At 41.4% G+C, this 72,089-nt stretch overlaps 1 protein-coding gene across 9 annotated transcripts; it reads right to left on the bottom strand.

The window, feature by feature from the left end:
- Window positions 1-42,045: 42,045 nt before the first annotated feature.
- On the bottom strand, window positions 42,046-71,536 carry LOC138833189 (endogenous retrovirus group K member 18 Env polyprotein-like). 9 transcript variants are annotated; one of them, XM_070031555.1, is made up of 6 exons: window positions 71,457-71,530; window positions 71,089-71,192; window positions 63,209-63,294; window positions 57,352-57,436; window positions 53,665-53,885; window positions 50,624-52,578 (listed from the first exon to the last, which is right to left on the bottom strand). In XM_070031555.1, the coding sequence occupies exons 4-6, from the start codon at window positions 57,417-57,419 to the stop codon at window positions 52,283-52,285; spliced, it is 585 nt and encodes a 194-aa protein (XP_069887656.1). In that variant the 5' UTR covers window positions 57,420-57,436; window positions 63,209-63,294; window positions 71,089-71,192; window positions 71,457-71,530; the 3' UTR covers window positions 50,624-52,282. The 9 variants fall into 9 exon arrangements, 4 of the variants coding, with proteins under 4 accessions (XP_069887656.1, XP_069887655.1, XP_069887657.1 ...); XM_070031554.1 differs by lacking the exon at window positions 71,089-71,192 and having other exon boundaries at window positions 71,457-71,536; XM_070031556.1 differs by lacking the exons at window positions 71,089-71,192; window positions 71,457-71,530 and adding an exon at window positions 64,196-64,433.
- Window positions 71,537-72,089: the final 553 nt, after the last annotated feature.

The raw sequence follows: 72,089 nt of genomic DNA, 5'->3' as shown, positions 1-72,089 counted from the left end.
ATAGGATTACAGGCGTGAACCTGATTTTATTTTATTTATTTATTTATTTTTTACTTAAGGCTGAATAACATTCCACTGAATGTATATGCTCTCTTTTTATTGGTCCAATGATGTACACTTGATTGATTCCCTATCTTTATTGTGAGTGGTGCTACCGTAAATGGAAGTACATGCAGACAAAAAGAAACAAATAACAACAACAACAACAACAAAAGCAAGTATTCCTTCACTGGAATCTGATGGCTCATGGAATCTTGCCTTGGTAGGAATTTGCATGAGAGTCTTTTCTCTAGTTAATGACCAAATACCTGGTAGTTGAGCTGTGGCTTAAAGTAGTTGAGCATTAACCTTGAGCTAAAGAGCTCAGGGACAGCATCATGGCCTCAAGTTCAAGCCCCATACCACCACCACCAAAATCACTAAAAATATATTTGTTAAACCGTCTGGGAAGGTGGCTCAGGGGTAGAGTGCTTGCTTGCATGCATGAGGCCCTGGGTTCAATTCCTCAGCACCACATAAGCAGGGGGAAAAAAAAAGAAAAAAAAACCAGAAGTGGCACTGTGGCTCAAGTTGTAGAGCATTAACCTTGAGCTGAAGAGCTGAGGGACAGTGCTGAGGCCCAGAGTTCAGGCCCACGACTGGACCCAACACCCCCCCCTCCAAAAAAAATATTTGTGAAAATCAAACCTCACACAACTTACCCATTTTGTTGTTTGGTTTGGAAATAATATAAATGATTTCAGATTGACTACATTTAAATTCCAAAGCAAGTGACCAACCCTGCAACAGAAAGGCAGGGATGGGGGCTGAGGGGTGGTCTTTACCCACCCTGACTCCAAAGACCCTAAAATGAGCCAAGACATGACTAGAAAGATCTACAGCCAAAGAAACATACATGTGAGGGCTGGGAAGGTGGCTCAGTGGTAGAGCGCTTGCCTTGCATGCCTGAGGCCCTGGGTTCGATTCCTCAGCACCACATAAGCAAAAAAAAAAAAAAAAGTAATGTACATGTGTTGTCAGGAGAGAGGCCACAGGACCTAGAGGAAAGTTCTAGCTGGGCTCCTGAGACTCTAGTCTCCATTTTCTATTTGAAGCCTCTGGTACCTTCTATGTACAGATGATTTTGCCAATCTGAAAGTCATTCTAAACTGACTTCCCACTACAGGGTGTTATGTCAGTGTCAGCCCTATTGAACTGAACCCAATTCTCAGCATCACTGTTTAAAGAAAGAACAAGAACACAACTTGTTTTCCATACAATACTTAGAAAGCAATCTTGTTCCCCAGTTATAAGCACCATAAAGACATCTCCAAGGAATAAGAGCACACAAAGTCTGTCAGATGACATTGTACAGACTGAACTCAGCCCTGGCTTGAGCGAGCATGCACTGCCCTCTGCTGGTCAGAGATAGGCAACAACTGACTCTTGGGAGACCTGAGACAGGGACTTTTGGTGAGCCCAAGGCTTTTGGTGTGAGTGATGGTGCTGCTTTATAAAGCTCTTTTCTCCCTGTTCACCCAGCAATTGCAGGGACTAGGTTTGCTCTGTTTGAGAAAGCAAAAATTTCAAAACTTACTTTCTTCCCTTTGAGACATCGGCAATCTCTCCTGTTCCCATCTCTTTTATTTACTTATCCTAAGCACATACGTTTATTCAGCAAATATTTTCTGATTGCTACTAGTAATGTGCAAACTCTTTCTGGTTACTAGGAATGTCTGTAGGAAAGATAAACATAATCTTTGTTTTGGTGTTTATTTTAGGGGCTCAGCGAACATGAGTGTTAGTAATTATGGGCAAAGTTTACCAGTGGCAAGCAAGGGTGCCAGGTTCACATTTTCTCCTCCCTGTAGAGCTGAAACATGAAAGAAGTGATATTTTTCCCACAAGGCCTTTCTGGCATCTTGGGGGCTTTTTTGTTTGTTTTGTCAATCGTGGGCATTGTCCCTGAGCCTTTTTTTTTTTCAGGGTATCCCTCTACTACTTTGAGCTACATCCCTGCTTCCACTTTCCTGGTGCTTCTTTACAGATAAAGAGTCTCAGGACTTCCTGCCCAGGCAAGCTTTGAACCATGATCCTCAGAGATCAGCCCCCTGAGTAGCTAGGATTATAGAGATGAACTGCAACTCCAGGCTTCCCTTGTTATTTAAAATAGAATCCCCTAAATTGCAGAAGACTTTCAACTGAAGTTGATTCAAAGTCCACTAGATGGCAGGATTGCCTACTTTAATACCAAAGGCAAGCAGAGTCACAGATTCTCCTTTACAACTCAATACAGAGCCTCAGCTCTTCTGACAACTCTGGGATGTCCATTTGACTTTTTTTAAAAAAATCAATGATCAATCATTAAGAGTCAAGATACAGTGCTGTCAAATTACATCTAAACTTACAAAGAAAAATTGCTGTGGAGGCAAAAAGTAGTAAGTAGGGAAATACAAGGTTAGTATTTCTATTTCTTTTTTTTATTGTGAAAATACCGTACAGAGGGGTTACAATTACATGAGCAAGGTAAAGGTTAGTATTTATAACCTTGTCTCTAATTCTCTATTTTCCATTCTTCATGGTCTTCTGGTGAACTCTGACGTGAATCACAAGTTTCTTCTCCTCACAATCCTTTATTTAGCTGGAGGACAGATTGCTAAGAGTGACAAGGGGCAGGTATAGAGGATTCCTTTGAGTTGGAAACAAAACTTAGTCTAAAGCTCTGGCTTGAAAAAGAACTGGGAGCCAATGGCTCATTCTGTAATCCTAGCTACTCACGAGGCTGAGATCTGAGAATCACTATTTGAAGCCACCTCAGGCAGCAAAAATCCATGAGACTCTATTTCCAGCCAACCACCAGAGAAGTAGACCTATGGCTCAAAGTGGTAGAGAGCTGGCCTTGAGCAAAAGAGCTCTGGGACAGACTCCAGGTTCTGAGTTCAAGTTCATGACTAATAACAAACAAAAAGAAGGGGAGTGTGTTTTATCACCATGGTTGTATTGGTCAGCTTTGCTTTACTACAGTAACATACTTGAAGCAATTAGCTTATAACTGAAAAGTTCCCTTAGCTACCCACAGTTTGTGGGTTCTAGTCCAAGGTCAAGTAGTCTCTTGCTTTGAGCCTCTGGCAAAGATTGTATATCCTGATAGGAACATGTGTCAGAGAAGATGCTCAGATGACAGGCAGAATAGGGGAGCAGGAAGCTCTTGACCTGACAACCTCCCCATAAAGACTCAACTCTTAAAGGGCCCCTAATATCTCCAGTACTGGTGTTTTAGAGATGAAATCCTTAGCACATTCAATACCCAAACTATAGCAGTGACTTTTTCAGGGTGAGACCTTGAGAATTTTAACATCTTTGAGACACAACATCTCCAAGGCAAAGTTATAAAACTAGGAGACTGTAATATCCAGTGATTATGAGAACTAAATAATATCATAATATCATAAGGAAATCCTGCTAAAATAGAATTGGAGGCAGGCACTGGTGGATCACACCTGTAATTTTATACTTACTCAGGAGGCTGAAATCTAAGGATCCAGGTTCAAAGCCAGGCTGGGCACGAAAGTCCGAGAAACTTTTATCTCCATTGCACCACTAGAAAACCAGAAGTGGTGCTGTAGCTCAAGTGGTAGAGCACTAGCCTTGAGCTGAAGAGCTGAGGGTCAGTGCTCAGGCCCAGAGTTCAAGCCCCATGACCAACAACAACAACAAAAAAAGAATGGATCCGGGAGCCTTATGGCATCTCCATCCTGCCTGTACCTGTCCCTTATGTATAGGGTCTTAGCTTCTCCCTCTGAGGCATGGCTTGGTCCATTTGGTGGGTATAGGGTTAGATAGGGTGTAGGGAGTGCTGTAGGGAGTCTCCTTGGTTTCTCTGTCTCTACTGAGTCATTACTGCATTGTGAGATTTGCATGCATCATCTTGCTGGGTCCTTCTCCTCAGGCATCTTGTTGAATCATCTCTCTCCCATATTGGAGCTGGTCCTTGCTGTTATCCTTTACCTAGCCAGGGAGGCCTAACTCCTTCATGAAGGAATATGGAGGGAAGCTCAGACACAGAGCTACCTAAGAGAAAAATCTCCTCTTAAGTAGCTACCATATTAGGAAACAAAGGGACAGAGAGAGAGGCAGATTTGCCACAACTCCCCAATGTCTCTTCAAACTAACAGCAGTAAACATTGGTGGAACAATGAGTCTTCATCCCATCTTTCTACCTCTAAAATATGCATATTTCTTCATCAGTCTTTCTCTTACTCTCTCTTATTCTTATCTTCACTCCAACCTCCATTCTTCCATGGCCTTTTAGCCCCAATTGCCTCTACCATGCCTCTAATTTTCTTCTTTTCTTCCATCCATCCTCAAGCTTGCTCGTGATTCCCAAAGGTAGGGCTTGGAGATATTCAAGACCTTGAGAAATAGAGAGGTTGATGACTCCTATGTTGAATGAGAAAGAGGGGGAGTAAATAAACCTAAATGCAGCCTTCAGCATTCAGAAACATGGCTCGTGTTTTCATTGGCCCCAGAATTGTTTTGGAAAGCAGGAGAATGTTCTCTCAACACTTTTAATTTATTTATTGTTGCAAAGGAGAAGTGTAGCCTTGGAGATTTGAAACAAGTGAACTTCCAAGGCATAGTCCTAGGTATCAATATCACTTCCATCCCATTTGCACAGTTGTCTAGTAACGTGTGAGTGAGCCCCATCCATCTCTGACCCACTTGCATGGTCTTGCAGCCTCTCTCCTGTGGGAGTAAGACTTGTGTTAGTACAGTGCCAATCCCGTTATTAACTGTCTTCTTTGCAAGTGAAAACAATGTTTTAAAAAATGCTCACAGGTTTTAAAAAAATGCTCACAGGGCATAAGAGAGCAAGGCATGATTGGCTCTGAGAGATAAAGTGGGATGAAGCTGTATTTCAAAACTGTTATTTAAACAGAGTTGGCAGCTTCATCCATAGTAACTCTCTCTTCAGGATGGACAGAAACACAAACTCCCAAAAACCAGTCTGGCCAAGAAAGCTACATGGACGTCCAATGATTCTGACCTTTTATTCTGTTTACAAGAGAGCTGAAGTCCTGGCAGGAAAGGGGACAGGTCCTATAGGGACAAAATCCAAGTGGTGGTGTCAATGCAGTGATAATAGTCCCTTGTCATTCTGGTGTCATCTCTCAGTCTGTCCAAATCCAGGTGTTGTGAACTCCCTGGGGAGTAGTCTATGAAGAGATAAAAGGGGAAATGCAGTTCCTTGATCAGTTTCTCAGGAAGTGCTGAGAATCATGTCAGGCAAAGTGACATTCTTTTTCTATTGCTGGAGTTTTCTTTTTTTTGGGGGGGGGTCCGGTCTTGGGGCCTGAACTCTGGGCCTGGGTGCTGTCCCTCAGCTCTTCAGCTCAAGGCTAGCGCTCTATCACTTGAGCCACAGCGCCACTTCCGGCTTTTTTCTTTTTGCTTATGTGATGCTGAGGAATCGAACCCAGGGCCTCGAGCATGCAAGGCAAGCGCTCTACCACTGAGCCACCTTCCCAGCCCCTCTATTGCTGGAGTTTTCTGAATTGTCAATATGACACCATGCCTAGTACATCTCCAAGTGTGTATCTATAGGGAAGAGCATCATTTTCTGTTTTACTTTGCAATACAACACTTCCTCTTGCATTCTTAAATAGCATCTTTTTGTACAGATCATCCATGAAAGCTCTACTTTGGGACTTAGCTATATAATAGATATGTCTTACATTTATGGAGCTGACCAAGTCCATCTGCAGTTCACCTTTGTCTTATTAGAAAGAATTTGCATGGATCCAGTGAAACCTTGTATGATGTGTTCCTCAGGCAGTGGTAGGAAAGGACTTACAATTATGTGGCATCTCCATCCCTTCCATAAACTCCTTTCTCCAATCTTCCATCTTGTCTTGATTCCAGTAGGAATGGTAGGCATCTCTGAGGGAGGTATATTGGGCCAACATACAAGTCAGTAGCACTATATTTTCACAGAATACATTTCCCTGATGTGGTACAAACTCTATGTGTATCTGTGAGGGAAGCAGTCGTTGAAGGGGAGGCTTGACCTGGGAGGACACCAATGAGGTTTTACTGGGATAATTCAGGAAGGATGTGATACACTGCTGACACAGTAGCTACAGAAGAGAAGATGGACAGTGCTCCCTTTGTGTGTGTTCAAGGAAAAGATAGCAAGACAATGGTGAGGGACCTGAGGTGTGGTAACAAGGGTTAAAAATTTGATTTTTACTGAGTCCTCATCCATTCCGAATTAGCTAGTGTGAGGATGCTAATATTTGATCAAATTTTTTTAATGAAATGTCCCTCTACAGTCTAAAGAGTCATTTTACTTAAGTCAAATGATTGGGAAGCTATAAAGAAGCATGTAAGGCCAGGTGCCAGTAACTCATGCCTGTCATCCTAGCTACTGAGGAGGCTGAGATCTGAGGATAGCCATTTGAAGGTAGCCTGGGCAGAAAAGTCCCCATGAGATTCTTATCTCCAATTAACCACTAAGAAACTGGAAGTGGCACTGTGGCCAAGTGGTAGAGGGCTCACCTTCAGTAAAAGAAGCTCAGAGATAGCACCCAGGCCCAGAGTTCAAGCCCCAAGACTGGCTAATTGTGTATATATACTACATATATATGTGTATATATGTATACACACATATATACATGCACATACCTATATACATGTATATAGATAGATATGTATATGTATATAGAGAGAAACATAGACATATATACAAAAGCATACAGGAAGCTATGGGCTCATTAATAGGAATTATGTGGAGGAAGAGCTTTTTTGGACAATGGTTCCAATGTATACTGAACCAAGACTGTTGCTGGTGGCTCATGTCTGTAATCCTAGCTATTCAAGAGGCAGAGATTTGAGGGTAGAAGTTCAAAGTCAGACTGAGGAGGAAAAGCTATGAGAAATCTCAAATTAACCAGCAGAAGTCCTGAACGTGGAGCTGTGGTTCAACTGATAGAGCGCTAGCCTTAAGGAAAAAAGCTCCGGGACAGTGCCCAGGACCTGAGTTCAAGCCCTAGTACTGGCATGAAAACCAAACCAAACCACACAGAATAATCATAGGGCTTCTATCGCAGGCAGCTCACCTTTATACTCCATGAGCAGCCAGAAGAAATCTCCAAATTATCAAAGCCACCATATTGGATAATCTTTTTTCCTAAACAATTAACTTTATGTAATCCAAGACTTCAGTCAAACAAGAATCTCACTTTAAGGCTCATTTAAAGTGAGATATATTCCCAAAGTAATCAGAAGGTAAACTAGCTAGAAAGGATTTCTCAGTAGTGGGATGTTAAGAAAGAGAAGAAAAAGTGACACTCAGAGTTCTCTTACTAGTCTTCACAGATCATGATGTGTGAAAAGAATCACTTGAATTTATGTGTAACAAGGAAAGACAGTGTGGTTAATTTCCAGAAGGCCAATTAATGAGATTTCTGAACCAGGAGCTCAGCCTGAAATCCTAGCTATTAAGGAGACTGAGATTAGAGGACTGTGATTCAAGCCAGCCTAAGTAGGAAAATCTGTGAAAGTCTTATTTCCAATTAACCACTATAAAGCCAGTAGTGGATCTGTGGCTTAAGTAGTAGAGGGACAGCCTTGAGTAAAAAAACTAAGGGAGAGTATAAGGCCCTGAGTTGAAGCCATACTACTGACAAAATAAAGGAAGGGAAGAAGGGAATGAGGGAGAGGAAGTTAGGGAAGCAAAGGAAAGAAGGAAGGAGAATAAAATTGAATCACTGATGATAATTACTCTTAGTGATTCAGGAGTTCTTGGTTGTAATGACTTTTCTGTCATTAGAGGGCAGTGTTGAGTTTCCTAATGCAGTAATTACCAGAGCAAAATTGTGAGATCCTTTAGAGAGCTCATCAGAACTAGATCCTAATTTTGGCTCCACTAATTGCTCATTGCTGCTTTGCATCATTTTGAACTAAGTCCTTCTATGTAAAATGTGGTTCATATTTATACATAGTTACAGGCAACAACAACAACAAAAGACCTATGAAAGTCTCTTCAAATAGGAACCTAGATGGCCTTATTGAGTGGGGGATAATAAAGCAAGGTTTTGTTATTATCTAGGGAAATAGAGGGCAAGCATGATTAAGATTGAGATTGTGTAATATGAATTCGGCTTCCATCAATGTCTAAGTGTGATCTTTCATGATAAAGGCTGGCTTATGTTCCTCTTCCATATTACATGTTCCATGGTCATCATTCTCTCATCCTGACTGGGCAGGGATGTTTTCTTTGTTCCAAACCAAGTGAGAGTCAGTTCATTAACATGAACTCCTTACAATGACACAGATCTTGAATTTTTCTACCTTTCTATCATCAATATCTAATTCTAAAATAGAATGAGTATGTGGTGTTTTGCTTGTTTTTGTTTTTTAGTTTAGGCTGGACATCAGTGGCTCACACCTGTAATCCTAGCTACTCAAGAGGCTGAGATCTGAGGATCATAATTCAAAGCTAGCCAGGGCAGGAAAGTCCATGAGACTCATCTCCAATTAGCCATCAGAAAAGCCAGAAATGACTTTGCTTTTACTGTGGTTCAAGTGGTAGATCATTAACCTTGAGTAAGACAGCTTAAGGACAGCACCCAGGCCCTGAGTTCTAGCCATAGGATTGGCACACACACAAAACAGTGTTCAATGTTTTCAGAAGTGGTGAGGTGTGACTCAAAGTAGTAGAGAGCTAGCTAGTAGAAGCTCAGGGATAGCACCCAGTTCAACAACAAATACCACACATATACATTGAAGCCAGCTCAAGATTTTTGTCTTCAGCTTTATTAGTATATAACTGTCTCTTCTAGTGCATAGACAGTAAGATCTCTGCTTAGTGTCTTCAGCTTCACAGATGTTTTAGTCTGTGAACCCTGGGGCTTCCCACTGTGTGACATTCACATGCAGAGGGAAGGCCTCCCTTTCCTGCAGCTTCCTGTATGTTATGTTCCAGCAGCTTCTGTCACCTTCTTGCAGCTCAGGCAGGCTCTTCCCCCAACCCCCCCCCAACCCCTTGGTCCCCACTCCCCTACTCCAGCCTTATCCTTTCAGGTCTCCTGCTTGGGACTCTCTGAATTATGTCCAGTCAGAGTCCTGCAGATTAAGTGATGCCTTGGGTAGGATTAAATCCAGAAAAGTTCCTTCTCCCATAGTCCAACTACTTCTCTCTTTAAAAAATATCATTTTGGCCATTTCTAAGGTCTTCATAAGTCCTTTGTGGCTGAATGCTGGTGGCTCACACCTATAATTCCAGCTACTCAGAAGGCTGAGGTCTAAGGATCTTAATTCAAAGCCAACCCAGGCAGGAAAGTTTATGAGACTTTTCTCTCCAGTTGACCACCAAAAAGCTGGAAATGGAGCTGTGGTAGAGGACCAACCTTGAGTGAAAAAAGTGAAAAAATTAAGAGACAGTGCCCAGGTTCAAGCCCAGGTATGGGAACAAAAATTAAAATCTTTTATCCGCTATTTGGCTCCTTGTTTAAATACTGTCTGTGGGAAGGGTAAATTTGTTAGAATCTTTATTATAAAGATTAGAACATCACTCAGTTGGTATTCCTAGGTTATAAAATGAGCTGAACTAAACAGAAATAGTGGCTTAGAGATACCATGTCTCATTAGATTTTATCTAAACCTTCTAGCAACTTTTTGTAAATTTGAAAAGGTACATAGAATAATAATTTCAGTAGTCTATTTTCTTCAACTCAACTGATTGCAAGTGTTACTATTTCTACAAATTACCAGTACAACATTAAGATGCTTTTCATTATTTTTACATTAAACCTGCAGTATGGATAATGGATTTTCAGCAGCCTAATTTAGGTGCTAAATCTTCAACAGTTTAAAAGAAATAATGTACTATTAAAACCATAGCTAAGTTCAATAAAAATCTTTAGATTGGTTCTATTTTAGTTGGACTTCAACGCAGGGCCTAGGTACTGTTTCTTAGCTCTTTCACTCAAGGCTAATGTTCTACCACTTTGGACACACAGCTGTACTTCTGGTTTTCTGGTTAATTGGGGATAAGAGTTGTATGGACTTTCCTGTTCAGACTGGTTGTGAACCACAATCCTCAGATATAATCCTCCTGGGTAGCTAGGACTACTGATAGGCATGAGAAAGTAGCTCCTGGCTTGTTTAAAACTTTTTTTGGGGGGGTCCAGTCGTGTGGCCTGAACTCTGGGCCTAGGTGCTGTCCCTCAGCTCTTCAGCTCAAGGCTAGCGCTCTACCACTTGAGCCATAGCGCCACTTCCGGCTTTTTTTCTTTTTGCTTATGTGGTGCTGAGGAATCGAACCCAGGGCCTCAAACATGCAAGGCAAGCGCTCTACCACTGAGCCACCTTCCCAGCCCTTGTTTAAAAGTTTTAAGGTAAATCAACAGAAAATAAAATAAAATTCAGTCACATGTTAAATGTCCCCAGGTGCTTGTGACTATTGGCTACCATATTGGACAAACTAGGCTTGGATGACAAGAAAGGATTTATTTTTATTTTTATTTTTGCTAAGCAAAGGAGATTTTCTAGAAGACTTGAAGTATAATGTTACAGAAATTAACATCTAATATGCCTGTAATCACTTTTAGGAAATGCAAGAAATAAATTATGTCTTTAAATATTTTAATATCTATGGGGCAGAAAAAGTTCCCTATGTGGGAGGCTGAGTATGGGAGGATTGTGATTTGAGGACAACTTAGGCAGAAGCTGGATGTGGTGGCACACAGCTGATGATAGCTAAAAGTAGGCATATCTGTCTATGGATCATGCCAGGGTGGAAAGTGAGACCCAATGCTTCACAGCAGCCAGTCAGAAATCTGGGCAGGGAGGTTGGGTAGTATCATGCCAGTCTAGGAAATACAAAGCCCTGAGTTCAAACTCTATTATGGAAAAAACAAATATTCCCCCATTTTACAAAAATCTTTTTCTAACACCAAAGCCAAATTAGTTTGCATAATGTACATCATTTGTGTGCAGAATATGTCAACAAATTACTGTTGTTTTAATACAACATATGTTCCTCCTTCTATGAATTTGCCCTTTTGGGATTCACATTTAATAATATCCTGGCTATAAAAGCCCACTGTGAAAGTGTTCCTTTTGTTATTGTTGACTGAATAATTAGAATGGTGATGTTGACTGTTTAAAAAATGAACTTTTGGTATGGTGGTTATAATTGCCTTCACTCCTGAGACAGAAGAGTGCTTGAATTGGCTGAGGTGAAATTCCAGCTTAGTGAAATAACTCTCATAAATGGTGTTTGACTGTGGGAACTAACATGTAGTTACAATTCAAATTTAAATAGATAAAATGTTTTCTTTTTCCAATTTGAAAAAGGACCATAGGGGAACTATCTGTTCCTGAATCAGAGTAGGAAACCCAAGGAGGACTTTCTGCTTTCTACCACCCAGGGAGTGTGGGAGGAATTCTTAGTAACTATAGCAGAGGAGGGGATCATGACTGGGAAGATTTTTTTTTAGAGGAGAATCTGTGCATGTGTAAGATTGTTATCCCATAATGTAAGTATATGAGTGAGATGCGACCTGTGTGCATGAGGCCCTAGTAGGACTTTATTGCCCAAAGGTCAAGCTAAAGGCACAAGGGGTTCCACTACACACATACCTCAATTTCCATTAGAACTGGCCTAGAATTGTAAGCACTCCCTGACCACAAAGGAAGTGGCATGGGAGGTACTGGGGAAGAGGAAGAGCTCAAGGTGTCTAGGCACCCATGACTAGGAGAGGGGTGTTGATCTGTGCATTCTTTCTCTGGGATGTGGAAGTATTAACATTTAGATTAATTTCTCAAGGCAGTTGTGCTATCGGATTTCTCTCTCTGGCCAGTTCACTTTAAATGTCTGTAACGCCTAAGGTCTCCTGTGAACTTCAGGAGTAGAAATGTTTGTGGAGAAGGGATTGAATCCATTCCGTCTTCCCTCAGCACCTCTGCACAGACCTTCTCTGTGTTCAGAATGGCAATGCATTTGTAAAGGTGTAAGCCTTTACATTCCCAGGATCTTAAAAGGGCAGTTTCTCCAGGTCTCTGAATGGGGCAATTGCTTGGCCAGGTCAGAGATAGAACCTCCTCCCTCCTCCTCCTCTACCTCCTCCTCCTCTACCTATTCCTCCATTCCCTCCTCCTCCATTCCCTCCTCCTCCTTCTCTCCTTCTTCCTCCTCCTCCTTCTTCCTCCTCCTACTCCTCTTCCTCCTCCTCCTCTTCCTCCTCCTCCTCCTCCTCTTCCTCCTCCTCCTCCTCCTCTTCCTCCTCCTCCTGCTCTTCCTCCTCCTCCTCCTCTTCTTCTTCTTCTTTTTCTTTTTCTTCTTCTTCTTCTTCTTCTTCTTCTTCTTCTTCTTCTTCTTCTTCTTCTTCTTCTTCTTCTTCTTCTTCTTCTTCTTCTTCTTCTTCTTCTTCTATTCTTCTTCTGTTCTTCTTCTCTCCTTTCCTCCTTCCCTTCCCTGAAAGTATTCCAGCCACCCCATATTTGGGAAGTAAGTCTAAATTTATTGATAATGCTAAGTTTTGTGTCTGTATATGCTTTGTAAAATAAAACAAAAAAAAGTCTTATGCATTGCTTATCAAAAAAGATGTGTTTTATCTCTTTGAAAGACTTAACTCTGAGCTGTCTCAGGACAGCACAATTTCAGACGTCTATACTCCTGTGCATCTGTTGGTCTGCCGAGGTGACAATAAAGACTCCTATAATTTGGCTTATTAATTGTGGCATCTTTTGTTTTGTTACTGATTGGGTTACAACAATCAGAGCTCAGCCTCCTAAGTAGCTATGATTACAGGTGGGAGCCACTGCCTTTCTGTTCACATCAAATATTCATGCAACTGTTTCAAGTCAAGTACACTGAAGGGAGAGATTGGGAGAAGAAATCTGGGGTTTGCAGGGTGGCTATCAGATGAATGATTCTAAATTACAGAACGGAGACAGATTTATATGTAATCAATTTGGATTTGCTTTCCCATCTTTAAGTGTAAGAACCAGCCAGGCAGTTCATGTCTTTGCAACCAACTGAATTCAGTTCTGAGTCTCAATTTTCTAGTTGCCAAGTGTTGGGGTCTCCCTCTCCTTGTCTCAAGAAGTAACGCTGATCAAAACGTATTGTATTTACTTATTAAATGAAAGCTCCTATGCATAACTACTTAAAGATTATTCTTTGAAAAGAAATTTTTTTTAAAAGAGGAGAAAACTTTAGCAATGTGGCTTAAGTAGTTAATGTAACTAAAAAGGAAAATTTTAAAGGCCATAAAAGCTGGCCAAAGCAGGAACTTGTAACAGGATGTAACTAATACAAGGAAATAGGACTTAATTAAAATAGCTTTTTATTTCAAAGGTTATGCAAAGTTGTATGGAGAAAGAAACCAAATTTTGACCAAAGATTGTAACTCTTTTTTTTGTCCTAGGACTTGAACTCAGGGCCTGGGCATTGTCCCTTCCTCAAGATTAGCATTCTAGTACTTTGAACCACAGGTCAACTCCTGGTTTGGGGGTGGGTAATTGTACATAAAAGTCTCACAGATTTTCCTGCCAGGGCTGGTCTCAACCCTTGATCTTCAGATCTCAGCTTCCTGAATAGCCAGGATTACAGATATGAGGTACCAGAATATAGCTTGAAGACTGTACTTCTTATACTCCCTCCCCCCAGTTATGTATTCAAAGCTACTGATCCTGTCTATATTTCTGAAGAAGGGCTGAAGTGCTGTCTTCCCCCCTGTTTACAAGGTAATAAATGTCCTTTCTCTCGTCTTCACTGTGTGTCTTTATTTGGTTTATAGGGACAAGAGGCTGGAGCTGGTGTGTGGAATAGCTGGAAATTGGACCTAGGGTCTCCTATGCAGTAGTACACCAGCAATTCCTTCTACCATCAGGCTGTACCTTGAATGATATACCTGAGGAACAACCACATATGTCAAATGTCAGGTTTCTGAATGGAAGATTATTTTGAATTTTCTTTTGCAGGTTTTGTTTGTGGAGATGGCTGTAGTGGCATGCATGACCAGTTAAATTTCCTAGAGGACAAATGGGTGAGAGTGAATGGGGGAGGGGAGACAAGGAAGAGATGGAGGTCACTGGATTCTATTATATGGGAATAGTTTGCAAGATACAGAGAAGCCACATCTTGAGAGGTCAAATTGGGAATCTTTTTTTTTTTCTTTTGGTCAGTTGTGGGGCTTGAACTCTGGACCTGAGCACTGTCCCTCAGCTCTTCAACTTAAGATGAGTGCTCTACCACTTGAGCCACAGTGACAGTGTCACGGAATTTCCTGCCTGGGCTAGCTTTGAACTGTGATCCTCAGATCTCAGTCTCCTTAGTAGCTAGGATTATAGGTGTGAGCCATCAGCGCTTGGCTGGGAGTCTTTAGTAAAATGTCGGTGACTACCGGTAGATTCCTGTCCCAAACACCTGCAGCCCAGAACAGAGCTTGCACAAAGCTTTTAAAGGCAAAAACCATGTTGTGGGTGGGGACAAAGCTCACCACAAGCTAACCATATAGGATAACAATCAGGGGTGAGCATTCTCTATAGCAAAACTTTCCTGGGGATAAACAGTATCACATATATGCAACTAAAAAAATGGCCTGTCTCACCTCAAGGCTTTTCAAGAAGGTTCCCCTAACAAGTTCTCTTTTGGTTATGGTTGTTGTTGTTGTCAGTCATGGGTGCTGTCCCTTGAGCTTTTTTGCTCAAGGGTAGCACTCTACCTCTTTTGGGTTTTTTTGGTCGGGTCATGCGGCCTGAACACTGGGCCTGGGCGCTGTCCCTCAGCTCTTCAGCTCAAGGCTAGCACTCTACCACTTGAACCATAACACCACTTCTGGCTTTTTTTCTTTTTGCTTATGTGGTGCTGAGGAATTGAACCCAGGGCCTCATGCATGCAAGGCAAGTGCTCTACCACTGAGCCACCTTCCCAGCCCCCACTCTACCTCTTTGATTCAGTTTTTCTGATTGTTAATTCGAGATGATATAAATCTCACAGACTTTCCTGTCCAGTCTGGCTTTGAACCACAGTTCCCAGATCTCAGCCTCTTGAGTAGCTACATTTACAGGTGTGAGTCACCAGTGCCCAGCTTGTATCTAACTCTTGAGTGTTTTTTGTCATCTGTTTGTCACTGTATGCTCAAATCAGCCATCAAAATTGAGAACAATAGCATTAGGTGTGCTCAGAAAAAGAGCCTGTTCTCCTGTGAGTGATTTCATGACTTTCCCCAGGGGTGGCCAGACCTGTACTCAGTCCACAAAGACACCATGGCCTTCTTCTGATGGACTCTAAAGCATGAAGGGGGAGCCCCATCACCAGCGGCACTTTGTGGACATTATTTCCCACGCGTCCAGAGTTACATAGGATACCCTGCTCCCTGGGAAAGAAAGGGAGGGAAACTCCAACACTTGGCAACTAGAAAATTGACTCAGAACTGCATTTAGTTGGATATAGAGCAATGAACTGCTTGGCTATTTCTTGCACTTAAAGATGGGGAACCAAATCCATATTGATTACACACAAACTAGTCTCTACTCTGTAGTTCAGAATCATTCATCGGATAGCCACACTGCATGCCCCAAGATTTATTCTCCCAATTCTCTCTTCAGAGGCCTTGATTGGAAACAGTTCCATGCATATTTGATGTGAACAGAAAGGCAGTGGCTCCTACCTGTAATCCTACCTACTCAGGAAGCTGAGGTCTAAGTATACTGATTTGAAGCCAGCCCAGATAGAAAAATCTATGGGATTCTTATCTTCAACTAATGAGCAAAAAGCTAAAAGTAGAGTTTACTCAAGTGGTAAAATGCTAGCCTTGGGGAAAAAAATACTAAAGGACAGCCAGATCTTGGAGTTCAGTCCCTGTACTAGAATAAAAAGAAAAGGAAGGAGGGACAGGGAGGAAGGAAGGAAGTAAAGAAGAGGGAGGAAGGAAGAAGGAAAAAGAAAAAGGGAGGGAGGAAAGAAGAGGGGGTTAGAGGAAGAGAAGAAGGGAAGGAAACCTAGTCTCATATGTATCACTATGGTTCTATCTCTAGGCAAGTAATTGCTTCATTCAGAGACCTGGAGGAAGTTAATACTCTTTAAAGGTCCTGGGAATGTAAATGCTTACACCTTTACAAATGCACTTCCATTCTGCTGAAGAGAAAGGGTCTTTGCAGGAGCTCTGAGGGTAGATAGAATGGATGCAATCCTTCTCTACAAACATCATTTCTACTTTGAGGTGGAGACCTCAGTAGTTACAGCCATTGAAAGTGAGTTGACAAAGAGAGAAATCCAATAACACAACTGCCATGAGAAATTAATCTACATGATAATACTTTCACATCCCAGACTCCTCTGGGCCCAGGGTTTGAAAGAACTGTAGCCAACTGCAATGTTAGCAGAAGGAATTGCTAGTCAAGGGCACCCTGAGAAGAGATGAAGATCTCGTTCCTGATAGGATGGAATTCAATTAGAAACCACCACCCAAATTTTTCAAAGCAAACGAGCTTATGGCCTTTCCCTGATGCCTATGCCCAACGTCCAACAGAGACAGACATGTGGCATTTTCTGTTTCTTTTTGGAGTCCCAGGTTGGGAAAAGCATGTACTCAGATAGGACTATGGGAGAACTGAGCGTCCACATCAGGATACCACTAAAAAAAATGTATACCAAAAACTAATGGACAACAAATCAAAAGAGCTGCTTTTGCTAGTACTCTGCTGCTGCTGCTGCTGCTGTTCTGTTCTGTTCTGTTGCTCTAGCTACTGAGCCAGTATGGTGGAGTGGGGATTTTGCTGATTGGCTGTCTCCCTTTTCATGGACCCTGTTGATGGGTTGTCTCTTTTACAGACCATGGTTGGAAAGTTGCATGCATGGGGAATATCTTGGGAGCATCTTCCACTTAGTCCATTTCTTGCTCTTGGTGCACCTGGTCATTTTCTCCTGGCTATTGTGATTTCTCTGTCCACCATGTTTCCTTAAATGGGGTCTCCAAACTGACTTCCATCTGACAGCTATAGAAACACATGTTCCTCAATTGGGAATGTTTTCCTAAGTCTACCTGTCCATTAATGGGAACCAGTGAACCTGGTTAGCTCTGTGAGTGAGTTGAAGGAATCTTTACTCAAATACTCATGGCAATGAGAGGAGTTGTTACCATTTTGGAGTGAATTTCATACATGCAATTGCAAAACCCTGTATTCCATAATTTCAAGAAACATGTTTAAGCATGATTGCAAATGAGAAACTGTTGTAGTGAAAATCAAATTCAAGAACATATGTTGCTTTTTTTAAGTCAAATGTTATTTTATTTAAAGATATAAGTAAAGCAGGTGTTAGTACAATGTCAAGGACACTGATGACACAGTAGTTTAAAAAGATCCCTTATGAACCCCACACTATGGTGAAAAGATGGATATTAATCAAATTGTACTAATGAAACTGCACTGAGGGTTCTTCAAAAAATAGCCATCTCATTACTGTCATCCTAGCTAAACAGGAGGCTGAGATCTAAGGATCATGGTTCAAAGCCAGCTACAGCAGGGAAATCTATAATGTTCCTATCTCCAATCAACCAGGAAAGAGCTGGAAGTGGTTCAAGTGACACAGTACTAGCCTTGAGTAAAAAATGCTAAGAGATAGCACCCGGCCCTGAGTTCAAATCTTAGTACCAGCAAAAAAGAAAAGAAAAGAAATGGAGAGAGGGATTGGAGAAAGGAGAAGGAGTGTGGGGAAGGAGGGATGGAGAAAAAAGAGAGAGCAGAGCTTTGTTGTGTTTGAGTGATATGTGACCTAAAATGACACATGATAGGAAAGTAGCCCTGAGAAAGGAAGTGAGGGAAAGGGGAGGGGTGTAATAAAGAGTTTTGCGGGACTGGGAAAGTGGCTCAGTGTTAGAGTGCTTGCCTTGCATGCATGAAGCCCTGGGTTCGATTCCCCAGCACCACTTAAGCAAAAAGAAAAAGCCGGAAGTGGCACTGTGGCTCAAATGGTAGAGTGCTAGCCTTGAGCTGAAGAGCTGAGGGACAGCACCCAGGCCCAGAGTTCAGGCCCCATGACCAGACCCAAAAAAAAAAAAAAAAAAAAGAGTTTTGCTGTATTTGAGCCATGTAAAGACCTAGTAATGACCTGATCAAGGGCCCTTGAAATGGGACAGGAAAAGCAAATGCTTTGTTCTCTGCAGCAGTTTCAGAGCTGATAAGCAGCTAGCTGGACCCAAAGCTATTCTATGAGGTCATAAAAGGACTATAGGCCAGGTGTTTGGTGGCTCATGCTTATAATCCTACCTACTCTGAAGGCTGAGATCTAAGGATCAAAGCCAGCTTGCACAGGAAAGTCCTTTAAGACTCTTATCTCCAATAAACTGCTCAGAATAACCAGGAGTTGTGCTGTGGCTCAAGTGGCAGAGCACTAGCCTTGAGCATAAAGAAGCTTAGGGACAGGCCCCAGGTCCTGAGTTCAAGCCCCGGGACTGGAAAAAAAACTATACACAGTGGCAACTTTTCTCAAAGGGAGGCAATAACATCCTAAACAACCTTGCCTGGGAACAGGGGATAGAATTGGGTGGACCCAAGTGTATGTTTCTAGAAAATTCTGACACATGATAAACTCAAAGTAAGAGCAATTGCTATTTCAAGAGGGAAATATGCCAGGTACCGTAAACATCAAGAAGTTCTCATAGAAGTTTTTTAACCTTAGACTTAAAGCTACAAGGCCAGTTCTAGCCACGTGAATATTGACAGCCTAAAACACTGACTTTTCTTACCTGCTGTTTCCTTCATAGCCAGAGAGGCCCAATTATGTCACCGCCTTCAGCCCAGCAACAAACCATACCTGCTAATGCTTTCACCCCACCAGTGGCCACCACTAGAGCTGCAGCAGATCCTTATCTTGCTGTGTCACTGCCTGGAGAACTCAAGGAATGAAATCCACAGACAGCAAGGAGTAAGTGTTAAAAGTTTTCAATTTATGCATGTGAGAAGAGGAGAGAGAAAACGTTCTTGCTGGGTGCGAGGGGTCATGATAGCGGTTTGCCAACTAACTGGTTTAATCTATGGTGGGTTCTTTTCTTTTAATCTATATAGGTGTCATTTAACTTTTATGCTAATGATTTGCTGGAAGGTGACTTGCTCATTGGTCACGAACCATGATATTTTTAATTGGTCATTCCCTTTTAGCTATTGGGGCATGGAATTACCTAAAGATCATCCTCAATCTCTCTCTCTCTCTCTCTCTCTCTCTCTCTCTCTCTCTCTCTCTCTCTCTCTCTCTCTCTCTCTCTCTCTCCTCTCTTCTCTCTCTCTCTCTCTCTCTCTCTCTCTCTCTCTCTCTCTCTCTCTCTCTCTCTCTCTCTCTCTCTCTCTCTCTCTCTCTCTCTCTCTCTCTCTGTCTCTCTCTCTCCTTTTTATTTATTTTTTTGCTGGTTTTGGGGCCTAACTCTGGGCCTGGGTGCTATCCCTCAGTTCTTCAGCTCAAGAGTAGCACTCTACCACTTGAGCCACAGTACCACTTCTGGCCTTTTCTGCTTATGGGTGTTGAGGAATCAAACCCAGGATCTCATGCATGCAAGGCAAGCACTCTACCACTAAGCCACCTTCCAGGACCTATTTTTCTTTCTTTTTTTAAGAGAAATCTTGCAGGCTTATTCCTGATTTCTTCTGCTGGATTAATCTACCTATTCCAAGATATCTCTTTCTTTCTTTCTTTCTTTCTTTCTTTCTTTTTCTTTTTCGTTTTTGTCAGTCCTGGGGCTTGAACTCACAGCCTCAGGGTTGTCCTTGAGCTCTTTTGCTCAATATGAGTGCTCTACACTTAGAGCGACAGTGCCACTTCCAGTTTTCTGGTGGTTAAATGGAGATAAGCTTCTCACAGAACTGAGCTGGCTTGGAGCATTGATCCTTAGATCTCAATTTCCTGAGTAGCTATGATTACAGGCGTACCAGCTCCCAATACTACAGTTCTTTACATCCACAGCACTTGTGTGAATGTAACATACTACATACAGTATAGTCTATGTGCTTTCTATTCCTGGGCATAAGGCCTGCTAATGGATTCACTACCTGTGGAAATGGCCTACGGTAGACTTTTTTGATTGAATGTTAGGCCCATTTCTCACAAATCCATTTTCTTCCCTTCTTTTTTCAAATATGTAAGCAGCACCAAGTTTTTATTTTCTCACATGTTGCTCATCCATTACGGGCTTTGTAGGTGCCTCCTCTAGTCACCTTCTCCTTTCCCCAGTACATCTGAACATCACCCCTGAAAGCTATAAGGGCTGGAAGGAGCAGCTGGCTGCTCCTTTATATTTGAGCTTAAGTGAATTAGAATGATCCCATCTCTGATCAGTCAATTCCAGGCGAGGCCTAATGTGGAAGAAAGAGCCTTCCTCCTGGATTTATTTATTTATCTATCTTTAAGTAGTTGTACAAAGAGGTTTCAATTCAACACATCAGTTTAGAAGTGCAGGGCATCTTTTTAAAAAAAAAAATTGGTTTTTGGGTTTGAACTCAGAGCCTAGTTGCTGTTCCTGAGCTTCTTTACTCAAGGCTAGCCCTCTGCCACTTTGAGCTACAGCTCCCCTGCTGGTTTTCTTGTAGTTATTTGGAGATAAACTCATGGAATTTCCTGCTCAGGTCAGTTTGGAACCTTTATTCTCAAATCTCAGCCTCCTGAGTAGCTAGGATTATGGGCAAGAGTCACCAGCTATCAGCTGTACAATGCAGCTTGATCCACGCCATTCCTTCCATCATTCTTCCCATCTCTCCCAACCCCACCCAAGTTACCTAGTTCCATTTTAACAGATGTACATTGAATATGATGATTGCATTCTCCCACCCTTCCTCTCTCTATCCCTCCACACCATACCACGTCATCCACCTACCCCCCCACCTCAATTTCTAGCTTCCTGTTATCCATTTTGTTTGACTATTAGTTTTTCAAAGAATTCTCTCCTGCATATACCACGTTATTTCTGTTAATGATATACCATATACTTTAGTTAATACATTTGTAGTATGTATCTATGTATGTGTGTGTGTGTGTGTGTGTATATATGCACATGACCCAGTGTGTGCTTATATATATTTATAAATGAGGTCTCTCTTCCATCTATGAGAAACAACATGTGATCTTTTGTCTTTCTGGACCTGAGTTACTTCCTTTAACATAATTTTTTAGCCTGACACCGGTGGCTTACACCTGTAATCCTAGCTACTTAGGAGGCTGAGAGCTGAGGATCATGGCCCAAAGCCAGCATAGGCAGGAGGGTCCATGAGACTCTTATCCCCAATGAACCACCAGAAAATTGGAAGTGTCACTATGGCTCAAAGGCTAGCCTTGAGCAGAAAAAGCTCAGGGTCAGCATTCAGACCCCAAGTTCAAGCCCCCCATCCAACAGAAACAAAACCAACTATAATTTTCCCCAGGCCCATTCATTTCTAGGCAGCTTCCTTTTCTCCCAGTATAGGCATTTGCAATTGCTGGCTACAGAAAGAGCTATTTAAACTCAAAAAAGTCTGGTACCTCACAGGGCTAAGGGGAGAGGTGAAATGATATAGACAGATCCTTGATGATATTATTAAAATGCAGAATCCTGCTAGCCTTGAAATTCATTTAAATGCTATACTTGCCAGTTCTATGAGCCTATAAATCCCCTTTATTGTTTAAGTCAATTTGAACTGTACTTTTTTCTTATTTCTAGCTCTAATGCACCCCAAATGCTATTGATCATTCCATTAAGGATAGCAATTTGACATGTTCAAAAGTCTTAAAAGTGTGTATTACCCTCCAAGCCAGTACTTCCTCGTCTCAGAATTTATCCTAGGTAAACAGTTGAGTGGCTATGAAGATATTTACATGCTTAAGCCCATACATAATGTTTCTCAGAACAGCTAAATAATGAAAGTGATTTAAATGTAAATATAAAGACACTGCCAAACACTGTCCAGCTCATGGATTATGATAAACGAAATAATTACACACAGTTGACAGTGAAAGCTAGACCTCACTGATTAACTGGTTTTGATAATCTACTCTTATTTTAAAATATAGAACAACAATGATGTAATGAAAAATACCTTTTAAGTATCAAAGTCATTACTTCAGAGTTTCTCATCCCTGTCTATATATTAATTATCTAGGAAAACCATTTAAAATTAGGCTCTCTGGTGATATGCATTTGAGTGGTTCAAGGGTACAGTGAAAAGTAAAAATTATTATTTTTTTAACCTGTAACTGGGCTTGAATTTGCTGCTTATGGCTAGGTGCACTACTGTATGAACCATTTCTCCAGCCTTGCTTTTTGTTGGTTATTTTGGTGATGGATTTTTGCAGACATTTTTGCCCAGTCAGGCCTCAAACTACAATCCTCTAAGTCTTAGTCTCTTGAATAGCTAGGATTTCAGACACAAGCCATTAGTGCCCACCTTACTACTTCTTTAATCCTCAGTTTTGCAGTTTTGACAATTCTTCTAAATATTACTAGTGTCACCTGCCTTGTGTTGATGATCAGATCTCAGATAACTTGTTAGTGGCTTGTGATACAGAAGGGTCTAGACTGTATGCAGAGAAATTTGATTTTAAAAGCCATCATGTTGACAGTAACATTGAATTGTCTTTTAGTGCATGAGGATCAACATGAGAGGAATTCTGGAGCAAAGAAAAAAGACTGAAGCCAGGTACCAGTGTTTCATGCCTGTAATCTTAGCTACTCAGGAGGCTGAGATTTGAAGATTGCAGTTCAAAACAGAAAAGTCAGAAAAGTTCAGAGCAGAAAAGTCCATGAGACTCTGATCTCCAATAAACTACTCAGAAATTGCCAGAAATGGTTCTGTAGCTCAAGAGGTACAGCATTACCTTTCATCAGAAAAGGCTTTATTTATTCAAGGATGTGGGCTGAATGTTGAGCTAGCCAGCAAGAATTAGATTGCCTACAGAAGGAAAGTAAGGTAGTTCAGAACCATGAAAGGTAGGAGGATCAACTAGCTTCTAGGTACAGCTACATTTAGAACTCGTGTTTCTTACTGGTCATCATATGGAAAATTCTAGAAAGTGTCAGACAGAAGGTGGTGTTCTGTCTTTGTGTGAAATCCTGAAGAGCCTCAGAAGGAGATGGAATACTAGTGTGTGTGTGTGTGTGTGTGTGTGTGTGTGTGTGTGTGTGTGTGTGTGTGCGCGCACACGTGCGCATATATGAACAGACCTAGGGTTTGAACTCTGGGTCTGGATGCAGCGTCTGAGCTTTTTTTCTTTTCTTTTCTTTTTCTTTTTCTTTTTTTTTTTTTGCTCAAGGCTAGCACTCTACCACTTGAGCCACAGTTCCATTTCTGCCTTTTTTTTTCTTCGTAGTTATTTGGAGATGAGAATCTCAGAGGCTTTCCTGCTTGGGCTGACTTTGAGCCACAATCCTACCACTACTCAGCCTCCTGAGTAGCTTGGGTGACAGTTGTGAGCCGCTGGCAGCTGGCAAAGGATTGTTTTGAATAGTCTAGAACTTTGGTTGGGAGAGGGGAAATGGTGGTAATTATTGGCTGTAAATACTTGGAGAACTAAGATATGAAAATAGAATAGATACTTTTATGTGCAGCAGAGAAGATAAAACCAGAGCCAGTGGAAAACTGGGAACTGGTGACTCACACCTATAATCCCAGCTACTCAGGAGGCTGATATCTGAAGAGAGTGGTTTGTAGCCAGCCCAGGTAGGAAAGTCTGTGAGACTCATCTCCAATTAACCAACAAAAAGCTAGAAGTAGTGCTGTGGCTCAAGTGGTTGAGCACCAACATTGAGAAAAAATTAAAAACATCAAAAGCTAAGTGACAGTGTCCAGGCCCTGAGTTCTAGCATAATTCCAGTATGCACGTGCACGTGTGGTGTGTGTGTATGTGTGTGTGTGTGTGTGTGTGTGTGTGTGTGTGCATGTGTGGTGCGCACGTGCGTGCACGCACACATTCATATAGACACAATTTTTTAAAAAAGATCAATGCACAATTAAAGAAAAAAAGATCAAGAAACAGCTTTTAGCTTAATTTAGGTTGGTCCCAAATAGAACACATACACTTGTATAGAAGGAGGTTGCCCATTCCTGGGAATGTTCATGTTATTCTGTTTTATAGGCTAGAATACTTTCTAAATGGATTAACTAATTTGATCTCCCTAGGGGGGAAAATACATTTAGTCCCATTTCGTGGATGAGTGTCCAGACCTCAGGAATCCTACCTTCTCTGCCCAAAACAAAACAGTGATGTATGGGTCACAGTCCCACACACACTCCTTTTCCCGGTTTTTCGTTCATCTTGTTGCTACAGAGATGGGGGATAGGTAGATTCCAGTTTCTTTCTGAGTTTTCTCTTTTCTGAGAGTCCAGGGTATAGCATCTCTGCTTTTCACTTCCAGGGTCTACACATGTAGTGCAGTGACTGACAGCCTGCTTCCTGCTGAGTCTTAGCTGGCTAATCTAAGTTTTTGAAGGGCCAATTATACAGTGTGGATACCTGGAACATTTCAACTTTGTATTTCCTTCCAGTCTACTAGAATATTCTCTTTCTCCTCCTCCTCCTTTTCCTTCTTTTGTACCAATCCTGGGGCTTAAACTTAGGGCCATGGTGCTGTTCTCCAGCTTTTTTGGGGCAAGACCAGTGCTCTACCACTTGAGCTGCACTTCTGACTTTTTTTATTTAGTCGTTTATTGGAGATAAGAGTCTCATAGGCTTTCCTATTCAGGCTGGTTTTGAACCTTGATCCTTAGATCTTAGCTCCTGAATAGGTAGGATTATAAGAGTGAGCCACTGGTGCCTGGTTTTAGTATTCTCTTTATACACAGTTGTAGTCTGTCTCTCAAGGTGCAACTCAAATCTCATAACCCCCTAGAGCCTTCTAAGGGAATGAAGTTTGGGACTTCTTTGAGCACCTGTAGTATGTATCCTGTGTCCTATTTGTCTCAAGTCATGGAAATTCTGCTCTCCATTCTTCACATATGCCAGCCATAGCTTCTTGCTTGTGCTGTGGAATCCTCTATGGTGTATTTTCCTCTCCTTTTCTGGGGAACTGCACACCACCCACGGCAAAGCTGGAGTTCACCCGAAAATGATAAGCATCTACTTGATGATTTTTGGTTTATCTCCGTGGGGTTTTGATCTTCTTATTAATAACATCTTACAATATGCCCCAAAATATTATAGAATTTCAACTCCAGCACTCAACCATCTAGTGTTTGACTTGTGGCTCTGCTACTTTCTACAAATGTAATCTTTATTTTTTGTCAGTCATGGGGCTTTAACTCAGGCTCTGGGTCATGTCCCTGAGCTTTTTTGCTCAAGGGTAGCACTCTACCACTTTGAGTCACAGTTCCACTTCCTGTTTTCTTGAGGTATTCTCAAGGGAGGTTGGCATAAGACAAAGAGGTGTACAACCTGGCTAGTTTCTTAGGACTGGGTCACCAGGACATTTCATTTTCCTTAGAAGATACTGGAGCCTCAGCTGTTTGCTTACTGAGAGGCTAGGATTACAGGCATGAGCCAGTGGCACCTAACAAGGACCCTCACCTAAGTGAGGCCCTATGAAATTAATAAATAAGGGTTCAGTAGCCATCTTGCAGGCCTGTGAAGTAATGTAGGTAGAGGAAAGGCTGCAACTTGAACTTGAATTCAAGGCCTTAGTGCTGTCCTTTTGATGCTCAGTGCTAGCACTCTACCCTTTGAGCCACAGGTCCAATTCTGTCCTTTTGCTGATTAATTGAAGATGAGTGGCTTTAGAGTTTACTGACTAGACTGGCTTCCAACTGTGATCCTCAGATCTCAGCCTCCTGATTAGCTAGGATTACAGGCATTTACTTTGGACAGATGCATACAAGCCTCTTCACAGAATTTTCACAGAATTGTAGAGACATATCTCATCAGTTTCTCCACCACTTTTATACTACCGTGTAGGACTTAGCCAGTCCCATAGGTGTCCTCTTAGTTCAGAAAAGGAGAACCATAGAGTTGACTTCCTTCTCTCTTCCTATTGGTACAGATCCCTTCATCATAACTGGGAGGAAGATGAACAAGTAAACCAGTAAGTGGATGTTGACACAAAAAGAAGTTCTGTTCCTGAAAACTGGGTATCTTTGAGGCTTTTGAACCAAAGTGCAAGTTTGTTTGTCTACCATTTATGAGGGTTGAGGCTTGGCACTTCAGTGAATGCCAAATGACACAGTTGTGAATGTGGTGGCAATTGTGGATTCTCGTGGGTGACAGGGAAAGCAGTGTGCAGAAAATCAGATCCTCTGGGGAAACAACATTCTCACTGGCTATCACAGGGTGAATTTTGGAGAATTGTCTTTCAGAAGCTCCTGGAAGTGTGTTGTGATGATCATTCTGCTCCCAGGAGTCTCCTCCATTTCTCAACATGCAAGTCTGCATATATGATGGACAGCCACAGCATGAGTCCTGGCAGAAAGGGGCTGTGGTAGAAGGCTCAGGCTCAGGCTCTCACTTTCCTTGTCACCAAACTGCCCACAGCATCATTTGTTTCATCTTCACTGTGTGGATGGACTTGTACAATGATGACTTTTATGAGCGTAAGAACCATGACACCCTGAAAGAACTTACACAGTATGTCAAATTCAACTTGCCCTCTTCGGACTGGTTTTCCCCTTACATATTCTTCTTGAAAAGCTGGAGGAGTGTGTGACCAGTGAGTCCAAGAAAAAGAGGAAGAAGTCCTTGTTTAGATGCCTCAGAGCCTGTGAATAGGGATGGAACCTGGGTGTCTAGGGATGGGCCTGAATGGCCAAGAGCCCCTAGTACTACCCGGCATGGCAAAATGTTCTTTTATGGATATTCTCTGCCAGGTAATTTTTCTTTTTGAAAATACATGAACATAGCCACTCATCAGTGTTCAGTCTAAGTTCAAACTATAGAGATCCCCCATTAGATCCTTATGGAAGTTTAGTTGCACCTTAACTTCTAGAGTCCACTCTAAAATCCTGTGCCTATTTCCATTCATAGGTTAGCATTACTGTAGAGCAGCTTCTCCTGAACTCCAGATAAGGAATCTATTAGTGATGTTGGTGTTGGTAACCAATGGAGATCAGGAGCCATCCCTGCACTCCAGAAAGCATGTGAACATAGAGGGGTTTGTTCCATTTGTAGCAAAGCCCAAACAGGTTTTGAGCCCTGTGCACATTCCAGTGGTTCTGAACCCTACATGTGATGCAGGTGTACCTGCATGAACCAGCAAGGAAGAACATGATCCAGAATGACTTCCATTGACGTTTAGAATCCACCTAGATCGGCTCCAAACTAGTCAAATCAGCACTTGTTTTGTTGTGCAGGATAAAGTATTACCCATGGGGCTAATGGAAAATGCCCCCAGTCTATGTTCAGGAGAATCAATAAGCTCCTAGCCAGTGATATCTGGAAAAATCTGAGTTTCTACAAAATCATACAATGAGGTCCTAGAAAAGCTTTGAAGCCTGACTTAAATGTGACAAGCAAAGAAATTGGCCAGTTTGAGGCAATTTAATATCCTGGGTGGTATTTATTGTCATTTTGGGAGTAGAAATCAGATATTTATGACCTACTAAAGTACTGTTCAATTGTGCTATAGGTTCTGAGTCCAGAGATTCAAATTTCTTTTTTTTAATTTATTGTGAAAATACTGTACAGAGGGGTTACAATTACATGGGCAAGATTTCTATAACCTATTAGCTCTCTATCATCTATACCTCCATTTCCAAGGAACACAAAGTTTTACAGGACTTCTACATTTCTTCTTCTGTTTCCACAACTGTTCCATTTATATAATTGTTGGTTTGTAAATCTGGTAGTAGAGCTGCATACTTATAATCAACCACAGCTTTTGGAAAGGCAAATCTGAATGCCATCCCAGGGCAAAAAGTGAACACCTTGTCTGAAAATAAACTGAAAACCAACTGCCTAGGGCAGGGGTCAAGTAATAGAATACCTCCCTAGTCAACTTAAACTTCTGAGCTCTATGCCAGGGCAGCTTATTATTTTTTTCTCTCTCTCAGTGATTCCCAAATTGAGAACACAAAATTCCTTACATCATTGCATTTTTTTTCCACAGTGTTTTTGTCCAGGATCAAAACCATCTGAAGATAATTTCTCCTACATCAGAACAAATAATAAAAGTATTACACACCTCTAGCCTCTAGCTTCTTGGCTTCAGCATACCTGCTCACTCGGCTTAGTCTTCCAACTCTTCTAAAACTGCATCTTTCAAACTATTATTCCAGCCAGGTGCTTGTGGTTCACACCTGCAGTCGTAGATACCAGGATGAGATCTGAAGATTACAATTGAAAGCCAGCCTGGGCAGAAATAATCTGCTCTAACCATCCAAAAAAAAAAAAAGCTGGAAGTGGAGCTGTGGTTTAAGCACTAGAGTGCTTGTCTTGAGCAAAAAAGCTAATGGACGGCACATAGGCATTGAGTACAACTTCTTGGCCAGAAGAAAACACAAAACCCCATTATTCATAAAAATATCCTTTGCTTGTTCAAACTGCTATAATTTTGTTTAAATTTTAATTTCAGGTTTATTCTTTTATTTTTGTATTATTTCCTTAGCTCCAGTTCTGTCTCAATTTTCCTAATTCAGTCTGTTTACCCTTGAGTCTGGATAAGCATCGTCTGGACTAAATGCACATTACCAACTTAGGTTATTAATTGTCAGGACTAGTTTAGTAATAGAAAATGGTTTTTGTTGCTGTTGTTGCTCTGGTACAGGGATTAGAACTCAAGTCTTGGATGCTCACAAAATGCTCCCAACTCCATAATTGCAGAGGTTAGCATATATTGCTTTTCTTATAAAATTCTTCTTAGATTTACAGTATTTTTTTTTACAATTTGGCTATGGCTCCATTTCCTGTTTTTTAACTAATTAAGTGAATATGATGGAGTTATACAGGCTTTTCTGCCCTGGCTGACTGAATCCTAGCATCCTCAGAACTTAGATTACAGGTGAGTCTCCAGCATACATTAAATTGATTTTTTGAAGTTGTCCCACACTATCATTTCTAAAATAGTTACATTGCATGTCATATCTGTAAAATTTAGGAAAATGAATGATTGATGTCAATAAGTCCACCAGAAAAGCGGTATGGACAGACTCCAGATGGACAAAAGTAGGGAACTAACAGTGAAATCAGAGGTAATGGCAGGTACAGGGCAGGGAGAGGATAGAAAGGGGGATTAAAATGGAAACATTCAATACAATACACATTTTAAAGGATATGTATGCCTATGTACATATAGACAGACACATATGTACACAAACCTACCCAATGTAACATATACATATATTTCTTCCCTTTTTCTTCCTTTCCATTTCTTTATTATGCTTCTGAGTAATGACCTAAGGGTCTTTTACATACTAAACACATCTGAGCTTCCCTTCTGTCATTAAAGAATGACAAGCCAAATGTTTTCCTTCCATGTCAGTCTTGAGTAGCTAGGAGTACAGGTGTGAGCCACAAGTACGTACTCTGAACAAATTCTGGTATATCAAATTGTTAATGGAGAAGACTCATACACATGATTTTTTTAAAAAAATGAGATTGATGATGAATACTTGCTTGTCTGAGAGAAGGCATGGATTGAGACTAGAATAGCTGAATTCTAAATTTGTGATTGTTTTCTGTTTGGGTAGTGCTTGTAAGTGTTGATTCCAATATATTAAGTCTCTAAAGATTTTGGGGGAAAAAAGGCATGGGTTGTGGAGGTTTGGGTTGTTGAGGTTTTTTTCCTTCCCACAAGCTCCCATTCTTCCTTTTTCTATTATTTTGTTTCTATCATCCTAGTTGTATATTTTAATTATTGAGGCTTTGGAACTCACCAATGTGAATTTTGCAAGCCTTATTATAATAATGTATTTCCTGACAACAGTAAAATAGATTTAGATTTAGACAATTATCATTGTCTAAATGGTTCCGTAATTAATTGGGAAGGAAATCCATAATTAAATTAGTTATATGTAAATACATGTTATATTCTTTACACTATATTATATATAATATATTATGTAAGATTGAATATGATTTTTTCAAACTATGAGAGCATTTAACATTTTTAGTCTCAAGGGTATTTTTTCACAAACCAGTATAAAGCATTATTGGGGAAAGTGGTGATATAACTTTGATTATAATTATATAAATATATATTTGTGTGTGTGGATATAATACTGTTTATAAATAGATGAATAAATACATGTGTATATACATTTGTGTATCTATGTATGAAGTGAATATAATTAAGTTGACCACATTATGTCCCAAAAAAGGGCTATGAGTTGTATGTACAAGGTTCAGACCTATAATCCTAGTTGTATAGGAAGGTGGGTTCTGAGTTTTAGCCTCTTTTACCATCATGGCATTAGACTTTGAGAGGAAGTCTGGGCCCCTCCAGGATAGCAAAGACACATATGCCGTTGGATCACCCTCCCTGACCCCAGAGAAAAGTCAGTAGAAATAAGGACAAGCTTCTTATCCTATGATAATCTATTCAATTCCTGTACCAAGATGGCCACCTGTAGATGGAAAGTTAGCATTCTCTCCAAAAGGATCTCAAAAGAGCCTTCTGAACTATAGTCTCTGACTATACTGAATTAAAGATTATTTTTGTTCCCAAGCTGCAAACACATATAAATATGCCAATGGCTCCAGAGATGGACAAAGTCTTACAAATACTCACATAAAATTATATACTATGTTTCAATAATTCTGTGACAAATCATCAAAGGCATGTCTTGATTTTTTCTTTTCTTTTTCTTTTTTTTTTAAAGAAATGGAAACACACTGAGTGCATCAGGGGGTGAGGGATGGTTTGGTTGCTGAACTTTTGAATGTACTCCTGGGCATGGGAGATCCCTGTCTGGGTGACCTTTTGTGGGGGTGGGTGTCCTCACAGCTTCACAAAACAATGGCCATAACTTCTATGACATCACAGATACTTTTGCCATGGCAGCAGATAGGTTTCAGGCACTGATCTGGCCATCAGGTGGACTCAGATACACAGAGAGCACAAAAGATGAGAGGAAATGACTGCTAGACACCAGGCTACAGCTTGATGAGCTGTCCTGACTGGTAGCTAGGATTACTTGAGCTGGAACAGGCTTATTCCCATGCTAAGGCTCCTGAGCACTAAAGACCAGGCACTAGGCAGGGGTTGGAGAAACAGAAGTGAATGTGGCTGCCTCCATGCCTATTTCATGCTGAGAAGAAAACCAGAAATCATAATGACAATTTCTATAACTCAGAGGCATGACATTGGTGGTATTGTGGGTACAACTTCACAGTGGGGATAGGAAGAGACATCCCTGAGGAGGGGACATTTGATCTGAAAGCAGGGCCATCATCCATGCAATTTTCTAGGAGCAGATGTTCCAGGTAGCAAGAACAGCAAGCACATTCCCAATGGTGGGAATGGACCTGACTTGTTTAAGAAAAGGAAGAAAGCACTGACATGCTGAAGTTCATGGAACAAGGAAGGACTGGTACAATGAAGAAGAAAGAGATCAGAGATGAAGAGAGGAATAAATTAGATATTGTGTGCTACTTGTTACAGGAAGAAAAGTTCTGATTTTACTCTAAATCGGACATGACTCACCGGAACCAATGTTCTCAAATTGTAACCAGACACACCAGACTAACCTAGAGAAAACTTTTAAAATGTGATCCTAGCTGGGTACTGGTGGCTCATACCTCGAATCCTAACTACCCCCAAGGCCAATATCTGAGGATGAGGTTTGAAGCAAGCCCAAAGAGGAAATTTGGTAAGACTGGCTTTCAATCAACCACCAAAAATCTGGAAGTGACGCTGTGGTTCAAGAGGTAGAACATTAGCTTAGAACAAAAAAAAACCTAAGGGACAGTACCCAGGCTCAAAATTTAAATCTTCACAAGACAAACCAACAAACAAAATGTGCCCCATTGTTCATCATTGGGCAATCTAGTTCAATATATTTGGTCTGAGCCTTGGAAATTATATCCTTAGCAAATGCTCTCCTCTGAATTCTGCTTCATAGCCAGTTTTCAGAGCTCCAGCATCACCACTGTCTCCTCCAAGTTAGCACAGCAGCCTACCACTGGAAATTTGAAGAAATCTTTTTAGTAATCATAAGAAATCTGATCATTTGTCCACATACATCAAATCAGTAGTTGCCACATTCCACTATTCTGAATGTATTTAATCCCTTTTTGAGTTAATAAGCCTTAAGGATTAAAATCTATAGAATAGTTACTAAATTAATTCAACAATCATCATTCTTCCAACCAATCTATAAGTTTATAAAAGCAGAGACTGCCGGGCACTTGTGGCTCAGGCCTGTAATCCTAGCTACTTAGGACGCTGAGATCTGAGGCTCATGGTTTAAAACCAGCATGGGCAGGAAACTCCGTGAAACTCTTTTTTTTTTTTTTTTTAATTGTATTTTATTTTATTTGAGAACATACTGTACAGAGGGGCTACAATTACATGGGCAGGATAATGCATACATTTCTTACCAAGCATTGCAGCCTCCTCCTTTGTTTACCCTTCACTTCCCTTCCCCGCCTCCCCCCTCCCCCCCCCAATTTTACAGCCCTCCCCCCACCCAATTATACCCCCCTCCCCCACCCACACCGACATTGTAAAGCTGTTTTTGACATGACATTTTCTACTTCTCATTGTTGCAACAGGTCCACCTGCATCCTGAAACGACTTGTTTGTCCCCATCTCCTCCACATGTTATACTGACATCAAATATAGTGAAAGCAGGGGTTAAACTGTGGGGGAGGGACATACAAAGCAACAAAGAAATAATCTTATAAATGCGTTAGAAACACATGCATGAAAGAAACGAAAACATTAAAATACATATTTAAGGGTTCATTTTCCTAACATCACATTATCTGACCTTTTCCGCTTGACACATACCTATACTAGATATGGCAAATAAGGGAAACCATGGGACCTATGCTTCTTTGGGACTGGCTTACTTCACTTAATATAATTTTTTCCAAACCTTTCCATTTCCTAACAAATGGGGAAATGTCATTCTTTCTGATGGAGGCATAGAATTCCATTGTGTATATATACCACATTTTCTTGATCCATTCATCTACTGAGGGGCATCTGGGTTGGTTCCATATGTTAGCTATGGTAAATAATGCTGCAATAAACATAGTTGTGCTGGTAGCTTTAGTGTGGTCTTGTTTGTACACATTTGGGTAAATGCCCAAAAGTGGGATTACTGGATCATAGGGGAGATCTATGTGAAGTCTTTTGAGGAACCTCCATACTGCTTTCCAAAGTGGTTGAACAAGTTTACATTCCCACCAACAATGAAGTAAGGTTCCTTTCTGTCCACATCCCCTCCAGCATCTGTTGTTGTTAGAGTTCTTGATTTTTGCTGTTCTAACTGGAGTGAGGTGATATCTCAATGTTGTTTTGATTTGCATTTCTTTTATGGCTAGGGATTTTGAACATTTCTTCATGTGTCTATTGGCCATCCTTCTTTCTTCTTCAGAGAAGCTTCTCTTTAAGTCCTTCGCCCACTTATTTATTGGGCAGTTGTTTCTTTGAGGATTTGTTGTTGGGTGGTTTAATTTCTTGAGTTCCAAGTATATTTTAGATATGAGACCCTTGTCTGTTGTATGCCTAGTAAAGGTCTCCCAATCCGTGGGCTTTCCATTGATCTTGCGAGCTATGTCATTTGCCCTGCAGAAGCTCTGCAACCTTATGCAATCCCATTTGTCCAACCTTTCTTTGATTTGTTGTGCTTCCGGGTCTCTATTCAGAAAATTTCGACCTGAGCCAAGGAGACCTAGGGTTTCTCCTATTCCATCCTGTAATGTTTTCAGAGTGTCTGCTTTGACTTCAAGGTCTTTGATCCATTTGGAGTTGATTCTGGTGCAGGGTGATATATAAGGATCTAGCTTTAGTTTTCTACATGTAGTTAACCAATTTTGCCAGCACCATTTACTGAAGAGGCTGTCTTTCTTCCATTCTATTGTTTTAGCTTCCTTATCGAAGATTAGATGGCTATAGGTCTGTAGGTTCATTTCTGGGTTTTCAATTCTATTCCATTGGTCCTGACATCTGTTCTTATGCCAATACCAAGCTGTTTTGATTACTATGGCTTTATAGTAGAGTTTGAAATTTGGTATTGATATTCCTCCAGCAGTGTTCTTTCCGTTGAGGAGCGTTTTTGCTATTCGGGGTCTTTTATTGTTCCATATGAATTTTTGGATTGCCTCCTCTATTTCCTTGAAGAATGAGGGTGGAATTTTGATAGGTATCGCGTTGAATTTGTAGATAGCCTTGGGAAGTATTGCCATTTTCACGATGTTAATCTTGCCAATCCAGGAGCATGGGAGGTTTTGCCATTTTTTAAGATCTGTGTTGATTTCCTTTTTCAAGATTTTAAAGTTTTCATCATAGAGGTCCTTCACTTCTTTGGTTAAGTTAATTCCTAGGTATTTTATTTTTTGTGGGGCTATTACAAATGGAGTTGCTTTCCTAATTTCAGCCACACTTTTCTCATTGTTGGCATATAGAAAAGCCATTGATTTTTGGGGGTTAATTTTATAACCTGCTACTTTGCCAAAGTTTTGAATCAGCTTGAGTAATTTGGGAGTGGAGTCTATGGGATTCTTTAAATACAAGATCATGTCATCTGCAAAGAGGGAGAGTTTTATTTCTTCTTTCCCTATTTGGATCCCCTTTATGTCTGCATCTTGTCTTATTGCTGTAGCTAGGCATTCTAATACTAGATTGAAGAGAAGTGGAGAGAGTGGGCATCCTTGTCTTGTTCCTGAGTTAAGAGGAAATGGCTTTAGTTTTTTACCATTGAGTATAATGCTGGCTGTAGGTTTGTCATATACAGCCTTTATTGTATTGAGGAATGTTCCATGGATTCCTAATTTTTCCAGAACCTTCATCATAAAGGGGTGTTGGATCTTGTCAAATGCTTTTTCTGCATCTATTGAGATAACCATGTGGTTCTTATTCTTGCTCCTGTTGATGTGATGAATAATATTAATTGATTTGCGTATATTGAACCAGCTTTGCATCCCTGAAATGAATCCTGTTTGATCGTGGTGTATGATTTTTTGGATGAATTGTTGAAGTCGATTGGCCAAAATTTTGTTGAGAAGTTTTGCATCAATGTTCATCAAAGAAATGGGTCTATAGTTTTCTTTCTTTGATGAGTCCCTGCCTGGTTTTGGGATGAGGGTTATGATGGCTTCATAGAATGTGTTCGGTAGTGAGCTTTCTCTTTCAATTTCATTGAAGAGTTGGAGGAGTATTGGTGTGAGCTCTGCTTTGAAGGCCTTGTAAAATTCCGCTGTAAAACCATCTGGTCCTGGACTTTTCTTAGCTGGGAGGTCTCTTATTGCTGTTTCTATTTCAATGCTTGATATGGGCCTGTTAAGCTGGTTTAACTCATCTTGGTTTAGTTTTGGCATGTCAATATTTGCTAGGAAAAGGTCCATTTCTGTCAAGTTCTCAAACTTATTAGCATAAAGTTTTGAGAAGTATTCCCTTATAATGTTCTGAATCTTGGTTGTTTCCGTGGTGATGTTTCCATTCTCATCTCTGAGTTTATTACTTTGGGTGTGTTCTCTCCTTTTTCTGATAAGGTTTGCTAAGGGTCTGTCAATTTTGTTAAGTTTTTCGAAGAACCAACTCTTTGTTTTGTTGATTCTTTCTATAGTTTTTTTGGATTCTAATTCATATAATTCTGATTTAATTTTGATTATTTCTTTCCGTCTACTGGATTGGGGTTTATCTTGCTGCTCTTTTTCAAGGAGGTTTAGATGTGTCATTAAATCGTTGGTTTCAGATCTCTCCAATTTGTTGATGTAGGAGCTCAGAGCTATAAACTTGCCTCTGAGTACTGCCTTTGCTGTGTCCCAGAGGAGCTGGTAATTTGTGTGTTCATTTTTGTTGAATAGCATCAACATTTGAATTTCCTTTCTAATCTCTTCCATGACCCACTCATGATTCAGCAGTGTGTTGTTCAGCCTCCATGTGATACCGGACTTTCTTTGGTGGCTTTTGGTGTTGAATTCTAATTTTATTCCCTTGTGGTCAGAGAGAATGCAAGGTATAACTTCAATGTTTCTGAATTTAGACAAGTTTGCTTTGTGGCCTAAAATGTGGTCTATTTTAGAAAACGTTCCATGTGCTGCTGAGAAGAACGTGTATTCTGATGCTGCTGGGTGAAATGTTCGGTAAATGTCTGTTAAGTCTAGTTGATCTATGCAGCTGTTTAGATCTGCGGTTTCTCTGTTGAGTTTTTGCCGAGTTGATCTATCTAGTGGGGAGAGTGGTGTGTTAAAATCCCCAACAATTAATGTCTTTGGATCTATATGGGATTTGAGGGAAAGTAGTGTTTCTTTGATAAATTTGGGTGCTCCATTGTTTGGGGAATAGATATTTAGAATTGTAATATCCTCCTGAAGGAGAGATCCTTTAATTACTATGTAGCGACCTTCTTTATCTCTTCTCAGGAATTTTAATTTGAAGTCTATTTTATCTGATATTAGGATTGCAACTCCCGCCTGTTTATGAGGGCCGTTTGCTTGGTAGATTTTGTTCCAGCCTTTAACCTTGAAAATATGTTTGTTTTTACAGGCAAGATGTGACTCCTGCAGGCAGCAGATAGAAGGGTCTTGTTTTTTAATCCAACTAGACAGTCTATGTCGCTTAATTGGAGAGTTCAGTCCGTTAACGTTAAGAGATAGGACTGAGAGGTATTTGGGAGTTCTTGCCATGTTATCCACCTTCTTGGGGGCTGTGAAAACTGGGTTCTTCCTAAGGTTCTTGGATTCTCAGTTTGGGTGCAGTTTCTTGGCCTTTGTTGCGTTCTTGTTGGTTTTCTATGTGTAGGACATCTTTAAGAATCTTTTGCAGGGCTGGTTTGGTGGAGATGTATTGTTTCAATTTTTCTTTGCTATGGAAGGTTTTTATTTGGCCTTCAGTTATGAAGGAGAGTTTAGCTGGGTACAGTATTCTTGGTTGATAGTTGTTTGTTTTTAGGGCATGGCATACGTCGTTCCAGGCTCTTCTTGCTTTGATTGTCTCTGCTGAGAAATCTGAGGTGATTCTAATTGGTTTCCCTTTATAGGTGATTAACCTTTTCTCCTTGACAGCTTTAAGGATCTTTTCCTTGGTCTGGGTTGATCCTGTGTGGATTATAATGTGATGGTGGGATGTCCTATTCTGGTCTGGTCTATTTGGGGTTCTAAAAGCTTCTTGTATCTGAATAGGCCTATCTTTTTGCATGTTTGGGAAGTTCTCTGCTAGGATCCTGTTAAACAAATTTCCTAGACCATTAACTTCTGTTTCTAGGTGCTCCTCTACACCCATTATCCTTAGATTGGGCCTTCTGATGGTGTCTTCCAGGTGTTGGATAGACCTATCATATTTCTTGGACTTGTCTTGGATGGTTGTATGTTCTTTCTCTATAATATCTAGGCTGTCTTCAATCCCTGAGATTCGATCTTCTGCATGGTCTAACCTGCTGTCAAGACTCTCTACTTTGTTTTTTATCTCTTTTCCTTCTAATTGGTCAGCTTTGATGGCTTCAAGTTCTTTGTTGAAGCTCTGTCTTAGGTCTTGTATGAATTTCTTTACTTCCTTAATTTGGTGTTCAGTGTTTGTTCTCAAATCACTTAGTTGATTGGTTATGGTTTCTTTGGACTCCCATTCCTTCTGTTGGGTTCCATTCAGCATTCCCTTTGTGGTCTCCCTGACTTCCTTCAGCTCTTTGTTAATGGATTCCATGAATGCCTTTAGTGATCTTTGTGTATTCTCTACCTGGTCTCTTAATTCGTGAATTACTCTTTGATTAGTTTCCTCCCTTCTGTGGGATTCCTGCAGTTCTCTTTGAGTGTTCTCTGCCTGCTCATGCCATTCCTCCCTTTCTGTTTGAGTATTCTCAAGTTGTTCACCCAAATCCTGTATCAGATTTGAGAAGCTTCCTCACGCTTATGATATTCCTGTATAAACTTCTGGGATGCCTCCTCTCTCTCCCTATCACGCTCATACAGAGTCCTTTGTACATTGTCAAACTTCTCATTTATCATGTTTGCTATTAGTGTTTGTAGAGCTATTTGGGAACTCTCCTCTGGATTATTCTTTATCTGTTCTAATCCCTGTTTATCAAGGTTGGGAAGTGAGATACCCGAATTTGCCATTTTTCTTGTGTTTTTCTGGCTTACTCGGCCCATTTGAGATAAAGATTGCACCAGTTTTGTGCTAGAACACTATCTTAAGGCAACCATCAACCAAAGTTTGCATTTGTACAGTCAATAGTCTACAGATACAATCTAGTTCAACAGATACATCTATTCAATATCAAACGACTATATGTTAAAGGACTTCGAACCCCAGAAAAGAATTTGGAAAACCAGAAATTATTAGGATTGGGGAGAGATGTGGGTGAAAAATAGGAATAGATTGGTGTGGGGAAGCACAGGGAGAGTTAACTATGTCCTAATCACAGTGCAGGAAATGGGTTGGGTAGGATGCAAGTAGAGAGAGAGAGAAAAAGAAGAGACGGAAAGGGGAATAAAGAGAGACCAGAAAAAGAATAGAAACGTAAAAATTAATGTTATTATAGAGGTTAAAAGACCGTCTATTTAGAGAGGAATGTGAATATGTTCAGAGAAGGGGAGGGACATAGAGGAGATGTGAAAAGCTTTAAGGATGGGAAAGGGAGAAGAAAAGATCAGAAGTTCAGTAGAGCTAGATAAAAAACAAAAAGATAATTAAGAAAGAAAGAAAAAGAGAAAGAAGACAAGAAAAGAAGGGAAAACTCTCATTCACGTATTCCTAAAATAAAAATTATAAGATTAGAAAAAAAAAGTTACTGGAAAACAATTATTTTTTCAGAAGAGGCAAAAATTAAAGATTAATAAAAGTTTTAGGAGGGAAAAAAATTTATATATATATATATGTATATATATATATATATATATATAAGGTAACAAAAAACAAAAAACAAGCAAAAAAAAGAAAAAAAGAAGAAGAAGAAAAAAAAAAGAAAAAAAGTCTTTTGATTTTTTTTTGGGGGGGGGAGGAGTGGGAAGAATCCTGTATCTCCCTTTTGTCTGCAACCAGTCTCTTGTTGGAGTCTCTGGTCAGCTTGTGGTCCTGTGGCTTGATTGGTTTCTTAAGTCGGTTGGTTGGAAGAGGCAGAAAAATGCTCTGCTTTACCCAAGATTTTGAGATCCCCCTCCCAGGTTAGTTTTCTGCTTTGAGAGTCACAAAAGAGGGGGATGTGGTGATGAGGCTAGGTTCTGGGTAGAGTTGAGGCCTTTCAACAAACAGTAGCTTTTCCCTGGGGCTATTTTGTGATAAAGCTCACAGTGCCCAGCCTGGAGCCATTCTCAGGGTTTCTGTTTTTCAATTGATTGTTGTGGCTGCTAGAGGGAGGGGCAGCCTCTGGCTCTGGTTACCCAGTGAGGCAAGCCACTCCGATGGCTGGCGCCTGAGCTGGGTGACTTTTCCCTGGATGGAGCTGAGTCTGGCAGGTCACTTCGCCGTTAAGTTCTTGTGACCTGCTAAATGACTCATTTTATTCCAAGGCCTGAGCTGGAGCTAGCAGCTCCTCCGAGCTTTGTCGGTATCCAAGATGGAGATCACCGGTGCTGGGGGGGGGAGGGGTGGCCTTCCCTCCTCTGCTCCCTGAGGAGTGAGGACATCGGGCTTGTACTCACGCCGAGTCTTGGATCCTGGGTCGTCTCTGGTCTGCAAACAGCAGGATGAAGATGTTCGCTCCTTGTCGGTTCTTGTTGGTGTTGAGTAGAATCCGCTCGTCCGCTGCGTCTGGCTCCTTCGTCCCCGACTCTCTGTGTCTCAGGTATGACTCTGCGGCGGTGGTCGCCGCCGTGACCCCGCCGCCGGAGCGGCAGCTGATGCGTTTCCTTGGCTTCCCCTCTCTTGTCTAACTCTCTGTCCTGTGATGGCACACTTGGTGTGATTCTCTGGCTTAGGACTGTTCACTGGAACTCTAAACCTACTTTCTATGCGAGAGCTTGTTCAGATTCCAGCTTCTCCTCCGCCATCTTCCCGGAACTCCCTCCGTGAAACTCTTATCTCCAATAAACCATCAGAAAACTGGAAGTGGTGCTCTAGCTAAAGTGGTGGAGCACTAACCTTGATCTGAAGAGCTGAAAGAAAGGGCTTAGGCCCAGAGTTCAAGTGCCACGACTGACCTAAATAAATAAATCAATAAATCAATAAAGCATAGACTATATTGAAGTGTGCATATGATAATTTCTAACTATAATACTCTCATGAAATTGGGTTTTACAGAAACATCTTGATTGCTTTGCCAAAGGAAAGGATAAATGATTTAAATAAGCTACCTAACATCTCAGAAGGAAAATGTTACTGGGTTTAGATCAACTTCATATACCCAGTACTGAGGAAATAAGTTTCAGAAATGGCAGAGGCAAAGTATTATAAAAATCACTTTATCATGAGGTACAACCAGGCTGCCTAGATCAACCTTGCAGGAAAAAAGGGATGAATGAAAAGCAACTAAGGCTTCTAAAATGAGCCAGTTGGTGGTGCTTTATGCTTGTAATCCTCAGAAGCCTGAAAGCAGAGGGTTTGGATTCAAAGCCTTTCCAGGAAGAAAACCTTTTTCTCTGCAACCAGCAGATAGAAAACATCAGCTCTTTGCCCACAGCCCAGCTGGATGCCTTCTTCCCACAGAGCTCCAGACAACCAAGACCCCTCATCTGAAATATTGTCAAATATATTAAAATATTATCTCCTGTTTGGGAGATAATATTTGAAAGATATATCAAAAACATTTCACTGACTTCTAAAGAAAGAATGAAAGAGGAAATATGTGCTCACTAAAGGGTAAGTTACCTACCAAAATGATATTAATATGGCTAGATGCCCATTTGGAAACTTATCCACTCAGCCATCTTTCCTCACATCTTGTCAGTTAGCCTGAACTGTCAGATTTTTGGATGCAAGGGATGTGTATGAGTATGTAGGTTGTAAAAGTAATAATGAAAAGCTAAACACTGGAGGCTCAAGCCTGTAATCCTAGCTACTCAGAAGGCTGAGATCTTAGGATCCCAGTTCAAAGCCAACCCATGCAAAAAGACCCTTACCTCCAATTAACCAGCAAAAGACAGAAAGCTGAGCTGTGGTTCAAAAGGCAGACTACCAGCCTTGCAACAACAACAAAAGTTAAGGGACACCATCCAGGCCCTGAATCCAAGCCTCAGTAGTGGCTCTCACACACAAAAAATAACCATGATACCACCACAGGATGTGCATATCTTAGGTAAGGATGCAGATGGATGGGATGATGACTGTATTGTAGCCCAGTCTGTGAAAAAACCTAGGTGAAATCTTTCCTCAATACATCTTCATTTCCCTCTACACATTTAAAATCACACACACACACACACACACACACACACACACACACACACTTACATGGTTATATTTGTCTATATAATTATGTAAAATACATATCATACACACTTGCTTCTGAATTTTGTCCATCTTTTGGTTTTATAGGTAGTACAATATATCCAGGGTTTGGCTCATACTTGTAATTTCAGCTGCTCATGAAGGTGGGATCTGAAGATCACAGTTTGATGCCAACCCAAGGAAACAAATCCTCAAGATTCTTATTTCAATTAAGTAGCAAAAACCAGAAGTGGAAATCTGACTTAAATGACACAGTGATTGCATTGAACAAAATAATCTAAGCAAGATACCAGACCTCCATTCAAGCCTACGTACTGGCCCACTAGCACTCCAAAAGCCAAAATCCCCAAAAGACCAAACCAAAAATATGTCAAAATATTTTATAATTTTTGAAGCAAAATCCAATGAGGCAACGTAGTTTGTTGAAGATTTGGTGGTAAAATGTTGAAAAACCCCAAATTCCACATGTGTTTAAATGATTCAACAGACAAGCAACCAAGTAAAAATTTCCCAATAATGTTCCTTAGTATCCACTGGGACCCTTGACAAAGATTTTTTTCTATGCTTTTCAAAAAATCAGTTATTTTTCAGTAGTATAAATATTATAAGTTATAGAAGTTTTTTAAAGTTCCAAAGTGAATTGAATGTAAAACAAAAAGCACTTAATATTACCAGTTTCTATGACTCTGGTAGAAAACCTGTAATACTGTGGCCTTTATGAAGGAGGAGAGGGAAGACTGGTCATGAAATGTTGGGAAGAAGAGTTTCCAATTGACTGTTTGAAACCCAATCTTCTGCCCCCCACCCCAACAGGCAGAGGCTTGAACTCAGGGATTAGGTGCTGTCTTGAGCTTCTTCTGCTCAAAGCTAGCATTCTACCACCTGAGTCATGGCACCACTTCTAGCCTTTTCTGAGAAGTTTGTTAGAGTTGAGAGACTTATGAACTTTTATGTTTGGGATTGACTTCACATCTCAGTCTCCTGAGTAGCTAGGATTATAGTTGTTAGCTTCCCATGCCTGGCTTACATTCCACACTATTGAACACATAAAATTCAATTAGGAGGCTAAGATCTGGAGAATGGTGATTCAAAGCCAGGCCAGGCAGAAAAGTCTGCAACTCCATCTTCAACAAGCAAAGAGCTGGACTTGAGCAGTGGTTCAAGTAAGGTGAGTATGAGACCCTGATTTCAAATACCATTATGGGCAAAAACATAACAAAATAAAGCAATGCCCCAAATTAAAATAATAAAATTGCTCAATACCAAAATAATGGTCATTAAATAATGGTTTGAAAAGTAGAAAACAAATACACCCCTCCATAAATCCACATATAAAAATCTTCCAGCCAGATACCGGTGGCTCAAGCCTGCAATCCTAGCTACTCAAGAGGTTGAGATCTGAGGATCATGGTTCAAAGCCAGCCCAGGCAGGAAAGTCCCTGAGACTCTTATCTCAATAAACTACTCAGAAAACCAGAAGTGGCACTGTGGCTCAAGTAGTAGAGTGCTAGCCTTGAGCTGAAGAATGAGGGACGGTGCTTAGGCCCAGAATTAAAGTCCCATGACTGACAAAACAAAAAACAAAATCCAAAAAACAAAAAACAATAAACAAAAAAGAAACTTCCACAAAATATTTGAAATGGGTGAATTTTCAATAAGGAAACAACATTTTTCTTTCTGTTTTTTTCTTGCAACAGCAAAAGAGATGGTTTATTGTACATGTGTCACACTTGGCCACAACTATGAACAGAACTAGTCCAGAATGTCACAGGTCTGGGGCACAGGATCATCAGGGGATGCTTGGTTATGAGCAAGGTGTGTCTTTCAGAGATGATCTTGGCAATGAAAGTTCTGGATCCACTGGGAAATCACAGCGGCATGCAGTCCAACATCTCAGCGTCCCAGCCTATGGCATTCCTTATTCCTCCTGCTCCTCTGGCCTTGATGGGTGCACAAACTGGTTTACTTAGACCTCTGCCTCATCTTTCTTCTTTTGCCCTTCAGCCTGCGCATTCGCTTCCTCTACTTGGCTCTCATGGTGCTGTTTTTTCTAGGAAGATGGTGCTAAGGCAAAGAGCAGGAAACAACATTTTTCTACCTAAAGATGTCTGTGGGGTTAACAGTGGAAGAAATAGATTTATTACCAGATATTTAGACCAACATGCCAATTCTGACATATCTATGATGATAGAGACTAGCTTTAGAATGATAAAAATAAACCAAAGGACTACATCCCAAAGTACTGGACAAGGCTAACAAAGCAGAGTAGGGCATCAGGGTATAGGGTAAGAGCTATGTAGAAAAACTAGTTGTTCCTACAATGAAAAGTATTACCAGGCCTAGCAATTCAAGTTCGCCATACCAAGTAGATTTTGAAAAATAGTCTGTTACTTATTATATTAAAGAAAAATTTAAACTTGTAGGCTCTTCAACTTTATATCAAACAACCTAAACTTTGCTCAGGGGACATGGTACTTAATATTTGGATCATCAAGTGCCAATTCCAAATTTAATTATACAAATAATAACTCTACTAATAGAGAATGTTAATGGTTTCTTACAGATGGAGCTGAAGGTAAAACTGCTAAGACTTTTCCCACGTAAGAGACTATTCTTATTACACCTCTTCCCATGGTCTTCCAACTGCCTCAGTTCATTCATTTTTTTTTTAACCAAACTCGAATATTTCCACTTTATTCACCCAGATGTCCTTTTAACACTTCAAAGGCTGTTTTTGAGAAATAATAAAATTTTCAAAAGCACAAAAAATGCCACCCAAGTTAAGAAGTTTTGAGATCAAGCAGATGAAAGGGAAAATTTGAGTAAGGAGCGAGTTTAGTGTCCTAGCCATGACAAAATCCTAAGAGTTAGTGAGTGAACACATGACTCTGCACATATCCACAGAGTTGAGGTCACATGATGATTCTGGCTCCTGGTCCTCCTCTTTGCTTTCCTGGTCTGACACACCATTCTCTGGGATGCTGAGCTCTTCTTTAGGCTTTCTTCATTCCCCTCCAGTAACTCCTGCTTTATAGGCTTGCACAAGATAGACTTTTTCTTCATTTTGATATTTGGTTTAGGTTGAGAAAGCTATTTTTTCTCCAATTCAATGCTGTTTGCCTATAAAAATCACAATAAGAAAAACCCAACTAAGACAAGCATCCTTGGTTAAAGGCATTCTAGGTTGTAATCTCTGAACTTTTAGGGCCTACTTTACTCTTGGCTTTGACTGTCTTTTGTCTTCCTTCTCAATCAAACTCTCCCCATCCCCACTGCTAGGACTTGAACTCAGGGCTTAGAATCTGTTCTTGTTTGCTTTTTTTCCCCCTCAAGGTTAGTGATTTTCCACTTGAGCTGCAGTTCCACTTCCATCTTTTTGGTGATTAATTGGAGATAACTAAACCATGATGCTCAGATCTCAGCCTTCTGAGTAGCTAGGATTACTCAATGAATTTTCAGGAAGAGGCATCATGATGTTATGGGATTTCATGAAGTCATAAATATGATGATACCCAAAACCTTGAACAAGGACATTCTCAACTTCACCCCAGCATAACCATTGAAGTGAGGGATTTTAAACACTTATACATTAGTACTGCTCATACTCCCCTCAGACTTCAGGATCACACATCACTTTTGACTATCAAGCCTCACTGGTTACCTGGAACTCCCAACAACAGTTTCTGCTTTCCTTTTACTTGGAGACCTGAAACTTGAAGATTAGGATTTACTTTGTTCAATTTTGAGTCTCCTCGGTATTTTTCTTCAATTTTTGTTAATCAGTTTTAACTTGAAGTGATACTCTGCTAAGATCAAGGCAACCTAAGACATAGCATATCATTTTTAATTGTCTCTTTGCTTAGTTTACTTTAATCAAAGGATTAAGAAATCTATTATAAGGTTTTTGGTGGGGGTAGCATTGTGAAGGGAAGGGCAAATGGACAAATGTGGTGGAAGTACTTTATGTGCTCCTACAAAAGTAAACAATGAAGGTGGGGGAAAGTGGCTCACAACTTTAATCCTATCTATTCAGAAGGTTGTAAGCAGGAAAAATCAGTGAGTCTTATCTCCAAAAAACTACCAAAAGGCCGGGCGCTGGTGGCTCACGCCTGTAATCCTAGCTACTCAGGAGGCTGAGATCTGAGGATCGCGGTTCAAAGCCAGCCCGGGCAGGAGAGACCGTGAGACTCCTATCTCCAATAAAAACCACCAGAAAACCGGAAGTGGCGCTGTAGCTCAAGTGGTAGAGCGCTCGCCTTGAGCTGAAGAGCTGAGGGACAGCGCCCAGGCCCAGAGTTCAAGCCCCACGACAGACAAAAAAAAAAAAAAAAAAAAAAAAAAAACTACCAAAAGAAAGGAAATGGGTTGTAGCTCATGTGGTAGCATGCTAAGATTAAGCAAAAGGAGCATAGATATGGTACTCAAGCCCCGAGTTCAAGACCTAGAATAAGCACAAAACAAACTAACAAAACCTGCTGAAATTGCTTTAAGAAGGGTCTATGAGAGAAAAATGGTTAGGGTAGATTTGATTTGGGAACATTTGGTATCTGTCACAGTATATGCGAATAGATCCACTATAGGTTGCTCTGGAAATATTATTCCTTGTTCCATTATGAGCTATTTGGATTCACTATTTCAGTGTGAAGTGATATTTCTTGAGAGAAAATTGTCAGTTTGGAGCCCAGCACTGCTGGATCATGCCTATAGCCTTAGCTGCTCAGGAGGTGGAGATCTGAAGACCAATGTTTGAAGCCAGCCCATGAAAGAAAGTCCATGAGACTCATCTCCAAAAAACTACTAAAACACTCCTGGAAGTGGTGCTGTGACTCAAGTGGCACAGCACTAGTCTTGAGCAAAATTAGCTCAAAGACAGCACCCAAGCCCTCAGTTCTAACCCCAGGATCAGCATATACACAGAAAAATTTTAGTATGACTTCTGAACGAGGTTTTGTACCATTTTTCCATGAGTTCATTTTCAGACAGCACTATGTCCTGTGGGAGGCTTCTGTGTTCTGGCTTACATGGCATTTCTATTAGATGATATGTAATAGGCATCTACACAAAATTCCCTCACTCAAATTATATTCTTCAGTTAACAATCTATTATGGGAAAGAATTGAATTTCCCCATTTGTTTAAGTACTCAATGAATTTAACAGTATAAATTTGTAGATTGCTATTTAAGTTATATTCCATTTCTATTAGTTTACGCTCTTAAAGTTCTTATTCTTAGTTTATGTAAGTATGTATGTATGTATGTATTTTGTTGGCCATGGGGTCTGAACAAAGGGCCTGGGAGCTGTCCCTCAGCTTTTCAGCTCAAGGCTAGTGCTCTACCACTTGAGCCACAGTACCACTTTCTGCTTTTCTGCTTATGTGGTTCTGAGGAATTGAACCCAGGGCCTCATGCATGTGAGGCAAGCACTCTACCATTCAGACACCTTCCCAGCCCCTCTTTGTTTAGTTTTAAAGTGCCTTTAATGACCTTTCTTAATATAAGATGATATAATTCTATAACTATATCTAGTTTTTTTAATAGGTTGATGATTTCCCATAGATTCACCGCCATCAAAAGATACAAAGTATTTCCTTCACCCTTAAAAGAACAGCCAACTTCTGTTTCCTCAGAAGTTGCACAGAGGTTCTTCCTGCAGAGTATCTCATACTTATATCTAACACCATGTGACAGAACAGACAATAACAATGTCTTGTTATTCTGTTATCCTCAGAAAATAAAATGCTATTCAAAAAGACTTTGGACCTTTGTTTCCTCATGTTATTTATAATTTAAGGGAGCTCAATGCCAGACATTACTATTTTCTGTAGTTGTATGTTACAAGATCTACATTCATTCCCATGGAATATTTTATTTTTGTTGGGTGTGGTGGTCCTTGTACTAGGGCTTCAACTCAGGACCTGGTAATGTCACTTCAGATTTTTGCTCAAGGCTGGGACTCTTCCACTTGAGCTACCTCACTGCTTCTGGCTTTTTAGTGTTAACTGGAAATAAGACTGGGTAGGTGATGGAGTGGGTATGACTGTGATACATTGTATCCATGTATGGGAACGTCACAACCTCCTTCTTGTACAACCAATACTTGCTAATAAAAAGAAAGATAATTAGAGGTCTAATTGTTCACAGTAAGTTTCTTGTAATTTCCCTTCTTATGTCTTTCTCATTTTTTTCATGCTAGCATGTGTTCAGTGCTGACCCTTAGCTCTTTTTCTTATGGCTAGTACTTCAGCCACAGCTCTAGTTCATTTTTGCTAGTTAATTGGAAGAAAGAAACTATCTGATATTTGTGCCTAGGTTGTCTCTGAACCTCAGTACTCAGATCACAGCATCCTGAGTAGCTAGGATTACAGGTGAGAGCTACTCAGATCCTTGTTGTCTCCTAAATTATCCCATGTCCATTTCACAATGGCAGTCCATTTCCATGCTTCCCAGCTTTGCAGAAATAGCTTAATTATAATCCAACACCAAGTCTAACCTCACCACAGATGCTATTTTTTGTGTCATACTCTGACTATAGACACCCTTCTCCTGGCTGATGCATTGCAACAACCTAGATGGCTCTCATACTATGCCACAAGGATAGGAAGCCAGGAAACACTAGCTTAGAAGCTGTAAAATCAGAGGAGCAAAAAGATATCGTAGTGCATTCTGCTGTGATCTTATTCTGATTTAAACAGCCTTGTCATCTATTACCAGGAGTAGCTTTGACATCACATTCTGAGTAGTGACTGGGTGTAAGCTGGTGTGTCCGAGCTGACTATAGTATTGTCCTGAGCCTGTGCAGACTGAAGAGACAAGCCAGTGCCAGTAGCACACACATTGGAATAACAAAGCAACCTATAGTTAGGCATTGCCACTCTTTGTTATAGAGTAATGAATGAATGACTCTCTAATTTCTTGACAAGAAATTCCTGCAGACCCATATGCAGCTGCCTCATCAGAGCAAGTAAAGAGCATGGTGCTGCCTGGAGGAAACACTGTGAGAAGCTGCCAGAAAGCATCTGTTTACTGGACTCATGGGGCTCCTCTGTCCTCTAGAATTAATGACAAATGAGGAGCAAACACCTCCCCCTCTAGGCAGACATACACAGGAAGAGCATTGCCACAGCACAACAGGGGACTCCCAAGACATACACTTGATCTGTGCTGTCAGAACTGAGAGTTTTATTTTTGGGGGGGAGGGTCCGGTTGTGGGGCCTGAACTCTGGGCCTGTGCCCTGTCCCTCAGCTCTTCAGCTCAAGGATAGTGCTCTACCACTTGAGCCAAAGCGCCACTTCCGGCTTTCCATTTTGCTTATATGGTGCTGAACAATCGAACCCCCGGGACTCAGGCATGCAAGGCAAGAGCTCTACCACTGAGCCAACTTCCCAGCCCCAGAGCTGAGTTTTTAATGACACTTCATCCCACAGTGCTCCCTAAACCTTCAACCCAACCCTGCTCCTTTCATGTCCCTGACAATGTTTAGAGGCATCCAACATCCAGACTGAAGATGTTCCTTCATGTTTGGAGTAAGTCTGATCAGACTTTATATGGATCCACTGCTCAGTCAGGACTCTCGATCCCTCCCATCCCCATTTTGATAATGTGTGTCTCTTGACCTATTCCTGTCTTCTCTTTTCAAGATTCAGTCAGGGCCGGGTACAGGTGGCTCACACCTGTAATCCTAGCTACTTAGAAGTCTGAGATCTGAGGATCGTGGTTCAAAGCCAGCCCAGGGAGGAAAGTCCGTGAGACTCCTATCTCCAATAAACCACCAGAAAACCAGAAGTGGCTCTGTGGCTCAAGTCGTAGAGTGCTAGCCTTGAGTTGAAAAGCTCAGGGACATCACCCAAGCCAAGCCCAGAGATCAAGGCCTATGACTCAAAAATAAATAAATAAATAAATAAAAGAAAGCAAAAACATACAAAGCTCAGAATGGCAAGCAGCTGAAAACAGGATGGAATAAACCAACATTATCTATGACAGTTTTCAGATTATGCAGAGAAATGCCTGCATTGTTGAAGCCCAAGCCCATCTGATAGCTGAGTTTTAGCTGGCTGGCATGCCCATGATGCCAGGTAATGGTATTCACCAATTTTGTGATATTATTGGATGAGACCAATAGGCTTCAAGTTGGGAAGCTGAAAATTTTCTATTGATCTAGAAGGAGAAATATATCAAGACAAGAAATGGGATTAACACAATGCCAAAAGCAAAAGGCCATCCAATCCAAGGAAGACAGAATAACTCTGTCTCTGAAAAGATGATTCTCTCAAAGGAATCCGGAGCTGAGTATGGTGATCTATGTTTGCAATCTCTGAATTTAGGAGGCTGAGTCAGAAGTTAGGTTGAGACTAGCCTAAGTTCCATGCCAAGAGAAGAACACAAAACCAAAGCTCATCTTACAAAATAAAAGAAGGACTGGGAATGTGGCTTAGTAATAGAGTGCTGGCCTAGCACATACATGAAGTCCTGGGTTTGGTTCCTCAGTACCACATAAAGAGAAAGGCTGGAAGTGGTACTGAGGCTTGAGTGGCAGAGTGCTAGTCTTGAGCAAAAGAAACTCAAAATGAATGGTGTTAGGAAAAATGTAAAATTAATGAAATAACATCTCTCTCCCTCCCCTATATCCCTTCCTGCTTTCCTCCCTCCCTCCTTTTCTCAGTACTAGGGTTTATACAAAGGATTTCATGCTTAGGCAGGTGTTTAACTCTTAATCCACACTACGGCCTTTTTGTACTTTAGTTTTTAAGTTAGGGCATCCTGTTTTCTTCCCATCCCAGGACCAGCCTCCCATCTAGCTGAGATTATTGGAATCAGCCCAGCTTGATGATTGTGATCAGATCTCACTTTTTGCCTGGGTTGATCTTGGATTGCAATCCTCTCAATCTATGCCTCCCAAGTAGATGGTACTACAGGAGTGATCTATTATGCTTAGCCTTTAAAATGATCACTTAGAGCTGGGCACAAGTGGCTCCTGCCTGTAATCCTAGCCACTCAGGAAGCTGAGATCTGAGGATCGAGATTCAAATCCAACCAGTGCAGGAAAGACCATGAGACTCTTATCTCCAATAAACCACCAGAAAACCTAAGTGGTCCTGTGGCTCAAGTGGTAGAGTGCTAGCCTTTAGCTGAAGAGCTAAGGGACAGCAGTACCCCGGCCAAGAGTTCAAGTCCCAAGACAGACAAAAAAAATCACTTAGGAAGATAAAAGAAAAACTCCTGAATTCTCACATTTATTTAAATAGCGGCTGCCAGTCATATTTCATAAAGCACTTATGGGGCCCATGAAGTCTTTTATTTTTAAAATACAATAAAATAGTACTAGAGCAGTTGGGATATTGTTCTGCCAGTAACACAACTGTAAGAGCCTCGGAGGGAGCAAGCAAGCCGGCTACAGGCCAGCTCCACCGCCGCTTCTTCTGAGCAGCAAGCAGCCATGACTGGGGCACAGGCTCCTCAGGCCAGACCCTGCAGGCAGGGCAGCCCCTCCAAATCCCTCCAGTGGCTGACCTCAGGCCTCAAAGGCTCCAGCACCGAGCTTCCTGGGCTCATCCCTAGGCTGGAGGTGCAGTGTGAAACAGCAAAGGAGCCAGCGAGACTCCTCCAGTGTCAGGGCAACCAGGCAGGAGTGGAGCCAAATGGCCAAACTTGCAGCAGCGACTGCAGCAGTTGTTGCTGCCTCGTGCAGCATGGGCCAGGGCTCCTGCAGCTGCTCAGGCACAGCCAGAGGTGGAGAAAAACTCCAGGACTGACACAGCCCCCTTCCACCCAATCTGCCTAAGATCTGGGAGCTGGAGTGGGAGCAGAAGGAGAGGGGTTCATATGGGTGTTGGAGGCATAGGCCTGCAAAACCCCATTTGAGCACCTGTGTGCCCTGAGGGTGCATACAGACATGCATCCCTTCCTTCCAATTTATTTATTTTTGTTGGTTGTGGGGCTTGAACTCTGGGCCTGGACGCTGTCCCTCAGCTCTTCAGCTGAAAGCAAGTGCCCTACCACCTGAGCCACAGGACCACTACCAATTCTTCTCGGGGAGGAAGGGACACCCTTTCCTCCATGCTGGGCAAAGGTTCTGCCCCGGTGCAAGACTCAGGTAATGGTTTGCTCAAAGTACCATTCGTGCTTCATCTACTTAACCACGTAGAACAATGCCTGGAGACCCCCCCCCCCATGTGTAAATCACCTGTGCTTTACCTACTTTTACAACCTTGTTTAGTGGAACTGCTCCACATTTGTTGACAAGGATTAGCTTTTTCTGTTTAAACTCTCATTGTCTGTGCTCCCATAAAACTGTTTAACTCTCTGCCCCTGACTGAAGATTTACTTCTCCTGCTTGTGTGCTGTATATAAGCATGTGATGTTCCAATAAATTTTGTCTATACCCACATGGTGTAGTCCCTTCTTGCCTATACCACACATCGTGTTCCCAGATCCCGTTGTGGAAACAGCAACAGATGGGGTTATGCCGGTTGATGCCTCTGACATCTCCCCCCTTTTTTGTTTTTTAAGTACAACCGTAAGCAAGAGATCCTTTGCAGAAGGGATTTGCAGAAACTATTTTGGAATGTAGACAGCAATATCTTGACAAGACATAATGCAATCAATCCTGTAGAAACACTATGGGTAAAACTGTGCCACCAGGTTCGAGGGTCCAATTGGTTTAGCACAGATGCAATTCCCTCAGCCAGACCTTCATATCCCACCCCAGGGAGTTGTGCCAAGAAAGTCTCAATGACTTCCTGCTGTAACTAGTGGATGTCCCAAGTCAAATTTCCTTGCAAGACTGGCAGGTGGTAGTGAAGTCCCTGCCAAGTAATGTTAGAAGTGTTGAATCAAGTAGGAGTGATGCACAGTTTATTGAGCTCTAATCACACTTGAAGGTTAGCTGTTTCTGCAGATCAATTATCTGGTCTCCCATCCACTGCACCGTGTGTTGCAGGGTGTTCAGACGGGAATCAATGTCCTGTTTAATATTGTGCTGATGAGTCCATAGCTGGTGACAGTCCAGCCACTTCTCTACAAAGTCCTTGGTTTGGATGGAGGAATGCAGGGCCACTCCGGCAGTCGCAGCAGTCATGGTGATAGCAGTCATTTCAAGGATCACAGCTACACTCAGACCCAGGAATCTCCTAGTTCTCTTCAGCAGTTGCTGGAAGACTCCTGTCAACAAACCAACAGTGGGGCTCTCCTGCCAAGGTCGGGTGAGGTTAACAGGCACCCAGACCCCTAAGCGAGATCTTAATATCAGGAGAGACTGAGAAGGCATATTAAAAGAAATAGTATGATTTAAGCATGTAAAGAGTCCAGGCTGCGTGGGTTCTCATTGATTGACACTGTCCCTGTGGGCTAGGACATAGGAAAGTTTAATACAACCCTGTACAGTAAAAGAATGGTTCCTGTAAAATGTATAATTTGCCTCATGGGCCCTAGTAAAGTGACCAATCCAATTCTGAGTTGTATAAAATTGGGTGGCAAGTTTTATAAATGCCACTGCTCAGGCCCTAAGTGTCCCCTGAAGTTTATATGTGGCCTACGAGGCACAAGGCCTCCATCATGTCAGGTGAGCAAGCCAATGGGTTCTACATGATTTATAACTCCATTGTATAGACGTCACCATCAGAAGAATTATTAGTATACCAATCACCAACATGCTTTTCAGAATAATTGGCAATGAAACATCCATGAGGACCTCAATCTATAAATGAGATGTTATCATTATGCTGTATAATCTTTCCTCTAGGGTTTTGACACTGAGACCACTGAATAGAAACATAAACAAAATTCAATAATTAATGTCCTGGCATACTAGGTTAGGTGGTCGCCCAGTCTTATTTGTATAAGAATGATCCTTACCAATAAAATTTAAGGAAATTGTGCTGAATAGCCCCATATGATTGTTGATTTTATCATCAGGCAAGATGTATGCCCATACCTGTCTTCTGGTTGGTAAGCAAGGTGATGTCCCTAAACACAGAGGTAAAGACTCAAATCCTAAGGAAATAATATAAGGTATGCCTTCCTCACCTGGATGAGTAGGGTCTGCATGATCCCATGGTGGAGGAAAATACATGCTGTCATTTGTATACGCCACCGGACCTTGGTCTAGCTAATCCACTAATTTTAACAATGGTCGGTGAGTGACATAGGCCCAATATGCATGTTCACTACTCACTGCAGAAGTATTCACAAGCAGTGCAATCATGGCCAAAACAGATATTCAGGTATTCTAGGGGTTTTTGTACTGACCAGGGTGGCTTCGGTCTTGTGTCAACACCTTATTCTGACCCCATGTTGCTGGGGTCAAGCTGGTTTTCTTAAGATAAGGATGATGGCTTCCTCCAGACTTCAACCTTAGGTCTGCAAATCTGCGTACTAGATGTTCTTCCTCAGGGTTGTGTTGTGTTGTTTTTGCTTCTCTGGAGGTCGGATGAGTCAAAAAGGGACCCAGATGTTGCCAGTAGATCCATCTGGAATGATAGAAACGCTATTTTCACTTATGGGGCATTAGTCTTATTCTTCATTGATTAAATTTTTTAAACCATATGGGAATAGATAGTGAGGTGGTGCTAGAGGGATAAAATGCTTTTCAGCTTTAGTGAAAGGATCACTTTGAGTGAAATTTTAAAAATTTAGAGTAAATAAGGTTAAGGCAAAAGTTCCCTTGGGGATTCCCCTTTTTTGTTTTTTTAATAATTGAAGCTTAAATGTTTTATGGGTGTGTAAACAGTTGGCATTAGTCTACACAGGTTCATTAAAGAAGTTTTACCTAGGGACTAACTTTAGTAAACTCCCCTAATATTTTTCTGATTGTACACTGGCTTTTAGAATATGGTGTGGGGTAGTTTGTCAAGGTGACAACTTTTAACTAATTACATTTTATTCCAAACTAGAGTTTAGGCATAATTTTTTAACTTTTCATAACTGTATGGACCCTTTGGGGGGCGGCTATAGCAGCATAGCCTGTTTAGTACTTTGGTTTGTAAAAGATTTAAATAGTCTAGGATGTTTAAAGGTAAGCTCCATAAGAAGTTCCACTTGTAGGTGTTCAGTGGCAGTTTTGTAATTGACAAACAAGTTATAAAAGCAGACCTAACAGTTAGTGATTACAAATTGCATCAAGGCAAATAGGGTGGTTGAGTCCACACAACTGCCTGTAGACATCCTGGTATCTAGGCTGGAGATGGGGGCATTGCACCCAGCTTCAAGGCCTGGAGGTGGGACAAGTCTTACCTTGAAATCCTAGGAAAACATTACCTCCCCAAATGGGCGAAAGCATTGTTTAGCTCCTCAAATAGCCTAGGTGGGACAGGCAGGCCATCCTTTGGAATACAGATGTTTAGTGTAGCTCCTGGTGCTTAACTCTCTACTTAAGCCCTTATCTTTGAAAATTTAACATTTGGTCTAAATCCTGATATAAATGATCTTTTTAGTAATTATCAGACCACAATTTTGTTTTATTTTGGTGTTTATACCAATGTTTCTCTGCTTACCTGGGACTTATTTGTCTCAGTTAAATTTGAATTTTCTCCTTCCTTGTTCTGATTAATACCCTATCTCTTTACTTTTGATCTGGTCCTAACAATTTCATATTTTATTCTTAAACAAATTTATTTGGTTAGTGTCAGCCCAGAATTTACTGCCAATTAGGGTTTTAAGCACATACAGAGCAGTTTGGATTTAAGCTATTCCCCACAATTCACAACCTCAGCCTTTTACAGCCAACTATTACAAATGGTTGACAAGTTCTTGCCCAGTTATGCATGCTTATAAAGTAGCTTGCCATGACCTCCAGCTCTGATCAATTTTAGAAGAGCCAAACATTATTGCCAAAGTCCCAGGAGTGCCTCTTTCTATGTTAGGGTAAACGCAACCTTGACATTTCCCTTGGTCACTGGACTTGAACTTAGTGCCTGAGTGCTGTTTTTCAGCTCTCCAGTGCAAGGATTGCACTTTGCCACTTCGGACTCCAAAGCAACTCTGCCCGCTTTTTTGGCACTCTGCTGGCTAGTTAGAGATGATAATCTTTCTCTGCCTGGACTGGCTTTGAACTGCAGTTTGTAGATCGCTCACCTTTGGTCCTCAGCTCCACCCTCATCTGGGCCCCCTCCCATTTCTGGAGTTCCCTCCATACAACTGGTCTCTCCCTCTCTCCACCCAGACCCACCTGAACTCCCATCTACCTCACTTCCTTTTCTCTCAGATACTTCTGCTACCAGGATGATGATGGAGGTCATGTGCTCCCTCTTGGGGGAAATATGGCTCCTCTAATAAACCTTGTAATAATCTTTCTCCTTTGCCTGCCTGCCTCTGCATGGTCCCATAGGATGGATGTGTCTGATCCTCTTTCACTGGTGGCTCCATACTGGGATAGGTTCCCCAGTGCATTTGCTCCCCCTGCACTTCAGAAGGGAGTTCAAACAGCTGCCCTGGGACCTATTCTGAGATCCTTCACTCCAGTCACCAGAGGACCATCAAGGTAACTTTCTCCTGACTGAGTGCTCTACCAGCCCATCCAGCCCCACTAATTAATTCCCACTCCAGGGTAAGTGACAAGTTTGTCTGAGGTCAGGGTTTCTGATTCCAATATCAGTGGTAAGGCCACCTGAGCCTTTCTGGGCTAACTGAGCCCCACCCTCACCATCTGACCAAAAACTTGGCCAAGTGCTGGAATTAGCCACTAGAGGCCTACCATGGCCCAAGGACCCACCTTGGACCAACATAAGGACAGTCTCCACTGGTGGGGCCACCACCTATTTAGGAGCCAACCTGCACTGCAGAGGACACTCTACTCTAGGCACATGGCTTCAGGTCACTTACCATGGGAAGGACACTAAATTTCTTTACATTAAGGCCACCTGGCCTTGGAGGGCTGTTGAGTCCCCATCATTAAATTTGGCCCCACATTTAAAACTCCACTTCTGAGAGTGCTTGAGCAAGTAGCTCTCTCTCTCTCTCTCTCTCTCCCTCCCCTTAAACTCTGCCTCTTGCCAAAATTACCTGCTTGTAACCTCTTTCACAAGTATTTCATATGCTAAACGCTTTGGTTAAGCCCTGGAAGAATGTAACCAGTAATTGCTTGTTTCTACTCATTAGATAGAAAATGGGTGAGTTTAAGTCTAAACTCCCTGAAATAAAGGCCAACAAGTTTGGATATTACCAAAAGTGTATTAATCTTCTCTCTAGCATTGAGCAAGTGGTGGATGTGCCAAATTGGCATCTTGGTACTTCAGCTTAGTACTACCCCTGCCTCCTCCCCTGTCCTGTGGTGCCATTATGCTAGGCCAAGTGTATGTTCCTATTGCCTCCTGTTCACTAGGTTTCTTGTTGGCAAAGTTTTGTATTTTAAAATGACCACATGGTTCCATCATAATTAGAAAATTAGTTCCACTAAAATTTCAAAACTTTAAAAGTCTATTTTAAAATCTAAGCACGCTCTATAATCTGTGCACAAACATGTCTGTCTGTGTCTTATTTGACTATATGTAAGTGATTATGGTTTCAAGGTTACTCTGCCTACTAAAAATCTTTGTCAATGGAAGCTGTGAATTAATCTAAATTGCTTTAAAACTTTGTGACCTGACTAAGCCAAAGAAAAAACAGGCAGTTTTAAAAGACCTTGGAAAAGGACTTAAAAAAGACAATGTCCTTTACAAAGTAAATGAAATTGGTAACTAAGTTTGCTGTGAATTATGTCATTCCTATGTCCATTTATGCTAAGAGTTAACTATTGTTCACTGACCATGGCTAGTAAACTAAAGCTAAGGGTTTCATTCTCTGTTTTCTCCCCTGTGTGCCGATCAACTTCAATTAAGATCAAGGGACCAGAGTGACTATGCCCAGTCACAGCTGCCTAAACCAGTGGCACCAGCCTGCAAAAGCCAGTGTAAACCAGGTCTCTAACCAGTATATGTAGAAATATTGCAGGTTACCAACAGGAGGTGCAACAGTCCATACATGTTGGGAGATGCCACAGTCTCTCTCAGACTCTGGCCTTGCTTCATCTCACATGACCAAAAGCCTGTTAATTAAGGGTAAAACACAAGACACATTAGATATTTGGTTCTGTAAATGTTCATTGCCAGAAGTTAGACCATACGGGGTGTATGAGCAAAGGATAGAAATTGATTTCTATACTATTTTACAATTGGAGGTAAATTCCTAAAGGTAACAAAGACTGCAGAAAAAAAATATGGCCACTCTTTCTATTCACTGCCCACAGGACAGCCTACAGGCAAAGAATATACAGCCCAGTGTTTCAATGATGCATTTAAATGCAAATTAAAATAACTTTACAAAAAGGATTTAAAATGACATCCCCCTTGCAAAAATTTGAGAAGTTGTGGGGAGTGGCTGGCCTCCCAGACAAGTTTAAAAGATAAAATTTTCCTAAAGGTTTATTTCAAAGTAAAAAGAAATAGGATTATTCTAGTTTGCCCCTAAAATTTTTTGTAACAGTTGCCGGAAGGCCCACAGTAAAAGATAGGACAAGTTTGTCAAATGTAATTTAATAAGTAAAACCATGCTTATAAAACTACTTCCAGCCGGGCGCTGGTGGCTCACGCCTGTAATCCTAGCTACTCAGGAGGCTGAGATCTGAGGATCACGGTTCAAAGCCAGCCCGGGCAGGAAAGACCGTGAGACTCCTATCTCCAATAAACCACCAGAAAACCGGAAGTGGCTCTGTAGCTCAAGTGGTAGAGCGCTCGCCTTGAGCTGAAGAGCTGAGGGACAGCGCCCAGGCCCAGAGTTCAAGCCCCATGACCGACAAAAAAAAAAAAAAAAAAAAAAAAAAAACTACTTCCAATGACCATCTTTGTTGCTTTTAATTGGAGTAAAAGTGACTGTTTGTAAAAAAAAAAAAAAAAAAAAAAAAAAAACTCATTGATCTGCAGTTTGAAGCCAGTCCAGGCACAGGCAGACTAAAGTCCCTGTGAGATTGTCATCTCTAATCTGCCAACAGAGTGCTCAAAGCTGAGTTGTTTTGGAGTTTAAAGTGGCCAAGTGCTAGTCCTGAGCTGGAGAGCTGAGGGACAGCACTCAAACCCTGAGTTCAAGTCCAGCGACTGACCAAGGAAAGTGCCAAAGATGTATTTATCCCAACATAAGAAAGGCACTCCAGGGACCCTGACAATGTTAAAACATCCAGAGGCAATTACAAACAAATGTTTGGATGACAAAAGTGGTATCAGGTCCTGAGTTACTTGAGCTTGGTCCTCCAAAAAATTGATCAAGCCAGAAGGTCATAGAAAGATAAGTTTGTAAACATGCCTATCACCCATGTTGGTCTAACTGGGCAAAACTTTCCAGAGATCTGTGATAGTGGGTAATAAAAGCTAAGATTGTAGAATGTAAATCCCAAAACCCCTGTATCTCCTCAAAGTCCTAATTGGCAGTAACTTTTGAGCTGGTTAAATTCATCTGTTGAAAAGCTTGTAGAGCTGAGATTATGTTCCTATTGAGATCTGTCTAAAGGCCTACATAGGTAGGCATTCCTCTGCCAGACAGAAAATGCTTTTATAAACCAGGGTGTTAAACAGGCTATGCTGCTGTAGCCCAAGAAAAGGCCTGTACATTTGTTATAGGTTAAATGTTGTCTATAAGCCACTTTAAGCAGGCTACCCAGAGGCAGTGGGTCATAGAGTGCCAATCAGTCTCAGGTTAAAAGCATCTACTGGGCTTTCTTTTAAAAATCTCTGACAAGTAATTGTTAGTCAATTGTGAACAAGTTATAGGTAACCTCCATTTCATTGATCTCCTTGTTGCTTTAACTGGAAATAAAAAGAGCTTTTGTAAGAAAGTTCAAAGCCATCCTGGGCACACAAAAAAAAATCCTTCTAAAACTCCATCTCCCTACTAATCAGCACAGAACCAGGACTATCCAGCCAAAGGCTGAAAGTGGCATTGTGACTCTAAGTAGTAGAGCATTAGCCTGGAACAGAAGGACTCAGGGACAGTGCCCAGGCCTTGAGTCCAAACTGTAAATGCCAACCGGGACAAGCTATCCCAGGAATGGATGTTGAGACAATGGCCAGGACAAAGTCAGTCCTGACCATGGAAAACCATGGAAAAGAGTAAGAGATGCTACCCTAAATGGAGTCACTTTATGCTTTATGCATTGTTTCTGGCAAAACTGGGGCTTCAGCTTCCACCCCCACTACAAAGGCAGAGGAGGGGTCCCGCAGAGCAGTGGGGACCTCACAGATGAAGTCCTTCAGGGGAGGGGGCCTCACAGAAGAGGCTGCAAAAAGGGGTGTACCTCACTGGGAGGCCGCAGAAGTGAGAGTGCATTGTGGGGAGGCCACAGAAGTGAGAGTGCCTTGTGGGGGAGGCCGCAAAAGAGGGGAGGGCCTCACAGGGGAGACTGCAGAGGAGGGGAAACTGCAAAGGCACAGAGGAGGAGTTTAAACTTAAACTCATCCATACTTTTACCTTCAGTTACAAGGGAGAGGGAAAGAGGGAGAGGGAGAGGGAGAGAGGAAGAGAGGGAGAGAGGGAGAGAGAGAGAGCCAGAGCTATCTGCCCAAGCACTCACAGAAGTGGAGTTTTAAATTTGGGGCAAAATTTGATTGAAGGGCTCAGCAGCCCTCCAAGGCCCAGGTGACCTTAATGTAAAGAAATTTAGTGTCCTACCCATGGTAAGGGACCTGATTCCACGGGTCTATATTAGAGTGTTCTCCACAGTACAGGTTGGCTCCTAAAGGGGGTGGTGGCCTTGCCAGTGGAGAATGTCTTCATGTTTGTCCATTTGCATTCCTTGGGCCATGGAGGAGGGTTCCTTGGGCCAAGGTAGGCCCCTGGCACTTGGCTAAGGTTTGGCTCTGATGAGGGGAAGGGGGGCTCGGTAAGTCACAGAGGCCCAGGTGGCCTTACCACTGAGATATCAGAATCAGAAACCCAGACCTCAGATAAACTGGTCACTTACCCTGGAGTGGGATTTAATTAGCAGTGTTGGATAGGCTGGTAGAGCGCTCAGTCAGGAGAAAGTTACCTTTGTGATCCTCTGGTGACTGGCATATAGGATCTCAGGATGGGTCCCAGGGAAGCTGGTTGAACCTCCTTCCGAAGTGGAGGGAGGATCAAACCCACTGGGGAGCCCATCCCCACAGGGGCGACCAATGTAAGAGGATTAGAAAAAATCCATGCAAGGGGACCATGCAGAAGCAGGAAGGCAAAGGAGAAAGATTATTACAAGGTTTTTTAGAGGACCCATATTTCCCCCAAGAGGGAGCACATGACCTCCATCACTATCCTGGTAGCATGAGGATCTGAGGGAAAAGGAAGTGAGGTAGATGGGAGTCCAGGTGGGTCTGGGCAGAGAGAGGGAGGGGTCAGTTGTATGGAGGGAACTCCAGAAATGGGAGGGGGCCCAGGTGTAGGTGCTCATACTTCGAGCTCATGAATCTACCTGATTCTGGGGCCTGGATGAGTTGCCTTGATCTCTTCTAAGTCATTTACCATATGAGGCTTTTCTGAACTCATACATCACTGCAAATTGCTAGCATTCCTCCCTAGCACATCACTCAATATATTTTTTCCATCATATATTTAAACATATTTATGTGTATACATTCTCTACCCTCCCCCAACCCCACACACAAAGGCATAGACCTTCAAAACAAAGCTTTTCTTTTTTTCCTTGCTACAGTGTCTAGAACCTAATAAACTCAATAGATACAAAAGAGTGAGCTGGGTACTAGTGTCACACATATTCAGGAAACTGAGATCTAGAATCACTTTTTCCATTTATTTCCCATTTTGATTAAAATTTAAGCATTAAAGGAACTTTTAAAGAGAATCAAGACTTCCTTTTTTCTGGAGGTTTCCTTCACTCCCTTTCACCTAGTCCAGCTCAACCTATGTCCCCCTGGGGGCTTTGGCATCCCAGAAAATCCACAGTCCCCCAGACCCCAGTTAAATTCAGAGAGAATCCAGCATTGCCTTTAGTCATGTGGTGGGCAGAGCAGAAAGCATCCACCACGTGTGCTACCCAACACCTCTAATCCACACCAGTGCCACTTCCATACTCCTAGCCACATGAGCAGCATTGTGTCACCGTCGCTTGCACTGGCATAGGCTTCCGTGGTCATCAGGACAGATGTCCTGAGAGTTATTTCATCTGCACAAGGTGCCATTTCCTGGGTCCAGGTATATTGCTGATCTGGGAAATCACTGGCATTGGAGCAAGCCAGGGCTGCTGCAACCGCACTGTAGGATGCATCTCTCTGCAGCAAAACCTGAGGCCCTTCCTTCCTAGACACAATGGAGATCCTAGAAAATTCCCTGCTTGTCCCTAGATGAGTCCATGAATATATCTACAGCCCTCATCTGTCAGAAATGAACAAAGAGTACAGAATTGTTCAAGTCATTTTCCTTCTTCACAGAAGGGTGCACTATCATCCTGGCCCCCCAGAGCGAGGCAGCACACCAAATGGGGGGATCCACTTGGTTTTCATCCCAACCTAGGAATGATATTATCCCTTCTCATGTTGCTAAGGAGTCAGGATCACATCTTTGTAAACAATCGGTTACCAGGGTAATAGGGTCATAGAAGGAAGACAAGTCATTCTAACCATCAGTGGACCATCCCTAGTCAGGAGGCAGTGTACTTTGGGAGGCTATTGCTCAAAAACAAACATCCTTTTTACCTGTTAATGAAACTGCAAATCCACTGCACCTCACCTTTGTCATTACAACAACAACAACAAAAAGAAAAAGAAAAGGGTGTTTTGGATTTTCTTGTCAGGACTGGCTTGAAACCACAATCCTCAGATTTCAACCTCCTGAGTAGTGCCAAGATTTTTTATGAGACAATTCTCTCAAATTAACCACCAAGAAAGAAGCAAAAAGGAATAAAGAAAAGTCCAGGACTTGAGCTGAGGCTCAACTGGAAGATAATGGACAGCACCCATGCCCTGATTTCAAACCTATGACCAGCACATCATGATCATCATGATCATCATGATCATCATCATCATCATCATCATCATCATCATCATCATCATCATCATCATGTGAATAAAAAGACTGTAAGAGCCTATTAAGAATATTAAAATTGAGGGCTGGGAAGGTGGCTCAGTGGTAGAGCTCTTGCCTTGCATGCATGAGGCCCTGGGTTTGATTCCTCAGCACCTTATATCAAAAAAGAAAAAAGCCGGAAGTGGCACTGTGGCTCAAGTGGTAGAGCACTAGCCTTGAGCTGAAGAGCTGAGGATAGCACCCAGGCCCAGAGTTCAAGCCCCATGACCAAACAAAAAAATATTAAAATTGAGTGAGCCAGGCACTTTTTGGTGGCTGACATGTAATGCCAGTTAGGAGCATGAAATCTCAGGATGGTGGTTAAAAGCCCACCTGGGCAGGAAATTCCATGAGGCTCTGATCTCCAACTAACCAGCAAAAATGCCAGAAGTAGAGCTGTGGTTCAAGTGGTAAAGCAACAGCCTTGAATGAAAAAGCAAAATAACAGTGACCAGGCCCAGATACATAGGGTAGGACTACTACTAAGTAATCAATTAAATACAAATACACAAATAAAAATCAGAGTGGAAGATGAGCACAAAAGCCAAGAGAATTGGTGGTTTACACCTGGAGCTCAAGCTACACAAAAGACAGAACTTGAAGATCTGGGTTCCAAGGCAACTGAGGCAGAAAAGTCCCTTAGGAATTTGTGAGTATGTATCAGGTGTGGGTCTTGAACCCAGGGGTTGAAATAGAATTTTTTTTTTCTTAAAGGTAGCATTCTACCACTTCCTTTCTTTGGGGGATGAAATGGAGATAAGTTTTATGGACTTACCTGCCTGGGCTTTCAACCCCAATCCTCAGATTTCAGGTGCTGATACAGTACTCTTATCTTCTATGAGATTTTTTATCTTCCATGAACTGCCAAAAAGTAAAAGAAGCCAGAAGTTGATCTGTGTGGCTCAAGCCACAGAGACTGCTTGCTTTGAGGGAAAATGAACAACAAAATCCCTCATACACAGTGGCCCTGCCCTGGTTTCAAACCCAGGAAGTGACCAGGCCCTATGTTCAAGCCCTAGGACCACCACCACCAGCAACAAAAGAATGACTCAGGGACAGGGACTAGGCCCTGAATACAAAGCCTAGAAACAGCATTAAAAATAAAAGAAAAACAAATTCAGAGACTGTGGCTAGGCTCCAGAGTTCAAGGTCTACAACCAGCACCAGGACGGACACACACACACACACACACACACACACACACACACACACACACACACACACGAAATGAACAATATAATAAGAAGGCAAAAGAAGAAGAGCGAAGTCAATGAAATATTTTTAAGTAGTGGCTCATGCCTATAATCCTAGCTACTGTGGAAGCTGAAATTTTAGGATTGTGGTTCATAATCAACCTGGGCAGGAAGCTCCATGACACTTGGTTTTATGTGTGCTAGTCCTGGGGCCTGAACTTGTGCTGTTTTGCACAAGACTAGAACTATTCTACTTCCAAGCTCTTGGTGATTAATTGGAGATGAGAGTCTCAACAACTTTCCTGCCCTGGCTGGCTTTGAACCACCATCCTCTGATTTTAGAGCCTGGCTAATGTCCCTGTCTTCCCATGAGAATCTTTCTTTTTTTGGGGTTGGTCATGGGGCTTGAACTCGGCCTGCACACTGTCCCTAAGCTCTTCAGCTCAAGGCTAGTGCTCTACCACTTGAGCCACAGGGCCACTTCTGGTTTTCTGGTGATTTAGTGGAGATAATTGTCTCATGGACTTTCCTTCCCAGTCTGGCTTTGAACTGCAATCCTCAGATCTCACCCTCCTGAGTAGTGGCTTACAGGCGTAAGCCACTGGCACTCAGCTTTTTTTTTCTTTTCTTTTTTCTGTTTTATGGGTTGTGGGGCCTGAACTCCAGCTCTGGATGGTGTCCCTTAGCTCTTCAGCTCAAGGCAAGCACTTTACCACTGAGCCACTTCCCAGCTCCTCCATAAGAAACTTATCCCTTATGAATCACCAAATTTGTTTTACAAAGCCAGATGTTGAAATGTGGCTTAAGTTTTAGGACATGGGAGAGACTCCAGCACAGTGACCTTGCCCTGATTTCAGGTTTAGGAACAGTCACCACTCCCTGTGTTCCAGCCCTAGGACCAGAACCAAATAAATAAATAACTCCCCCATTTTCACTGTATTTGATCCCATTTTCACTGTATTTGATGTTGGCGTAATTTGTGAAGGTGAAGGGAAAAAACAAATTGTTTAAATAGGGATACAGCTAGACCGATTGCAACAATGAGATGTATAAGAAATTATTTCAAAAAATGAACTTTACAACTTTTGCCTGGTGGGGGTGGTAGAGAACATTACATAAACAAAGCCATTCATGCAGCTGTTGCTCAAGCTGTTAAAGTATGCTAGCCTTGAGAACAAACAATACAAAAAATTCTTCATTCACAGTGGCCCTGCCCTGACTTCAAGCCTCAGGAGAGTGGCCATGTCATGAGTTGAAGCCCTAGCAACAAAAATGAAAATAAATAAATAAATAAAGCCAGAACTTTATCTGTGGCTCAAGCCATAGAGACTGCTAGTCTTGAGAAAGAAAAGGGAAAAACCTCAGACACAGTGGCTCTGCCCTGATTTTATGACTAGCAAAAGTTAAGGCCCTATGTTCAAGCCCTAGGACCAGCAATGAAGAAAAAAAAAATACAGCAACAACAAAAACTCTGCAAAAATGCCCAAGTCCTGAGTACAAGCCATAAGAGCATCACCTAAAATAAATGCAGAAAGAAAGAAAAATACATAAAGAGCCACAATTTGAACTGTCTTGAGGTGGGAAGCCTACTAGTCTTGAGAAAAAATTAGGAATAATGACCAGGCCTGGAGTTCAAGTACTATAACAAGCTCAAAAAAAAAAAAAAAATCTGTTGGGAGCCAAAAGGAGTCTCTCAACATGAAGATAGGCTTGACTATCTCACCAGAACATCTTGTGGCTGAGTTTACAGAACCACTCTCAGAAATCCGACGCTTTCATCCTGCCTTATGCAAATATCCTGCAGCTGCTAATGACCACCCTTTCACCCTGCCCTATGCAAACATCCTGCAGCTGCTATGGCCAATGAAAAAGCTTCCTTAATGGCCAATTTAAAAGCTTCCTTATTCCAAGCATATAAATACCCCAGTGTGAAAAATAAAAATTTGCAGCTTGATCAGAATCCCTGTCTTGCTGTCATTCTTCATGTCTCTTGTCCCTTCATTCCTCTCGTTTAGGTTCATCGCCCTCGTTGACGTCCTGCAGGTTGGGACAAAAATCCACAAAAAAAAAACCTTCAAAACAAAAACCTCAGAAAGAGTGGCCAGCCCTAATAATAAGCTAGATGACCCAAACTTACGAAAAAGAGAAAAAGAATAATAAATTAAGTGAAAAGAAGGACAAAAATATTAGAGCCAATTTAAGATTTTAAAAATATGGTTCACACCTATAATCCTACCTCCTCAAATAGCTGAAATCTGAGCATTTGTGGTTTGAATCCAGCCTGGGCAGGAAAGTAAATGAGAATTCTTTTCATTTATGCTACTCCTGGGCTAAAACTTGAGTTTTACTCAAGGCTAGAGCTCTACTGCTTCCTACCTGTTGCTGGTTAATTGGTGAAAAACGTCTCATTGATTTTCATGCCTAGGATGGCTTTGAACCTTGGCTCTCAACTTTCTTTTTTTTTTCTTTCTTTCTTTATTTTATTTTATTTATTTTTTTTTTGTGAACACACTGTACAGCGGTTTTACAATTACATGGGCAGGTTAATGCGTACATTTCTTATCAAGCATTGCAGCCTCCTCCTTTGTTTACACTACACATCCCTTCCCAGCCTCCCCACCCAACCGCCCACCCAATCCTCCCGGCTTTCCCCCCCACCAACATTGAAAAACTCGTTTTCGACATGACAACTTGTACTTCTCATTGTTGCAACAGGTCTACCTATATCCTTAAACGACTTGTTTTTCCCCATCTCCTACACAAGTTATAATGACATCAAATATAGTGAAAGCAGGGTTATACTGTGGGGGAGGGACATACAAAGCTACAAAGAGATAATCTTATAAATGCGTTAGAAACAAATGCATGAAAGGAAAAAAAACATTAAAATACATATCTAAGGATTCATTTTCATAACATCACATTATCTGACCTTTTCTGCTTGACTCATACATATACTAGATATTGCAAATAATGGAAACCATGGCACCTATGTTTCTTTTGGCCTGGCTTATTTCACTTAATATAATGTTTTCCACGTTTTTCCATTTCCTAACAAATGGGGCAATGTCATCTTTCTGATGGAGGCATAGAATTCCATTGTGTATATATACCACATTTTCTTGATCCATTCATTTACTGAGGGGCATCTGGGTTGGTTCCATATCTTAGCTATGGTAAATAATGCTGCAATAAACATAGTTGTGCTGTTGGCGTTAGTGTGGTCTTGTTTGTAAACATTTGGGTAAATGCCCAAAAATGGGATTGCTGGGTCATAGGGGAGCTCTATGTGAAGTCTTTTGAGGAACCTCCAAAGTGCTTTCCAAAGTGGTTGAACAAGTTTACATTCCCACCAACAATGAAGTAAGGTTCCCTTCTGTCCACATCCCCTCCAGCATCTGTTGTTGTTAGAGTTCTTGATTTTTGCCATTCTAACTGGAGTGAGGTGATATCTCAATGTTGTTTTGATTTGCATTTCTTTTATGGCTAGAGAGGCTGAGCATTTCTTCATGTGTCTATTGGCCATCCTTCTTTCTTCTTCAGAGAAGTTTCTCTTTAAGTCTTTAGCCTACTTGTTTATTGGGCAGTTTTTTCTTTGCAGATTTGTTGTTGGGGGATTTAATTTTTTGAGTTCTAAGTATATTTTAGATATGAGACCCTTGTCTGTTGTATGGCTAGTGAAGATCTTCTCCCAATTAGTGGGCTTTCTATTGATCTTGCTAGCTATGTCCTTTGCCATGCAAAAGATCTGCAACTTCATGCAATCCCATTTGTCCCACCTTTCTTTGATTTTTTGTGTTTCCGGGTCTCTATTCAGAAAATTTCGGCCTGAGCCGAGGAGACCTAGGGTTTCTCCTATTCCATCCTGTAATGTTTTCAAAGTGTCTGCTTTGACTTCGAGGTCTTTGATCCATTTGGAGTTGATTCTGGTGCAAGGTGATATATAAGGATCTAGCTTTAGTTTTCTACAAGTAGTTAACCAATTTTACCAGCACCATTTACTGAAGAGGCTGTCGTTCTTCCATTCTATTGTTTTAGCTCCCTTATCGAAGATTAGATGGCTATAGGTCTGTAGGTTCATTTCTGGGATTTCAATTCTATTCCATTGGTCCTGATGTCTGTTCTTATGCCAATACCAAGCTGTCTGGATAGTCATCTTGGCTTCCTGTAGTTCTTTTTTCCTTTCTGTCTTTTTTGACAGTTGTGGGGCTTGAACTCAGGACTTGTGTGCTGTCCCTGAGCCTCTTGTACTCAAGCCTTGTGCTCTACCATTTGTGCCATAGCGCCACTTCTGGGTTTTGAGTGGTTAATTGGACATAAGAGTCTCACAAGGACTTTTCTGTCTGGGCTGGCTTCCAACTGAGGTCCTCAGATCTCAGCCTGTTGAGTAGTTAGAGCCATAGAACACTTATCTCATATTTGTTAGGTATGAAAAAAAGAGATAGCCGAGTAAGAACAGCACCATGCACATGCTATTCAGGTAAGGGGTAGTTTTATTCAGTAGACCTGCTGGGACCAGGCAAGGTTGGCACTCCACATGGCTGGGAAAGGCCTTGGAATGAGAGAGAGCTGGGAAAGAGAGGAAAGAGAGAGGAAAGAGCTAGAAAAGAGCAGAGAGAGCAGAGAGAGTCTGGGCCTGGGCTAGGCCTTATCTAGGGTACGGGCAGAGAAAGGTGTGGACACATCAAATTCAGATATGACCTCAGTGGATGCAAATGTGACTTCTTCCAGGTGTCCCAGTTGCCTAGGTAACGCAGTTACTGGGTGGAGACTTTGCTGTGAGGAGTGTGGAGTCTGCTCGCCATCCAGGAGCAGACCTTACAATATTAACAAAAAAAAAAAAAAAGATGAGCTATGGCTCAAATTGTAAAACTTCCATCCCAGAGGGGGGAAAAAGCCCAACACCTCAAGAAGACTGGCAGGTCAAGCCCTAGTATCACCATAAAAAAATGAAAACCAGGGCTGGGAAGGTGGCTCAGTGGTAGAGTGCTTGCTTGCTTTGGATGCATGAGGCCCTGGTTCGACTTCTCAACATCACATAAGCAGAAAAAAAAGCTGGAAGTGGTGTTGTGGCTCAAATGGTAGAGGACCAGGAGCTGAAGTGCTGAGGGATAGCACCCAGGCCCAGAGTTCAAGCCCCGTGACCAGCCAAAATAAATAAATAAATAAAAGCCAAATACAAAGAAATAAAAACAACCACCAAAAATAAAAAGGAAGAGTTGTGCACTGGCTAAAGATGTAGTGCCTGCTAACTTGGGGGGAGGGGGGCGGAGGGGGAGAAAGCATGGACACTGGAGACTGGCCAGGCCACTTTGAAGCCCTGGGATTAACACAAAGAATAAAAACAACAACAAAAAGGCAGAAAGTGATCTTTGGCTCAAATAGACTATCAGCTTTAAATCAAAAACAAAAACTAAACAACACTGACCAGGCCCTGTGTTCAAGCCCTAGGTCCAGAACCAAAACATAAGAAAAACCTAGCCAGGTGCCAAAGGGTCACACCAGTAATCCTAGCTACTCATACTCAGGAGGCTGAGTTCTGTGGATCACAGTTTGATGCAAGGAAGGAAAGTCCGAGAAACATAATAGACTACTCAGAAAAAGCTGGAAGTGGTGCTGTGGCTGAAGTGGTAGAGTGTTAGCCTTGAGCAAAAGAAGCTCAGGGACAGGGCCCAGGCAGAAGAGTTCAAGCCCCAAGGTCAGCAAAAATGAACAAAGAAAAAAGAAAGTGAGTAATTAAGCTGTGGCTCAAGGTATGAAGCCTGCTAGCCTGGAGAAAAAAAAGTAAAAAATGTAAACAAAAATATTAAAAAATTATTCCCAGAACCACATGCTCCAGTGCACTTTTCCCTACACCCTTAGTTTGCAGACAACCAGGCCAATGCCCCTGCTATACCCTGTATCTCTATGCCAAAAATTTCAATTATTTGAAAACTGCCTTCCGAGAATTGCCACATAGGGACCACATTGAGAATTATTGACCTCAAAAATATTTATTAACATGATTTCTTTTATTCTTGTGATTTTTCTATGTCATTCTCATCATTACTTCCCTAGCACCTAGCAAATTACCTAGAATAAAAATATAGAGACATATCTGCTTATTGAACATCTACATGTATATTTGGGATAATAAGCTAGTTTATATGGGGTCAACAACACTGAGCATTTTTTACAATGAGCCTCATAGTTTGTAAAAAACAAAAACAAAAACAAAAACAAATAACACAATTTAACCCTCAAGAACTCTACATTTGCTAGTCAGCAGTCACTCATACCTCTCATCCTAGCTACTAAATGGAAGCAGGTGCTTGTGTTGTTAAAAATAGTAATGTTATAAAGGAAAAGCAGAGAATTATTATAGACTATAGGAGATCAAGTATACACAACTATATATAATTCATGATCATGTACTGGTATTAGTACTGGAGAAAAAAATGACAGGGACAGAATTGAGCCAATTGTCAAGACTGAAATATAGACAAAGATTAAGCAAAGTATGGCATTGTGATTAATTTACTGAAGCCGGTAACTACTGTGGCTATGTAATAATGGGACATTTTTATCCTGAGGAGAGCAAGATTAAAATATGTAGGAATAGAGGACTATGATATATACAAGTTAATCTCAAATGTATGTCCACAAAGAGAACATACACACAAATAAGTGATTAAGCGAATGAAGGAAAATGTTAACTATAGTGAATTTTCATAAAAAGCACATAAATACTGTTTATATTCTTTTTATGACTTTTCTTAAATTTGACCATTTTTAAACAATACTAGATTGAATAGTGAAGAGATGCACTTGAACTGCAGAAGATGAGTTCCCGAAGAGTGTTCTGAGAGGGTTTCATGGAGAAAGCAAACATTAGGGGATAAGAATAAAAGATCAAGTGTTAACATATGAAAAATTATGGAAATCCAAACATTCAGACTACAACAATAAAGTACCAAGAGTAAGAAGGTTCACAGACACAGAAAATAACTCAGGGCTACTGTGGGTTGAGGGAAGGCAAGAGGCATGAATGGTTTAATGGTCCAAAATTTTTGTCAAGGGTGATGGATATGTTTGGGATAAGATAAAGGTGATGGTTCTACAATACTGGAAATGTACTGAATGTCACTGAATTGTGGTTATAATAATAAATGTTATTACTATTTCCCTATAAAGAAAAACAATCATCCCATTTTAGAGGCTACTGTTTCCAGGAAACTCTCTGACATTATATACTCACAGGAAACCGTACTCTTTCTTTCTTACATTCAGTAGATTTTAAACATGTATTTCTTTATGTTTTTTTTTTCTTTTTGAGGTCAAACCCTGCTAGCACAGGCAGGCCTGGAACTTTCTGCTACTTTGTTGCTTGAGGAATGTCTTTCTTCTACCCAAGACATTCCATAACAAAATTTATTTTCTAATAACAACAACAACCAAAAAGATCAGTTATTAGGGTCCTTACCCTAGGACTTAGGAGCACACAGGACATCTTGATTATATCAGTTCCCTCTGTCCAGAGAGCATTGTGTGCCTGGGGCTTACTGGTTTACAGAATGTCTCCTGAGCCTGGGAAAGATAGGTATAAAAGGAAAAAGCATCCCATGTCCTGTGCATGAGCAGGCAATGGAATATATGTTGTATTAAATATTTCTCTGGATATAGAACCTCTCTGCCCACTCTGACCTTGGATATGAACATAGCTCACAAGTCATCAACAAAGAGAAAGGCTTTTGCTCTTACTTCCATATTGTAAATGGTTACTATCTCAGTTTTTATTCACTGAAGTGTCACAAATAAATGAATCACAATCACCAAGAAGTAATAACTTACCCTGGCCAGTTTGTCTGGTTTGCAGGAGATGTGTTGGGAAAAACATCTCTGTTATCTCTTCAGAAAAATCTTCATCCCCTGAAAAAAACAAAGTTTTACATGAAAAACATTCCAGAAAAACTGCTGAGGATCACAAGAAAGGTGAGAAGGAAGAGGAGTGAAGGCAGCAGAAGTATGCATAACAATTTAATGAGCATGGAATATGAGTGCTTATAGAATTTTTTCCTTTCCTTCTCAAGTTTTTATGATGCATTGTTATCATTATCCATTCTTTCACTATTAAACTTAAATGTCCAATTAAGACAAACATTTCTGAGACTTTTCTTCCACCACTGGTTAAGCTGAAGCTACAGGCGTTAGGGATAATAATAATCACTCGGCCTTCTGAGATTTCTGGGCAGACTTTGTGGCCTTGCCAGCTCCTGCAGACTTCTTGTCCACATCTTTGATGCCACACACAGCAACTGTCTCCTATCACAAACAGCAAGATGACCCAAAGGAGGATAGTCAGAGAAGCTCTCCACATACACAAGGCTTGCTGGAACCATATGAACCATGACAGCATCACTAGACTTCAGGAATTTAGGACTAGCTTCCAACTTCTTACAAGATCTCTGTTCAAGTTTCTCTTTC

Source organism: Dipodomys merriami, unplaced genomic scaffold, assembly GCF_024711535.1.
Source record: "Dipodomys merriami isolate MVZ:Mamm:240054 unplaced genomic scaffold, mDipMer1.0.p SCAF_2012, whole genome shotgun sequence".
NCBI classification, from domain to species: Eukaryota; Metazoa; Chordata; class Mammalia; order Rodentia; family Heteromyidae; genus Dipodomys; species Dipodomys merriami.
The sequence above is the reverse complement of the archived record's forward strand: the minus strand, read 5'-3'. Positions and strand labels throughout refer to the sequence as shown.

What these genes read in the sequence shown, in the direction of transcription:
- LOC138833189 (XM_070031554.1), bottom strand. Translation starts at nt 57,419, where the DNA reads ATGAAGCAAGGCCAGAGTCTGAGAGAGACTGTGGCATCTCCCAACATG. An exon ending in TATGGACTGTTGCACCTCCT is followed by an intron (nt 53,886 to 57,351) that starts GTTGGTAACCTG and finishes CTATCATTCCAG; the next exon opens with ATGGATCTACTGGCAACATC. An exon ending in ACAAGACCGAAGCCACCCTG is followed by an intron (nt 52,579 to 53,664) that starts GTCAGTACAAAA and finishes GTTTGTTGACAG; the next exon opens with GAGTCTTCCAGCAACTGCTG.